The 68,241-nt window shown below is 39.0% G+C and overlaps 1 protein-coding gene and 1 pseudogene across 1 annotated transcript; one reads left to right on the top strand and one right to left on the bottom strand.

The window, feature by feature from the left end:
- Window positions 1-8,874: 8,874 nt before the first annotated feature.
- On the top strand, window positions 8,875-9,962 carry LOC110914276 (annotated as a pseudogene).
- A 5,024-nt stretch (window positions 9,963-14,986) lies between these two features.
- On the bottom strand, window positions 14,987-19,422 carry LOC110912558 (subtilisin-like protease). Its single transcript, XM_022157308.2, has 2 exons — window positions 19,050-19,422; window positions 14,987-16,836 (listed from the first exon to the last, which is right to left on the bottom strand). Exons 1-2 carry the CDS (start codon window positions 19,420-19,422, stop codon window positions 14,987-14,989), a joined length of 2,223 nt encoding a protein of 740 aa, XP_022013000.1.
- Between the last annotated feature and the right edge of the window lie 48,819 nt (window positions 19,423-68,241).

The following is a 68,241-nucleotide window of genomic DNA, read 5'->3' as shown; positions in this document are numbered from 1 at the left end:
GTTTATCATCTCCGGCGACAGGGTTTTTGTTCGGATTTTAGTGAACGAAGAAGACTAGTGTTGTTGGCGGTAGTGTTTTCATTATTAGGGTTTTGATCGTACAAGAAGACAAACGACATATTAATTGTCGTGTAAGGATTATTATAATAAATAAATATATATTTTAATAGTTTACTTTTTAATAAAGGGTAGTTTTGTCATTTCACACTCACTTAACTATGAAAACTAACTGAAGTTAGACATAGGGACTATCCGGGAACAAAAAATGAAAACTTGGGGACTATTCATGTAATTTTAGAAAGTTGGGGACTATAGGTGAAAAAAGGCGAAACCACAGGGACTATCCGGGCATTTTTCTCTTTATTTAAACTATTTTGAATAAGGCTGAAGTTATAGTCTGTTATGAAGTCCGAGTCTCTAGCTAGGTATCCGTTGTTAATTTTCCTATTTAAGTTTGTTTGCAGTTCTTTGTCTTGTTTGCACCTTTCAAAGTTAATGAATTGAGAGCCTAAGCATTTGAGTCGAAATTGTTTCTTTGTTCTTTATGTGAGTTATTTTTAGGTTCTTATACCAATAATACATAAAGGACAAAACGTGAAATTTACACTTAAATATATGTACGCACATTATAAGTTGACATAATCACATGTTCACAAAAAAAAAAAAAAAAAAAAAAAAAAAAAAAAACCAGCACGCACAACTTTGGTAATAAGTTTATTACTTCAACACTGATTGATAATTTTAGTATATATCAAATATTACTTTCTAAATAATAGAATTAAGTAGTTCTTGTGCTATATAAAGTAATAATATCAGGTAAAAGTAACAAGATAAGATATTATTTACAGTGTCATGTATTAAGCCCAACCATTGTTAAAAACTAACAGGCATGACCCTCACATGCACCAAGCGTAAGGGTATTTTCCTCCATTAGAATTTTTGATTTTAAAAAACTTTAATTGAAAAGGCCATAAACCCTTCTTCTTCCTTTCAACCTCTGCATCTATCAAACTTATGATCAAAACCTCTTCGTTTCTAGGGCTAACATGATAGTAACGTGGTAAATCAGAAAGAGGTATTATTATAAAGACTTTATGGTAAGTAGTTGTTTGGGTTAATCAATGTTAGTGTTACTCGTTGACTTATGTCGACTGAGATGGAAGGTTCTGCACGTGGGGTGTTGCATCAAATCAAATCTGGGAAACATATTTTACTTTCTCAGCAAGTGTTTATTTTCTTTAAATAGGATCAGTTGTGTTTGTTTTAGTTTTATGCACTTTCAATTCCTTTTCCTCAGTTGTAATTCATTTCTTTCAGTTTATTATAAACTAGAGAAAATTGCCCCAAACTGTTTGTTCGTTTAGCCTGTTTGTTTTGATATCAACTAACACTTGGTTTCAGAGCTTGGTTCGTGATTCAATAAAATGTCAGTTGTCTCAAGTTCAACACCCCCGAAAGAAAAAAGTTTCGTGTCACTTCAAATCCCGACTCTAACAGCGACAAACTATACCACATGGGCTATCAAAATGGAGGCTATTATGGGCACTCAAGGATTGTGGGAGGCGGTTGAACCGCCAGCTGGTGCGGTTGGAGATGAGAATAAAAACAAAACTGCTCGCGCATTCATCTTCCAAGTGATCACAGAAGACGTCTTGTTGCAGGTGGCAAAGAAGAAGACGGCGAAAGAGATTTAGGAATCGTTGAAGACGAGATATGTGGGTGCCGATCGGGTTCACAAGGCACGTCTACATACTCTTACTAGTGAGTTTGACTCATTGAAGATGAAAGACGGGGAGTCAATTGATGATTTCGCGGGAAAGTTAAGTGGCTTGGCATCTAAGTATAAAAGTCTCGGGTTGACGCTTGAAGACGGCAAGTTGGTTAGAAAATTGTTGGACGTGGTTCAGGATAGGTACTTCCAACTCGTTGCGTCGATGGAACAATATTCGGATGTGGACAGTATGTCGTGTGAGGAGGCTGTTGGGCGGTTAAAGGATTATGAAGACCGGTTGAAAGTTCGTCATGGAAACTCAAATGGTGAAAACAGTTTGTTTCTCACGAAAGTAGAAGGTACTTCGGTTTATAAAGGCTCGGGTAGAGGGACGTCATCCTAGTCATGGGGCCAGGGATCTTTCAATAATGACCGGTGTGGTCGAGGAAGCAATAGAGTACGGGGTTCGAGTAGGGGCAGAGGTGGTCGCTGGGGTGACGGCTCATATCATTCACATGGAAACAACAAGCAGCCAAAAGATAAAAAAACACATTAAGTGTTTCAAATGGGAAGAAATGGGACACTATACGTCTGAATGTAAAAATGGAGGTGGAAAAGGAGATGAAGCAAATTTGACTCAGAAAGATGATGAGGAAACAACATTATTGTTGAGCGCGTGTCGAGAACAAACATCAACATTAGTGTTATTAAAAGAATAGAAAGTATTCCTGGATTGTAACGGTGAGGCGAGCGAGGGAAATCAAAACAGTTGGTAGACTCAAAGAATTATTTGCATATTTGAATGAGAATATTACCGGGCATGTGTGTTTCGGTGACGGTTCAAAATTTCAAATCAAAGGTAGGGGTGTACTCCTATTTGAATGCAAGAATGGAGATCAATTGGTGGTCTAAGATGTGTACTACGTTCCTGCTTTGCATAGCAACATCCTCAGTTTGGGTCAAATGACGAAAGTTGGGTACGAAGTACAAATGCACCAAGAATATCTAAGAATGTATGATGAGCATAGCAGACTTGTAATGAAGGTACAAAGGTAAAAAAACAGATTGAACAAGATCGTTTTAAAACCGGCGAAACCTGTATGTTTGGCAGCATAGGTGGCTAATGATGCTTGGATATGGTATGCAAGGTTGGGTCATGTTAACTTTCGTATTATGGAGGAGTTGGCAAATAAAAATATGGGGTGTGGGATGCCCAAGAATAGTCTCACAAAAGTGGGCTTAGCCCAAAACAACTTGTAAAAAGTGGGCTTTAGTCCAATTTAACGAAAAGATAAGTTAGTCCAATTTTAGTTTTAAAAGATGGGTTAGCCCATATGGTTATTAAATTTGGGTTGATCCATATTTTATTACTTACTAGTAAAAATAATAACCTATAACAATTTAGTTTAATAAAAATAATAAATATTTTGTATAAGTTACTAGTAAAAATAAAGTGAGTGTCGGTTTGTTTGTTTGTTTGTTTGTTTGTTTTCGATCGTTTCCTTCGTGTCATTTTGGTTCATTCGCGTCGCCCGATTCATTCGTATTGTCCGTCTCGTTTATGTTGTATATTTCGCCCGTGCCATATATTTTATTTTGTCCGATTTTTCAAAAGTGTCCGAATTGTCCAAAGTATCCGAATTGTCCGATTGTTTAATTATGTCCAAGGATGGACATTCCATTTTTATAGTTTTCATTTTTCAAGTGTTAATATATATTTTTGTACTTTTTTGTGTAAGTGTATATTTTTGTATTTATTCCTACATGAACTAAATACATAATATACATACAAAATATAAGCTTGACACTTGATGAATCTTTAAAGTATATATTTTATCTAAAATATATACTTTCCATTAGGAAATCTTTATAAAATTTGAACTTATAACTTCTTGTCTAAAAATCCGTTTAATCAAGTTTTAAAGATCCCAAGTTGTTTTTCTAGTCACCAAATCCTTCGTTTAACACCTTTTGATCGTAACCGATTTTATAAAAATTTTGCCACAGTTCCACTTAAACTTTGGACTTTTCCCAAGTTTAAAGAAACTTTTTTTTTTAAAAAATCATCTTCAACTCAAAACATCATCAAGTATTAATATTAAGAATCATCTTTTCTTGTCAACCAAAGTGTCATGAACTTGTTGCAGCTTTAAACTTTCCTAAAAAGGAAACTTTATTTATGATTTTTACCAAAAATTTTGTAGATTATTATTTTATATGAAAACTCATATTTTAAGTGATTCATGAAGTCATTTTAAGTAGAAATATGTGTTCGTAACAATTCCAAGAACAAGTTCATATTCATGTTCTTTCCAAAAATGGAAACTTTAATTACCCGTTTCAACAAAATTTCTAGTTTAAGTGTTTTAAATAATAAACCATATTTTGTATGATGCATGTGACCATTTTAAATTCAAAAATTTATGTTCATGACATTTTGTTGGTGAATCTTGCTAGATCTAAACATGCATGTGTTTAGATCATATTTTTAAACAATCATGTATACTAACAAGAATGAAGATTGTCACACATATGAAGACGCGTAAACGTATATAGACGAGGAAAACGCGTAAATGTAATTAAATAAATTCAAGTCGGAAAACGCGTAAACGTATATTATAATAGTTCTTCAATTTGATATCATCATTAATATATACAATCATGTATACTAACAAGAATGTGAATGCGATAACATGAAAGTATAGGGATCATGTCAAGATGGATGGAAGCATGGAAGGCTAAAGGGTCAAAAGGAAGCAAGGAAACATATACGAATACGGACGTTTAAGGTAAGTGATTTCTGGAATCACTTCTTCTTTAATAAATGAAGTTTGGTGTGTTGAATATAGAGATGGGCATTTTCGGGTATTTTTATAACCCGGAACCGGTTCCAACCCGGAACCGGGTATGGGTACAAGTGAATGGAACCGGGTGGTTAGTGGAACCGGGTCCGGGTATAACCCGGGTACACGTCATTTTCTTAGAACCGGTAGAACCGGGTTCGGGTACTATAGAACCGGGTCCGGGTACTGTGCAGAACCGGTTACGGGTACTGACCAGAACCGGTTCCTCTGCGTATTTCAGAAAAAGTGGCTGACGGCTACTGTTGTAACCGGTTCCGTCTGAAAAAGCTGTTTTTTTTTAAATTTTGACCGTTATAACCGGTTTTGAATTATAAAAATCGATTATTTCACAAACTCTCAACACATTTCCAATTTTCATCTTCCATCACTCTTCTTTCCCATTTACATTCAAACAATCAAACCCGGAAGAACACTATGGCATCGGAAGAAGGAGTGGTTTTGATATTAGAAACCAAGCGTAACCCGGCTATTTGGAAAAACTTTGATTTGTGTTTGATGTCGGATAACCATGAGATGGCTCGTTGCAAGAATTGTGGTAAGTTCATGAAGGCGGCGGCAAACTCCACCCTCAAGAAGCATACCGACAAACATTGCCCGGTCACAAAGGCAAAAAAGGAAGAAAAGGGCGAAGGATCGGGTTCTTCTAATATGTAGTTTGGTGGATGCGTTTGTTTAGTTATGTTTGATGTGTTTGATGTGTTATGTTTTAAGTGTTATGTTTGTTTTAAGTGTTATGTTTTAAGTGTTATGTTTGTGAAATAATATCTCGTTTGTGGGAAAAAAAAAATCGCATATATAATCGTTTAAGTAGTACAAAAAGTCGGTTCTTTCGGTAATCAAAATCGTTTAACAGAACCGGTTCCGTGGGTCTGATCAGAATCGGTTCCTTCGGGACTGATCAGAATCGGTTACAATAATTTATTTTTTTACTCGTTTGCTTGAGGACGGTGCGACACTTTCACTTCCGCTACGCTTTGGTGCGGGCCCTTCGTTACAATCGTCTTCGGAATCATTGGTCTCTACCTCGTCTTCCTCTTCATCCTCTTCTTCAATAATCTTGTGCTCCAACTCCACCTCGTCTTCGAGACTCGACTTATGTTGAACACGATCAACGCCGTCTAAATGGTCTTTTAGGCAAATTGCCATCTCTAGCGACTCCGGGGTTAATCTTGTTCTTCTAATCGACAATACCCTACCACTAAGAGAAAAAACACTTTCCGAAGCTACCGTGGAAGCTTGGACCGTTAGTAAATCACGAGCCATGGTGGCTAAAATCGGGAATTCCGATTCTTTAGACTTCCACCATGCCAAAATGTCAAAATTATTATACTCCTCGGCCGTCATAGTAAGTGCATCATCCCTTAGTTTATAGCGGCCGAGTTCACTAGATGGTTCGTTACCCCTTTGTTGTTTCGCCGTTTCGTCTCTAACGACGTTCAACATGGTTATGATGGGGTCGGCAATTGTTTGATCTTTAGAGGCCGATGATGAAGCTCCATTAAAAATTGTATGATTTTTTTCCCCATATTTTTTTAAATAATGATCATAAAGTTTATTCAAAGATTCATCGAAAAGTTTTTTAGTTTTGCCTTTCAATGTTGGATCAACCTCGTGCATATCCAACTTGTCGTAAATTTCATCAACTAACGCGTTAACACCCGCTACGTTTAAAATTGGGTTTAAAGCGGCGGCACATAAAAATACGGGTGGTAAGTCCAAAAAATATTTTTTAAATTTATTGATCATTGGTGTCAACATGTTCCTCAACATGTCACTTGAGTTTTCAAACTTTTTAAAATTAGTTGTTATCAAATATAATTCGGAAATAACTCGAGAACTAGTGGGATAATAAACACCGGAAATTAAAGTTGTTGATTTTTTGAAAACTTGTAAAAATTCACTTAGTGTTTGAATGTTATTCCAAGCCGTGTCGGAAAAGGGTCGACTTGGTAGTCATCACTTAAAGTTGTATGAAATGCTTTTAAAGTGCCCATTTGTTTTAAAGCCATTTCAAACATATGACAAGTTGAATTCCAACGAGTTGGGATATCCCAATTAGGACCAATTAATTTTTGGTTAACTTCTTTGCAAAGTTTTTTATAATCTTGATATCTTTCTTTACCACTTTTAAAAACATCTTGAAGCATAGTTCTAAAAGCTATAATAAAATCCGCTACAAATTTATCTTTTAAACCGTCTTGCACAACTAAATTAATAATATGAGCAACACATCTTGTGTGAAAAAAAGCACCATCACAAATTGGTTTATACTTCAACTTTAGTTTTTGGATCGCATTTGAGTTGTTTGAGGCGTTATCGAAAGATATTGAAAATATTTATCCTCTAAACAATATTTTATAATTGTGGCATTCATAATTTTATAAATATTTTCTCCCGAATGAGGAGAAGGAAACTCTTCAAATGCGATCGTGCTTTTCATCATTTGCCATGTATTGGGATCAACCCAATGAGCGGTGACACAAATGTATGATTCGGGTAAACCGTGTGGAGCCGACCACACATCACTAGTTAAATTTACACAAGTCTTTAAATTTTGAAAAAATGCAATTAAATCTTTTCTTGCATTTTCCCATAAAGTTAAACAATGACGTTTTAAAGTTCGACGACTTACATGTTTGTAGCTAGGTTGAAGAGTCTCCCTAATTAGCTTAGTGAGATCGGGGTCGTCAAAGTGTCCAAAAGGCAACGCTTTTTTGATGACCAACTTCGCCATCCTATCCCGAGTTATCTTTTGTTCGTAGCGGAAAATGTTCCCATCTTTTGAAAGTTGGACTTGACCGGGTGTCAAATCTTTGAGAGCTTTGCAATACTTTTTCGCATGCTTCGTTAAAGTAGAATTAGAATCCTTGCCTAACAAGGAGCCACAATGCTTGCATTGAGCCTTTTGCGAACCATCGCTCATCTCGACTAAATCCCAATTGCACCAAACATCCATATTGCGGCTATGCGATAATGTTCCCACCACAAATGGAGCATTTGAACCTTTTGGAACATTATTGACGGATGGGGAGTTTGTGCTTTTAGAGTTCTTGGAAGCCATTAGAAATTTGTAAAGAAGGTGAAGAAATAGATAAAAGAAGAAGATGAGTTGTGAAAAAAAAAAGTGTGTTATTTATAGTATAACCGGTTCCAACGGTCATAAAGGAACCGGTTCCAACGGTCAGAATTGCATTTAATGAGTTACCATATTTCCAAGGAACCGGGTACAACGGTCTGATCCGCATAAGAATCGGTTCCAACGGTAACATACCGGGTACAGATAGGAACCGGGTACGGGTAGAAACCGGGTACGGATAGGAACCGGGTACGGTTGACTTTTTTTAGAAAAAATGGGAACCGGGTAGTACCCGTCGGGTTTTTTAAACCTGGGACCGGTTACTCTGATCATCGGGTAGGAACCGGAACCGGGTCCGGGCCGGGTCCACTGGAATCGGGTTGGAACCGGGTTTTATGCCCATCTCTAGTTGAATATAGGGAACCATGTAAGTAGATTATGGGTAAGAGTAACTACTAAAATAAGAAGTGTTATGGTAAGTCGAAGATAGTTGTTTATGTTAAAACTACACGGTAGAAACAAACGGGTCAAAATGTAGAAAGAAGTATGGCGTGATGTAGTAGTTGGTTTGATCATGGGATTAAGATTTAGAAGGATAAGGAGCTTGATTCTGATTGAATGAAAGTACATGGAAATTCAATTTGTACAAGGTTTGAATTCTTTGTTGATGCCTGCCATAGCCTACGGCTGGCATACCGACATGGTGAAATAAACGTCTGGGTTGTGACAACTCGTCTGGGTTATGCCTAAGAACCTAGATGACCAGGTAACTTGTCTGGGTTATGCCTGATAACCTAGATGACCAGGTAACTCGTCTGGGTTATGCCTGATAACCTAGATGACCAGGTAACTCGTCTGGGTTATGCCTGATAGCCTAGATGACTAGGTAACTTGTCTGGGTTGTGCCTGATAATTTAGATGACCAGGTAACTTATCTTGGTTATTCCTAAAAAATTAACTGATAAGGAATTGATGTCGAACCGGATATAGAAGATGGAAGGAATTCGACATCTATACCTAGACCTGGCAAACGGGTCAGGTTGGGTCATGGGTCAAAACGGGTTCGGGTCATAACGGATTCGGGTCAAAACGGGTCAATAAAAAAAAGGTTGTTTTGGTTCGGGTCGGAACGGGTTCGGGTTGAAACGGGTTCGGGTCAGAACGGGTTCGGGTTGAAACGGGTCCGGGTCAGAATGGGTTTCGGGTCGGGCCGGGTCAGAATTTTTTTTTTGAACAGTTACATAGCCTAGAGCATTCAAAACTTGCCATATGGAGCCTCTTCTTGCAATGAGTTGTTTATGTAAAGGTAGTTTTGAATCTTCACTTATTTGTAATGGTTTTAAAGATGATGAGTATGTTGAATTGGCGTTAATTGCGCGAAAGCTTTCGTTAAATACGGTTATTGTACTTGAATAAGAAGAAGAATTGGATTCGGTTATAGATGTTAGTATGAAGCTAGGTGTTCGACCGGTTGTTGGCGTTCGTGTGAAGCTTAGAACGAAGCATTCGGGCCATTTTGGAGCGACATCTGGGGAGAAAGGGAATTTCGGGCTTACTACGACGCAAATCATTCGTCCTGTGAGAAAGCTTGAGCAATGTGGGATGTTGGATTGTTTTGAGTTGCTTCATTTTCATATCGGGTCGCAGATACCTACGACGGAGTTGCTTGCGGATGGTGTTGGTGAAGATACGCAGATTTACTGCGAGTTGGTCCGTCTTGGTGCTTCGATGAAAGTTATTGATATAGGTGGTGGGCTTGGGATTGATTATGACGGGTCGAAATCCGCTAGTTCTATGTTTCTGTTAGTTATACTTTGGACGAATATGCAATGGCGGTTGTTCAGGCAGTTAAGTTGCAGTGAGAGTGGGCGTGCTCTTGAGTCTCACCATTCAGTTTTAATATTTGAGGCGGTTTTGTCTAGCAAGTACACAGTTCCTACCATGTCGTCTTTTGACGTTCAAGGTTTCGTCGAGCGGCTCCCGGAGGACGCGCATTCTGACTACAATAACCTGTCACAGTCTGCCGTTAGAGGGGATTATGAAGCGGGTTTGGCATATGGATATTTTAGTAGGGCTAGAAATGAACGTGTCGGGTCGGGTGACATGGGTGGTTCGGGTCAAAAAAAGTGATTATCTATTTTTAACTTCATGTTTCCAGTTACTCACTCCTCAGTCCAACCCATATTCACATATCAATATTCAATTTGCATCCAAAATCTATGAATTCTATTCCATAATTCTCCCTGGACTTACATCAAACATCTGGTGGGGTTTCACAGGTACACTCCACAATCGCCACTGAATAACACTTATTACCTGAGCCATACCAAAATCGAATCTGTGAATACCAAGAATAATGATTGTTGAAGAACAGTTAAGAAATTAAAGAACAATTTGCATAAGAACAATGGAGGAATAAAAGAACAAGTTCAAAAAAGGATGATTGTAGAAGAATGGACCTGTGAATAGTCCACTTAGAACAAGAAACCAATTGGAGTAGAAGATTTTGAAAGCAGAACATCGATGATTTGGAATCAACAAGATCGATGTAGAAGACGATTTAAGAGACAAATCGATTTCAGTATCATTAGAGGCCCCCGCTCTATTTCTTTGCAACCCAATCTCACCCGCTCTATTTCTCTGCAACCCAATCTAACCCGCTTTATTTCTCTTCTTGACCCGCTCTGACCCGTAAAAGCCTTTTCATCTTTTTTACTTTGCCCATTTTGACCCATCAAAAAGTACACTAAACCCAAATCAACCCAGGAAGTTATTTTATGTGACCCATAAAGACCCAAAATCAACATGACGGGTTACTTTTACCAGGTCTATCTATACCCGTTAGAAAGTATGATTGAAGGAATGTTAAAGAAAGGATTATCATTACACAAACTCATTGAAAAGTATTTATGAGGTGTGATGAACGTGTACATAAGTATGTGTGGGAATTAATTAAGTCTAGAGGCATGTATAAGTATGGGTGTGGATTTACCTACATGTTAGTAATGGAATCCATAGGTAAGCACGATTAGAAATGAGTATGCACGTAGGTTGATACATATGAGACTTATTTATATGGATGTTTGTGACTAGGATATGTTAGTATAATCATGTAGGAATGTAAGTGGTATGTAAGAGCTTGTATGTATGTATGTATGTATATATGTATGTATGTAGGTATGTATGTGTGTATAAATATACATATGAAGGTACGTATGCACGAAGTAGGATTTATTGTTTTTGAAAGAATGGAGCTTGTATATATGTATACATGGCTTCAATACGTTTGAGTATTTATGTTACTAACCGTGTGCCTTGAGAATCAACTGAAAATGCAGGTATACTATTGTGTCCTTATGAAGAGTTGATGATTGGAATGCAAGATTGTACTCGGAAAGATAATCGAAAAGATTAGCATGAATAGAAGAATCCGGAATGGTCATTTAATTGCGTATGTGTAGATTAAGAATGATTTCAACAAATACTAATGATGCACATGTATGTGGTGATTGCAGGTTGCACAGAATTAACATCATTGTGGAGACTAAGAGGTTGAAGATTGAGTCAAAAAGCAAGGATTGTACGGGGAGAGTGGTCTCATAGCTTGTATTTATGTATTACATTTAACACATTAATCAAGAATGAATGTTGTAAATCCTTTCAAGAAGTGTCCGGCAGATTATAAATGAACTTTCAAGTATGTTATATAGACAATATAAGAAAGAATTTTTGAGCCGGTATTTCCGCTGCGTCTCTTATGGTCAAAACGTTTTAGGGTGTTACATTATGGGATCAAAGTTAACTGGAATTTTTTAACCTGGTTGGTGCTAAAGGACGTTGGGTGTAATAGGTTTTACAAATAAAGGACTGTGACTGTAATTATTGAAGTTAAAGGGTATCCATTGCAATCCGATACAAACATAAAGAACGAAAAGTGTAATTGACCCTAATTTTTTATCAATAACTAGTTGAATAAATTGATTTAACCGTGAAATCAATTAAGAAAATGAATTCAGGTTAATAGTTTTCTTTTTTCTTTCGAAATCAAATCTCTACACAATATACATCTATCGGTACCAAACCAGAACAATCGAACATAAACCCTAACATATTAAATAGATCCTTGAAGCACAATGATTTGAGATGATTAACAAAGTTGATTTGGAATACACACATAACCAGATTTAGAATCACACACTCCAACCCAACTTGCAGGCACCCTGAAAGCTCTCTCTTTATTTTAACGCCAGCACACCCAATCCCTAAAAACATATAAAACCTAGCCGGAAAGATACCTCACGGTGGTTCAAAGCGATGGCAGCGACGATTGGTTTCAAGCGGGTTTCCACCTGTGGCCAACATTGGTGGTCGAAACCAGCAGCAGGGTTGGCGTGTACAGAAATTGGGTTGCGACGGGCCCTTTCTGGTTCACGGTGGCGAGCGGTGGCTGCTTTACACAAGCACAACGATGATGGCTTACAGAGTTACGATAGTGTTTAATTTGAAGGTGAGTAACAATGATGGTATAGGATAGAGAAAGATCTATTGTATATGTATATATATTTATATAAGAATTGGCTGTAGAAATTTTAAAATGGATGAAACCACATTTTGGGGAAATTCCAATGATTTCAACTAGGGTTAATGTGATTTCTTTTTCAACAATGTTTGAAACAACATTTTGGGGAAATTCCAATAATTTCAACTAGGCTTGATGTGATTTCTTTTTCAACAATGGTTTAAATCAGTCTGTGTTTATAGGTGATTTCTTTTTCAACAATGGTTGAAATCAATCTGTGTTCATTCATAGGATTTGTTTTTTTATTCATAGTCAAACATTTATATTACAAAAAGGGTAAATGGTAATTTCAAAAGAAATGAAGAAATATGTAATTGATTTTAAAGGTTGGGTAAATATGTAAAATGGGTTTTTAGCAGGGGAAATATGTAAAAATCCCTAGTTTCAACTATCAACAAGAAAACAAGGCAGTTGCTTCGAGTGGTTATACGGTGATGGGGAATAGATCAAAGAGAGCTAACCCATTCCTACGTGGACCACCAAGATAAAGGGAAACATGGGAGAAAAGACGCAAAATTTAAAGATGGTAACTAGGACTAGGATTGGAGTTATGGGGCACACGATTAGGCGCCAGATCTCTCTCGATGACCTGTAATTCCTCGATTTAGGGCTTTGAATTCGTCAGTCACGAATTTCCCCCAATTTTGTCAATCTTCTAGACATTCCTTTTTAGATAGTATCACGTAAATCAATGATTAGCGTGATTTTCATCTTTATTTATGGTGTTAATTTTAATTTATCTTAAATAGTTTGTAATTTCGAAAATTTGGCATACTTGTCATATTTAGAAAAAATTCTATAAAAGGGTTCCTCGTGTATTGTATTTTTCATTCATGAATTATTCGGTATTCTTTGAGATACAATCTTGTTATTTTTATGGTTTCCGCTCTGCATCATATGTGTATGAGTCCATTTCTCAGCGGGTCAAATGTAAAACCTGTTCCATTTTGAGAATCAGGATTCCAATTGTCCGATTTACCGATGCCTAGTGAGCGGCAAAGTAAGGCTTTTATGAATCGTATTATTTTATTTGGGAGTTGGCCCAATCGGTAACAGTTGCATCACAATTGGCCAACCTGTAGTCAAGTTCAAAAGTTCGTCAAAATGAAAGGATCTGTGAGCACCGTGAAGAAACCACACTTGATACAAAGGAGTTGAGAACGAGAGATTATGAAGTGTGTGTTTTCTTCTTCCCATCTCCGTATATGTTACGCTAAACATTATCAAACAATGCCCTTAGTAAGGTAGCCTTTAACATGCGTAAAACACCAGAACAAGGGGCGTGAAAGCCATGTTAAAACCAAAGGGCGTGGGTGAAGCCACAATGTGAAAGCAAAGGTTTGTGGGCCCCACCCTCTCTTAACCAATCAAATTAATTCTTTTCTTTTTATGTTTTTTTTTTTAATTTATTTGATATAAATATAATATTATTGAGTTGTAGGTAGTGAAACCTCTTGTAAGACAATCACAATATAACATACAAATGTGATTATGTGAAAATAAGTGAATGATAGATCATGTCTACGTGACACTAACGTAGAGTAGAGTGAAAATTTGTGAACATAACACATAGCCTAATCTCTGATTTCCCATCTCTTTCATTAGAGTATTGTTTCAATTAATAGCCGTAAATTACAACACGCAGAAAGTAATAGAAACTCAGCATACTATTCGAATTCAGTTACCCTTAGTTGTGTTCATTAACAACAGTTCACAACAAGGTGGTGACTACCACTTGTTATTTTAATGATCCGCCAATCCCTACTATCTATCCATTTGTTTCCAAAGTCACGATTTTGTGGAGAACCGTTGACTAGTACACCGAAAGAAGCAATTAGCGGCCCTATTAGACTATGCGTTGTGGGTTAACTAAATCAATTGCCATATCACCGTCACGACACTGCCACGCAGACAAGAACTTTACTATTAACTAAGTACTCGTTAACAATGTGTTATGGATTAACTAAACACCTAATACCAATAAAATAAAATAAAAACAAAAAAAATAATAAATAAAGCAAGACGTGTGACTAGTTTAGATTGGGGTGGGCCTCACCATCATTAGCTTTTATTCCCATTAAAATAGTGAACCCATTAACATAATCTCCATTCACGCCCACGGTTAACTGAGGGGCGTGTAAGGGCTGTTAACGGTCTACGTGGTACCGTTAACGGAGCCTTAGTTAACTTACAACAACCAGCCTTATGACGGAGGATAATGGAGGACCGGGGTGCACTGACCCCGACTGATTTTTCCCGCGTAGTGTTAGTTTTACCGAAAATTTCCAAAAAAAATGTTTTTTGTAGTGTAAAATATTGGATTTTAAGAGTCCGGCCCCCACCGAGTTTCCGTTCAAGCTCTGACACTGACAAGCCTTATTGCAACTATAGAGCGGCCATAGTCGATAAGGGTGGTGCCATTGTGTGTTGCTAAACGAGTATTGCTTCATCGACCAGAAACTTTGCTTTAAGCTGATTAATGGTAGGTCTTACTTTTTGATTTTTATGTTGAGTACAAACATATTTAATTCTGGATTCAAAAGTGGTGCATCTGATACTGAAAGCTAACAGAAAAGTAGTTAGAATACAAGGTCTCCTATGTGTAACTATAGAAGCCTAGAAAGTACAAGGATAACCGACAAGTTAACAGAAAATACAAGGATAAGCGAAAGCTAACAGAAGATACAAGTGAAAATAAACTGTATAACAGTAGCTATAAGTGTAGCCAACCGTTCGAATATGCTCAGTGACCTCACTTAAACATATTTGATGGAAATGGGACTCCTAACCGAGTGCCTTATGGAGTTCCATACAAGGGCCCCTTCAACAAACTGATTTGGAGGAGATCCAACAGGGATGAATGTCACTTGGTATGACAATTTCTGGTTAACTGCCGTAAATATGAGTGTAGAAGGTGACACGGTAACACTCACGCCTGGTGCCGTGTTAATATTCACAGTGTAAGTTGAATTAGCATCCCCGACATTGGTCACTCTTCTGGTGTATGATTTTGTCACATTACCACTAAGTGTGATTGCAAATGAAGGATAGTTTAGTTGTGCTTCAGGGATGCTTCGTATATTTGAGCAAGAAACTCGCTTTTGGACAATGGTTGTGACTCGTGCATTTGAGTATCCTAATCCACACAAGTATGGTATGTAATCATCAGCTTGCATATCGTAAATGAGTCCTGGGTCATTAGCTTTAGATGGATTGACATGACCAGCCCCAACAGCAAACAAGCTGGCAGGAAGCTCTCTTTCATCCTGAATCGGTTGGTTGTTAAGGTTGATCAAATCAGCAGTTGTCATGATAGCGGATTTGATTCCAGCAGGAGACCAATCAGGGTGTGCACTTTTCAATAATGCCGCTATCCCACTGAGATGAGGGCAAGACATTGATGTACCTGAAACAACGTTAAATGGGGCGTTTGTTGAAGTGTTATCAACTGAGGTAGGCCATGCTGCAAGAATGCTAACTCCTGGCCCAATAATGTCGGGTTTCAGAATTCCAGGACTTGCTAGACTAGGTCCTCTTGAAGAGAAAGAGGCCACTTGAGGAGCTGACTTATCTCCAATGACAGTTCCACGGAATATGATGCTAGCAACTGGTGATAGACTTGAACTGAAATATTCTAGAATTGTGCGTCCATCTTTGTAATTAAGATGTGATACAGGGAGTACATGGGCATCAGCTACTGTAGTAGCTCCATCGCTTTGTGAGTTTGTGAGAATCATGGCAGCTCCACCAGCATCTTTTACTGTCTGCCCTTTTGCGATTCTTCCTATGTTACCACCTCTCAGGCAAATCACCACCTTTCCTTTTACATTTGTATTGTTTAAGGATCTTGGGGCACAAAACGTGGCATTTGTATCACCACTCATCCCGGGGTATTCCAGAGACAAGGGGGTTTCTGGGAAATCTTTAGGCTGGAAGAGCGATTCTCCGTCTACTAACACCCCGTTCCCAAGTTTTACTGTTGAAGTTACCTTTCTATCAATCGTACTAGCACCAACTGTGAGAATCCATGGAGCCTCATTGGACAATGAAGAGTTTAGTGGCCCAGAATTTCCTGCCGAACAACTCACAAATATCCCTTTTTGTATCGCGGCTAATGCCCCTATAGCCAACAAGTTGGAATAAAAAGGACGGGATGGTCCTCCAATCGAGAGGGAAAGCACGTCCACACCATCTTCTATGGCTGCATCCATGCCAGCTAATACATCACTCGAACGACAACCATTCTCATTGCATACTTTATACATTGCTAAGTGTGCAAGTGGAGCCATCCCCGCAGCAGTGCCGCTGTCATTTCCAATTGCGTTAGCGCCTTCAACAAAGTTTCCAGCGGCAGTACTTGAGGTGTGCATTCCATGTCCATCTTCATCAAGTGGTGAACCGGTGCTACTGTTAACAAAGTTCCTAACACCAATCAGTTTGTTGTTACACCCCGCCACTTCACACTTCCCTTTCCATTTAGCTGGTGGAGGACCTATGCCTTTGTCGTCAAAAGAAGGATGACCAGGAGTAATCCCGGTGTCAAGAACACCAATAATGATTCCCTTCCCATAGTTTGAACCTCTCCAGAAACCAAAATTCTGGTTCACACTACTAGAAAAGTGGTCATTTTACTACGGAGATTTGCTACGGAAATAAATGTGTCACAAATTTTGACAAAACTGTGACGCATTTATAACGACAAAAAAAAATCCTAATTTTTGAAACAAATTTGCTACACAATAGTGACAAAAACAAAAAGACATCTAACTTTGTCACAGTTTCGTCATAAATTTGTCGGATATTTTTTTAAATTGTTGACTAATTAGTTAATTTACAATTATTAGATACATATTACTACTTTGCAACGCATTTCCTACAAAAACCTATTAACTTATTTTACAATTTGACTCTAGCTGTATGTGGTTGACTGTTAGACTAATCAATAAAATATATCCAAAATTAATAAATAAAAACTGCATATCCTTCAAATATTATTTTTCTAAAAAAATGTATTTTGTTTATCCATCTCACCAGAAAAGCCCTTGCGCTTTTATACAAAACCCTATCAACAACTTACCAGTCACCAGCGGATGAAGACGGTGTCGCTTTGGTACTCGCTTGAGCCTCAGAGCTCCGTTCGAAGATCACCACTTGCATTCAGAATGCTTCATCAACACCAGACCATGATGCAGAAGAAGCCGATAGCCTTTGGAACATTCGCGAATCTCTCAAGGCTCTCGAGGCTCAATTGTCTTCTTTGCAGGTCTGTTTCTGTTCTTTCACTTCATTTCTAAGTTGCGAACCCTAATTTTGTGAAGGATTTATGTTGTGAATGTGTGTTGTGGAATTTGTTGCGAATTCTAGGTTGATTTGTTACTATTCGTGGTTCGTATTATAGAGTTCGTTGAAAACACAATTGATTGTAAGTGAACACGTGAAATTTGTTGAATATAGTCTTCCTTTTCCAGATGGTCTTTTGATTAACAGACGAGGATCAAACGCATTTACGTTTAATGTCAAACAAGGTTTGTAAAGTTGAAATGTTGAACGGCTCATTGTGTTTATACGGTTATATATAAACGAGATTGTTTCGTTTGAATGGTTTTGGCAGGTAAGACGTATAGGTTTCGGGTATCGAACGTTGGCATGACTACTTCCATCAACTTCAGAATCCAAGGTCATAAGTTTGTTTTGGTTGAGGTTGAAGGAACAGATTCACTACAAAATACATACGATTCGATCGACGTCCACTTGGGACAGTCTTATTTGGTTTTGGTCACTGCTGACCAGCCTCCTAAAGATTATTACATTGTGGTCTCGACGCGGTTCACCTCTCCAGAAAATAAGTTATTTTACAGGTAGTGTTCTTTTTTATGTCATTTTAAAAGGGATTACTAACATCAACGTTGTCTCTCAGGAGAAAATAAGAGGTTGGACGTTCCAGAAAACTTAGGTTTTGACGATTTTGGCAGTGAATCGTAGGTAGACATTAATTTTCTGATGGAAGGATAACGGGTAGCTAAACACATTTAAAATGATTATGGGTTCGGCACGTTTCATTTTGTTTGAGATAAAAACATGATCATGATCATCCCGTTAATTATAAGCACTCTTATCTACACTTTAGTTTCATGTAAATTAGCTAAATGCAGGAACTTAGGGAGCATCAAGACAACTGCAAATGTTAATCAATATCATGAAGAAATGACTCAAGTGATGTTTATGTTGTGGGGATCTCCTTGAAGACAAAAGCACATGCAGGGCAAAACTAACCACCACCACAAACTAATATGGAATGAACATATTTCGGTTTAACAGGTTGTAGCGAAATAGTCTCAACGTGTGTGTCAAACATGTTAAACAAAGCGATCCAAAACCTGAAATTGGAGTTGTCTTCTAGGACGCGTTAGATAACGGGTTGAACCAAAGGCTGATGTATCATTTGTTTATGAGTATTTTTTTTTGCTGATTTTCCTGCAAATTTTAGCAAAAAAAAAAAGGATTTTTCCAGTTTTTTTTTTTATTTTTTTTAAATATTCCGTCACAAATGCGTTGCAATTTTTTGATATTCCGTCACAAATGCGTTGCAATTTCTTGTTATACAACATAGGAAATGCGTAGTAAATGCGTTACAAATTTCCGACACAATATTTCCGTAGGAAATACGTTAAAATTTGCGTAGTAATTGCGTAGTAAATAGTTTCCGACGGGGCTTTTTCCAACATCAAGGTTTTGTTGCAAATCCGTAGCAAATGTCAATTTGTGACGCATTTGTGACGGAAAAGTGCGTTAAAAATTGTCATTTTTCTAGTAGTGTCAATCCCAGAAAGTTAGGAGTATGCGTTGTATGTAACGACAATACCCTTTCAGGTTGGGCTAATATCGCTCCATCTAATTTTTCTATTTCGCTCGCTTGCTCAACAGTCAGTTTTGCTGCAAACCCTTTGAGCACATTACGGTATGCGTACACCATCTCTGGTTTCTCATCTGAGTCTGTATTAACTGTGGGCAAAAATGTTTTGTACCAGCTTTCAAGATGTTCGGTTTCAGCGTTTATGTGGTCAGGGGGACAGCTTAGTTGGACAATATATGTTTCGGTTTCTTTGGCGACGACCAGTGAGAGGTTTAAAATGGTGGTGAAATTGAAAAGTAATGTGATCGTAAGAACCTGCTTGTATCTATTACTCTTCATTATTGTTGTTGAACTTGAAGATCGATGTAGTTGGTGTGGTGGATCTATTCCACATTGTTTGTATATATACTTGATTTCTAGACGTACAAAAAGTCTTCTATCGAGACTTAGTAATATCCATTATAAAACAAAGGGAAATAACAAAGGATACAATTAAGCAAGTAGCAAATTATAAAAGGGAAATAACAAAGTATACAATTAAGCAATTAGCAATTTAGCATTGACAAACGTTTTATGTGAGAGGCCCACACGTCATATATTTTTTTTTATTTGTCCTTCTGTTATTAATAACCCGAAAATATCTCAACAATATGAAAATGTTATAAAACAATTAGAATATCTAAAAAATTGAAATTTTAAGACATGTTTTTGATAATGGGTTGTGTATGTATAAGTTGGTGCAATAAAAGTATCTAGGTATATTCTTTTCTAGGTAAGGTGGTAACAACCTTTCAGTTAAAAGACATCTAGGCTTGTTAGACCATGGGGTATGGTGGGGCTTGGGTTGCGGCTTGGGTTGGGGCATTGGTTGATACGTGGAATGGGAGCCCCCCCCCCCCCCCCCCACCACTCAAACCCATGCCCATGGGGTATGGTGGGGCTTGGGTTGGGAGGCATGAGTTTGGTTTGGCCATTGAGAGCCTGCCATGTCATTTACTAGTCCGCCCCACGCCCGCCTTCAAACCCACGCCAATGGGGGCCACGTCCAAAACCCACGCCCAACCCAAGCCCCCCCACGCCCAACCCAAGCCCCCAGGGTGGTGGCTTAGACGTTTTCAGCCAACCCACGCCCCAACCCAAGCCCCATACCCTATGGCCTTATTGCAACTTTTGAGCACTTGTTTGTGATAGTGAATCATCTTAAATATTCTAATGCCTTTATATCTCTCAAAATAAAAACTTTAGTCTTTGTTGTTAATATATATATAACCCATTCAAACTTCTAGTAACCCATAACATGTTATGGCTAATAAGGATTATTAAGAGTCACGACGACAAAATATAACATATTACAACTTACCATGACATATGATAACCAAATATGATCGTCAAGATAAGCTAGGATCCTTTGTAACACATTTATTAAATATATACCCATAAAATCTATTTGGCCTATTCCAACCCTTATTACCAATGGCCACCAGATATGTCCATTAAGATTATTTATTCCCTATTACGATCGAACACAACCAATAAGACCAAGGGTATGTTTGGCATGAACCTTTTAGAAGCTTCTAGTTTTAATCTTTTAAGAAAAAGCTCTTACTCAACCCATTCAAACTTCTAGTAACCCATAACATGTTATGGCTAATAAGGATTATTAAGAGTCATGACCACAAAATATAACATATTACAACTTACCATGACATATGATAACCAAATATGATCATCAAGATAAGCTAGGATCCTTTGTAGCACATTTATTAAATATATACCCATAAAAATCTGTATGACCTATTCCAACCCTTATTACCAATTGCCACCAGATACGACCATTAAGATTACTTTTTCCCTAGTACTATCGAACACAACCAATAAGACCACGGGTATGTTTGGCATGAAGCTTTTAAGAGCTTTTAGCTTTAAGCTTTTAAGAAAAAGCTCTTACTCAATAACCCATTCAGACTCTTAGTAACCCATAACATGTTATGGCTAGTAAGGATTATTAAGAGTCACGACGACAAAATATAACATATTACAACTTACCATGACTTATGATAACCAAATATGATCATCAAGATAAGCTAGGATCCTTTGTAGCACATTTATTAAATATATACCCATAAAGATCTGTATGACCTATTCCAGCCCTTATTACCAATCGCCACCAGATACACGACCATTAAGATTTCTTATTCCCCATTACTATCGAACACAACCAATAAGACCAAGGGTATGTTTGGCATGAAGCTTTTAAGAGCTTTTAGCTTTAAGCTTTAAAGAAAAAGCTCTTACTCAATAACCCATTCAAACTCCTAGTAACCCACAACATGTTATGGCTAATAAGGATTATTAAGAGTCACGACGACAAAATATAACATATTATAACTTACCATGACATATGATAACCAAATATGATCATCAAGATAAGCTAGGATCCTTTGTAGCACATTTATTAAATATATACCCATAAAAATCGGTATGACCTATTCCAACCCTTATTACCAATTGCCACCAGATACGACCATTAAGATTACTTTTTCCCTATTACTATCGAACACAACCAATAAGACCACGGGTATGTTTGGCATGAAGCTTTTAAGAGCTTTTAGCTTTAAGCATTTAAGAAAAAGCTCTTACTCAATAACCCATTCAGACTCCTAGTAACCCATAACATGTTATGGCTAGTAAGGATTATTAAGAGTCACGACGACAAAATATAACATATTACAACTTACCATGACTTATGATAACCAAATATGATCATCAAGATAAGCTAGGATCCTTTGTAGCACATTTATTAAATATATACCCATAAAAATCTGTATGACCTATTCCAACCCTTATTACCAATCGCCACCAGATACACGACCATTAAGATTTCTTATTCCCCATTACTATCGAACACAACCAACAAGACCAAGGGTATGTTTGGCATGAAGCTTTTAAGAGCTTCAAGCTTTAAGCTATTAAGAAAAAGCTCTTACTCAATAACTCATTCAAACTCCTAGTAACCCATAACATGTTATGGCTAATAAGGATTATTAAGAGTCACGACGACAAAATATAACATATTACAACTTACCATGACATATGATAACCAAATATGATCATCAAGATAAGCTAGGTTCCTTTGTAGCACATTTATTAAATATACCCATAAAAGTCTGTATGACCTATTCCAACCCTTATTACCAATCGCCACCAGATACGACCATTAAGATTACTTATTCCCTATTACTATCGAACACAACCAATAAGACCAAGGGTATGTTTGGCATGAAGTTTTTAAGAGCTTCTAGCTTTAAGCTTTTAAGAAAAAAGCTCTTTCTCAATAACCCATTCAAACTCCTAGTAACCCATAACATGTTATGGCTAATATGGATTATTAAGAGTCACGACGACAAAATATAACATATTACAACTTACCATGACATATGATAACTATGATAACCAAACATGATCATCAAGATAAGCTAGGATCCTTTGTAGCACATTTAATAATTATATACCCGTAAAATCTATTTGACCTATTCCAACCCTTATTACCAATGGCCACCAGATACGGCCAATAAGATTATTTATTCCCTATTACTATCGAACACAACCAATAAGACCAAGGGTATGTTTGGCATGAACCTTTCAGGAGCTTCTAGTTTTAATCTTTTAAGAAAAAGCTCATACTCAACCCGTTCAAACTTCTAGTAACCCATAACATGTTATGGCTAATAAGGATTATTAAGAGTCACGACCACAAAATATAACATATTACAACTTACCATGACATATGATAACCAAATATGATCATCAAGATAAGCTAGGATCCTTTGTAGCACATTTATTAAATATATAAGCATAAAAATCTATATGACCTATTCCAACCCTTATTACCAATCGCCACCAGATACGGCCATTAAGTTTATTTATTCCCTCCTACTATCCAACACAACCAATAAGACAAAGGGTATTTTTTGCATGGAGCTTCTGGAAGCTTCTAGCTTTAACCTTTTAAAAAAAATCTCTTACTCAATAACCCATTCAAACTTCTAGTAACCCATAACATGTTATGGCTAATAAGGATTATTAAGAGTCACGATGACCAAATATAACATATTACAACTTACCATGACATATGATAACCAAATATGATCATCAAGATAAGCTAGGATCCTTTGTAGCACATTTATTGGATATATACCCATAAAAATCTATATGACCAATTCCAACCCTTATTATCAATCGCCACCATATACGACCATTAAGATTATTTATTCCCTACTGCTATTGAACACAATAAATAAGACCAAGGGTATGTTTGACATGAAACTTTCAAGCTTTAAACTTTTAAGAAAAACTCTTACTCAATAAAAAGCCTTGTTTGCTTGAAGGAGCTTGAATCTTTTAGGTTAGGAGCTTGAAGTTTTTGGTTGAACGCTTGAAGGGGTATGGTCCCAAAAACCTCGCGCAGGCACATTGGACCATACCACAACTTCATCACAATAAACCTCTTTAATGGAACCTTGCGCAGTTGCGCACTGGTTCTAAAGAAGAGAACTTAAAAGAAAGCAGTTTTTAACGTCCGCGCGCCAAGATGGAACTAATATCACATCCTTGCACGGGCTCACGAAACGGAATAGATAGATTTGGGAACAAAACATCTCTGCGCGATTAAAACCAAGACTTAAGCAAAAGAAGTCCCTTTCTGTTGTAACAGAATTAACATGAGGTAGAGGTATAGAGGATTACAGCTGTAAATCTTCTAGAAAGCCCCATCATGCACAACCATTCGGTTATAATTGAATGGTGACGTAGCATCATCCTAGATGCTCATCAGGGTCACGATGATGACACTAACTTGGAGAAGAATCCACACACATTCACTTTCCATGTTGCACCTCCCCAGCCGTTGATCTCGCCCACGATCCATGTGCATAAACATCAAGATGGTGAGTAATGAAAGAAAGAGTAACCGCTTATGGAAGATGCTTTCCGTTATTGCCCCTGGCAATAAACTTTCCCGCCCAAATCCGGTTATAAATAAGACAATTCAGGTACAATCTCTCAAGTTACTCTCACTTCACTTTCACTACTACTTCTTCTTCATTAAGATTTGTACTTATTCTCACGCCGGAGGGTGGTCATGGAGAGAACCCCCATTCTCCCTGTGGCGAGTCTAACGACTGTCTGTTTTGCAGATATTGTCCGGAGAAGAAGTTCAGCCAAACCCCGAATCCAACGAGAGGATTTAACCTTTTATGCATAACTAAGCCCCTGGTCCGATTGATTCCTGTCATTCGAACCGGTGTTTCTTCATTGGCGCCCACCGATTCTTCAAGTTCATTCTCATCTTCTCGTTTTGATTCATTTCTCTTCAATCTCTGTTTTCCATGACAGAGATCCCGTCAAATCGCCAATCAAGTCCTCGATCCGCAAACATGGGTGATCCAACCCAGGTTACTCAGATCGACGGAATCATAGGAAAAACAACTAGCAGCGAAAACCATCATGGGGTAAAAGGTATTGTTGCCTCAGAAATGCGATCTAAAACTCAGATTCGTCTAGATCTACTTTGGTAGGAAACTCCAGAGTATTGGTTCACCAAATTCCAGAACACCATAAACGAAATTTTTGCACCAAATTCCAGATCTGAGTCTCTTCATATAGATTTGGTTATCAGGAGTCTCAGGAAGAATACGTGTTTGAAAAGAAATCCGATACTACAGCGTTGGACCCATGATCAACACATCAGTGGGACATCCAACCTAGTAACAGAGGATATTTAGAAACATTTAGAGACATGAGACAAGATACGGAAGATGACCACATCAAAAGGTCTAGTGCAGAACAAACATACATGGTGCAAGGGGGACCTTCACATAAAACACATAAACGGAGCCACAGAGAGCAACAAGTAGTCCTCCCCGTTGTTCCATGAGGTCCTCAAGAGGAGCGTCCTGTAATCATAACCGGTATCTTCGGTCATTATCGTACTAATTACATGTTCATAGATCCGGGTAGTTCCATGGATATAATTTACGAACAATGCTTTAAAGAATTGGACCCAGAGGATAAGGCGCTCTTGAAACCAGTGGATTTTCCTCTAACTGATTTTTGCAATGAAGCCGTCTTTCCGTTGGGTCAAATCGCCTTCCCTGTAACACTCTCAGACGGCGAACACTTGCGCACGGTTACAGTCAATTTTATGGTTATGCCGGCTACATCACGCCATGATGTATTGCTAGGAAGACGATCACAGAGGGAGTTCAGCATGAATACCTCCATACCGCACGCTGCGTGCGGTTTTCCAACAGAAACCGGCGTAGCAATTTTATATTTCAGAAAAGAAGTGATGTATGTAGATGACGAGCCACTAGTAAAAGTTGCCAAACCTTCCCCGCTAAACGAACTAGAAAAGTGGGTCCTCATCGAGGAATATCCCGAGCAAACCAATCTATTGGGACACACCATTTCACCCGCAATCCGCGCAAAGTTAAAGGAACTCCTATCTAACAATATGGACATCTTCGCGTGGTCCCCAGCGGACATGACCAGGGTACCAAGAGAGATAACACAGCACTGCTTAAATATCCGACCTTTCACAGAACTAGTCGTGCAAGGGAAACGCAGTCCTAGTACAGAGAAAGCTCGTGCAATGAACGAACAAGTAGCCGAATTACTTCAAGCTGGGATTCTGCACGAAGTACAATATCAAACCTGGGTAGCCAACCCAGTAATGGTGCAGAAGTATAACGGCGGATGGCGCATGTGTGTCGATTTCAAGGATCTTAACCAGCCTGCCCAAAAGACTGTGACGCCCTTCTAGAAATAGATAAGAAGGTCGATTCATTAGCGTCCTTCCGCAGGAAATGTTTCTTAGATTGCTATAAAGGATATCATCAAGTGCAAATGAAGGAAGAAGACGAAGATAAAACGGCTTTCCGAACGGTCAAAGGTATTTTTTGGTACACGGAAATGTCTTTCGGCCTCCGCAACGCGGGAGCCACTTATCAACGTCTGATGGACAAAGTCTTCGGAGACGATAGAGGCGTGACAGTAGAAGTTTTGTAAGTGCATTAACAATTTGTCCCTAGGAACTTCTTAGGGACAAATTCTCCCTAGGAACTTCTTAGGGACTAAGTTTGGACACTTGTTCAATAAAGACCCTAAATATTGGAAGCCATGCACTTTTCACCCAAAGTGCATTAACAACTCCCCCTTGATCAATGCAGGTCTTCATGTGGTCTTGAATTCTTCGTTATGGTTGACTTTAACTTGGACTTCTGCTTTGGTTGACCAGAACTGATAAGCGACAGTTACCCGGCAGGAACTGCACTTACAGTCTCCCCCTTAACTGTTGCATCAGTTCTGTGTGGCATCGATAATCTTCAATCACCGGATACTGCACTTAGAGACTCCCCTTTAAATGAAGATATCATGTCAGCTTTCAACTTTGGCTGAGACTTGATCTTTTAGGTAGAGCACAGTGATCTTCAACCCTTCTAATTAAAGACTTGCTGACGATCACTTAAAGCCGCTTTGAGAAACCCGAAGAATCCAACATCAAACACTGTAGATCCTCCCCCTCAAACTACTTCCGAATCAAATTAACGCGAACCGACCTACAACCACATGTAGGAATATCGCTCGATACATTAATCTTCAAACCTAACCGGTAGCAGAAAGAAACATTGGATTTCCAATGCCCAATCATAAACACTTCAAACTTCACAAAGACATGAAGCTCAGTTCGATAAGTTAATAACAAACTGAACTTTGTAAAAGTACATCCACCATCTTGATCAGAGTCTTCACCCGAGTGTCTGAAATCATTTCATCTCGAATCTTCAAGATCCAATCCCGTATCTTCACAAATCCACCAATTACCCGTTGACTTTCGTCTCTCATCTCCCCCTCAATGTAAGAACCCCTATTTCGAGAATCCGATCAGTCACCAACTTGGAAGAGGTACCAAGAAGACTAATCTTCTCTACTCTAACCGGCATACGATAAAGGCTTGACCTTCAACTAGTTGCCAAATGAACAATTTGCTTCATCACGTCAACAATTGATTGAACCTCGAACAAACTTGACAAAACTCAATCATACACTAGCTCTAACTTGCTTTATGTTAAAAACACTTCCCCATCGGTAAGATTAACACTAAGTTAATCTCAAAGATAGTAAACAAGAACTTGTTTCGAAGTAGCACCACGAGCTTTTGATTTACAAAGAAAACAGGAATTTCAAAATTTTTTACTCCCCCTTTTTCTTTGTAAACAATACAAAAATCCAAGCAAGTCGTATTCTCTTCACCTCCTCACTTGATCCGGACAACATAAGTACCCTAAAACTTTTCGATAATCCAAAACCGACTTCATGTTTCCAAACTACACATAATTCTGACTCTTAGTTGGTTATCCGGTACCCCAGGTAACCCGGAATAACTAGAAAGACTCGGAACATGCACAACTCGAAAATTCCGAACAACACAAACTTTTGAATTTAGCTATAAATCCGGTACCCCAGGTAACCCGGAATTCTAGAAAATTCGGAACTCGTAAAACCCGAAAGCTCTTGAAACCTCGGATCAGATCATCTGAGCAGTATTTAGAGTACAAAGGAATTCGAAACAAGCAAGGAAATAAAGGAAACTCTGCGGACAACAAATTTTCTTGGACCAAGCGAAGCGAATCTCAGAGTTTAAAAAGAATCTTGAAAATTGAGGCCAAAATTCAGACTATACTTGTAAAATTCGGATTTTTTTTTTTTTTTTTTTTTTTGCAAAACTCGGACAAAAAGTCAAACTTACAGAAGGATGAACAAGTTTCTCATCTGTATTGTAAACCTCAGATCTGTATTGTGTAAGTGCAGTTCCTGCCGGGTAACTGTCGCTTATCAGTTCTGATCAACCAAAGCAGAAGTCCAAGTTAAAGTCAACCATAACGAAGAATTCAAGACCACATGAAGACCTGCATTGATCAAGGGGGAGTTGCTAACGCACTTTGGGTGAAAAGTGCATGGCTTCCAATATTTAGGGTCTTTATTGAACAAGTGTCCAAACTTAGTCCCTAAGAAGTTTCTAGGGAGAATTTGTCCCTAAGAAGTTCCTAGGGACAACTTGTCCAAGTTTTGGGGAGAACTTTTGTCTGAGTTTTGGTGGAGAATTGGTTTGTCCGAGGTTTAGTCCCTAGCCTATATATATGTGTGTATTGTGTAGATTAGCAAAAATGATTTAGAGAAAGCTTTGTGCAACTCTTGTAGCTGGGTGCACCTCTCCCACTTGTTCATCCTTCTGTGTGAATTCTAGAGAGAGAGAGAGACTATGTGTTAGTGAGAGAAAGCTAGGGTTTAGATCTTTGTGATCTAAACCAGCTTGTAGATGATGTATACTCCTTTGGTTTGTGTAATCTGTGATGACTGATTCATTAATAAAGAGTTCATCTTCTACATCTTTCTATCATGTTCTTCATATTTTGTTCTTCATGTCTTGAATCAAGTGCAATGTTTGATGTTCGTCATCGATCCGGTGCTTTCACAGTGGTATCAGAGCCTGGTTACCGATTCAGAATGGTCTAACCGCCTTCTGAATCACCATTGCTCTTGATTTGATGTTTGTTTCCGCCAAACATCTTGAAGACTTAAAGATTTTGAAGAAAAGTTGAAGAAAATGAAGCTGTTCGTGGTTATTTTGTTCTCCAAGTTGTTGCAAATATGAGGTTTGATCCAAAAATTTCTTTGTCCGAGTTTTTCTTAGTGTTAAACTTGTCTGAGTTTTTAAAACTCTGTGTTTGTTGTTTCCGGGGTTTTGGTGAACTAGTGTGAAGTCACACTAGGGAGAAAGTCCGGAGACTTGTTTCTGATCTTCACCAGTATCGCAATGTCCGAGTTTCAGAAGATCATAGTCTGAGTTTTACAAATGTCTGAGTTTTTGCAAAAAAAAAAAAAAAAAAAATTATTATTAAGTCCGAATTTTATAGATAGTCCGAGTTTCCATAACAAAGTCTGACTTACAATGTCTGAGTTTTGCAAAAAAAAAAATTCCGAGTTTTAGTCCGAGTTTTGACCTTTTGTCCGAAGTTTGACTTTTTGTCCGAGTTTTGCAAAAAAAAAAAAAAAAAATCCGAATTTTACAACTATAGTCCGAATTTTGGCCTCAATTTTCAAGATTCTTTTTAAACTCTGAGATTCGCTTCGCTTGGTCCAAGAACATTTGTTGTCCGCAGAGTTTCCTTTATTTCCTTGCTTGTTTCGAATTCCTTTGTACTCTAAATACTGCTCAGATGATCTGATCCGAGGTTTCAAGAGCTTTCGGGTTTTACGAGTTCCGAATTTTCTAGAATTCCGGGTTACCTGGGGTACCGGATTTATAGCTAAATTCAAAAGTTTGTGTTGTTCGGAAGTTTCGAGTTGTGCATGTTCCGAGTCTTTCTAGTTATTCCGGGTTACCTGGGGTACCGGATAACCAACTAAGAGTCAGAATTATGTGTAGTTTGGAAACTTGAAGTCGGTTTTGGATTATCGAAAAGTTTTATGGTACTTATGTTGTCCGGATCAAGTGAGGAGGTGAAGAGAATATGACTTGCTTGGATTTTTGTATTGTTTACAAAGAAAAAGGGGAAGTAAAAAATTTTGAAATTCCTGTTTTCTTTGTAAATCAAAAGCTCGTGGTGCTACTTCGAAACAAGTTCTTGTTTACTATCTTTGAGATTAACTTAGTGTTAATCTTACCGATGGGGAAGTGTTTTTAACATAAAGCAAGTTAGAGCTAGTGTATGATTGAGTTTTGTCAAGTTTGTTCGAGGTTCAATCAAGTGTTGACGTGATGATGCAAATTGTTCATTTGGCAACTAGTTGAAGGTCAAGCCTTTATCGCATGCCGGTTAGAGTAGAGAAGATTAGTCTTCTTGGTACCTCTTCCAAGTTGGTGACTGATCGGATTCTCGAAATAGGGGTTCTTACATTGAGGGGGAGATGAGAGACGAAAGTCAACGGTAATTGGTGGATTTGTGAAGATACGGGATTGGATCTTGAAGATTCGAGATGAAATGATTTCAGACACTCGGGTGAAGACTCTGATCAAGATGGTGGACGTACTTTTACAAAGTTCAGTTTGTTATTAACTTATCGAACTGAGCTTCATGTCTTTGTGAAGTTTGAAGTGTTCAAGATTGGGCATTGGAAATCCAATGTTTCTTTCTGCTACCGGTTAGGTTTGAAGATTAATGTATCGAGCGATATTCCTACATGTGGTTGTAGGTCGGTTCGCGTTAATTTGATTCGGAAGTAGTTTGAGGGGGAGGATCTACAGTGTTTGATGTTGGATTCTTCGGGTTTCTCAAAGCGGCTTTAAGTGATCGTCAGCAAGTCTTTAATTAGAAGGGTTGAAGATCACTGTGCTCTACCTAAAAGATCAAGTCTCAGCCAAAGTTGAAAGCTGACATGATATCTTCATTTAAAGGGGAGTCTCTAAGTGTAGTATCCGGTGATTGAAGATTATCGATGCCACACAGAACTGATGCAACAGTTAAGGGGGAGACTGTAAGTGCAGTTCCTGCCGGGTAACTGTCGCTTATCAGTTCTGGTCAACCAAAGCAGAAGTCCAAGTTAAAGTCAACCATAACGAAGAATTCAAGACCACATGAAGACCTGCATTGATCAAGGGGGAGTTGTTAATGCACTTTGGGTGAAAAGTGCATGGCTTCCAATATTTAGGGTCTTTATTGAACAAGTGTCCAAACTTAGTCCCTAAGAAGTTCCTAGGGAGAATTTGTCCCTAAGAAGTTCCTAGGGACAACTTGTCCAAGTTTTGGGGAGAACTTTTGTCTGAGTTTTGGTGGAGAATTGGTTTGTCCGAGGTTTAGTCCCTAGCCTATATATATGTGTGTATTGTGTAGATTAGCAAAAATGATTTAGAGAAAGCTTTGTGCAACTCTTGTAGCTGGGTGCACCTCTCCCACTTGTTCATCCTTCTGTGTGAATTCTAGAGAGAGAGAGACTATGTTAGTGAGAGAAAGCTCGGGTTTAGATCTTTGTGATCTAAACCAGCTTGTAGATGATGTATACTCCTTTGGTTTGTGTAATCTGTGATGACTGATTCATAATAAAGAGTTCATCTTCTACATCTTTCTATCTTGTTCTTCATATTTTGTTCTTCATGTCTTGAATCAAGTGCAATGTTTGATGTTCGTCATCGATCCGGTGCTTTCACAGTGGTATCAGAGCATGGTTACCGATTCGGAATGGTCTAACCGCCATCCGAATCACCATTGCTCTTGATTTGATGTTTGTTTCCGCCAAACATCTTGAAGACTTGAAGTTTTTTGAAGAAAAGTTGAAGAAAATGAAGCTGTTCGTGTTTGTTTTGTTCTCCAAGTTGTTGCAGATCTGAGGTTTGATCCAAAAATTGCTCTTTCCGAGTTTTTCTTAGTGTTAAACTTGTCTGAGTTTTTAAAACTCTGTGTTTGTTGTTTCCGGGGTTTTGGTGAACTAGTGTGAAGTCACACTAGGGAGAAAGTCCGGAGACTTGTTTCTGATCTTCACCAGTATCGCAATGTCCGAGTTTCAGAAGATCATAGTCTGAGTTTTACAAATGTCTGAGTTTTTGCAAAAAAAAAAAAAAAATTATTATTAAGTCCGAATTTTATAGATAGTCCGAGTTTCCATATACACAAAGGTTCCGAGTTTTTGAAAGGTTAAAACAGTCAAGATTTCTTTTCAACTTACCGAGTTTCTGCACGCGATAGTTAATCTCAGACTGAAGGTTAAGTCCGAGTTTCTGTTTTGAGAATTTCAAGTGATCATCCGAGTTTCTGTTTTGCGAGTTTCTGACGTCCTAATTTCAAGTGATCTTCTGGACTAAACTCGGACTGAAGTGTTATATCGGAGTTGCAGTTTCGGGGTCACGAGCAATCAGTTGAATAGATTGATTGTTTGCAAATCTTGCGGTGTGGCGGTGCATCAGAGATGTTATGGTGTGCAGCAAGATGATGGTGATGGTTGTTGGGAATGTTCTTGGTGTACGCTGATGAGGAAGATGATATTGTCTTCTTGTTGTAGGTTATCAGATTGTGAATCTCCGCTGATGTATGGCGGCTGGGAATGCATTTTCGGTTAGGATTGGATGTGTGAAGGGTCAAGGGTGCATGGGCTTTGATTGGTCCAATGATTGCCAAATCATTGCTGGATCATTTTCAGTGAATAATCCACGGGGCCCACTTGAGATGTGAAATTGGTATTTGCTGGGATGTAGTGTGATTCTTTGTCTCATGGTTCATGGTTGTTACGATGGAGCCCATTATTTCTTTAAATGAAATTTTATAGGCTGGGTCTTTTTCTGGCTTTCTAGTGTATCGCATGGAATTTTTTTTTGGGATCGGATTAATGATTTGCATATCTTTTGAGGTCTGAGTAAAGCGAATGATAAGTGTCAGATCTGAGTTTTCAACAAGTATCAAGTTCCGAGTTTTTATGTCAAATGATGTTAAATGAGCAGTTTCCAAGCTTTATAGACGTTAATGTCTGTGTCCCCTGTTCTCCGAGTTTCAGTCTCTTATGTCAGTCGATGATTGTTATTCCGAGCCTTTGAGAGACGGTGACACGACGTCGTTTGGGATACCGGAGCAGGTTGTGGTATACGAGCCAGAGAAGTTGAGTATTAATGAAAAAACGTCGTTTGGTGAGGGTTTGAACTTGAAGTTTCTGGTGATTGCGAAACTGTTGGTGGCTGACGGTAGTGCGAAATCGCATAAGATGTTGTTGGTATTTATTAATGAGGGTTTCGAGTGCTTGAGCTCGCTCGGGCCCACAATGAGCCCGTTTTAGGTCGTGATTTTGGATCTCCACATGCCTGAGATGGACGGCTTCGAAGTTGCCACACGGACTCGTAAGTTTCGTAGCCGTAATCGACCGCTGATTATTGCGACTGCGAGCGCCGAAGAACAAGTGTGGGAGCAATGCTTGCAAGTGGGGATGAACGGGGTGATCAGGAAACCGGTTCTGTTGCGAGGCTTGGAAAATAAGCTTCGAACGTTTTTACAACGAACTGGTGAACGGTTATGGGTTTTTCGGATTTCTTTGCTTGTTCTGAATTTCTTTGTACTCTAAGTACTATTCCGATGATCTGATTCGAGTTTTCAAGAGCTTTTGGGTTTTACGAGTTCCAAATTTTCTAGATTTCCGGGTTACCTGGGGTACCGGATTTTTAACTAAGTTTAGAAGCTTGTGTAGTTCGGAAGTTTCGAGTTGTGCATTTTCCGAGTTTTTCTAGTTATTCCGGGTTACCTGGGGTACCGGATAACTAACTAAGAGTCTGAATTATGCGTAGTTTGAAGACTTGAGGTCGGTTTCGGATTATCGAAAAGTTTTATGGTACTTATGTTGTCCGGATCAAGTGAGGAGGTGAAGAAAATAAGACTTGCTTGGATTTTTGTATTGTTTACAAAGAAAAAGGGGGAGTAAAAATTTTGAAATTCCTGTTTTCTTTGTAAATCAAAAGCTCGTGGTGCTACATCGAAACAAGCTCTTGTTTACTATCTTTGAGATTAACTTAGTGTTAATCTTACCGATGGGGAAGTGTTTTTAACATGAAGCAAGTTAGAGCTAGTGTATGATTGAGTTTTGTCAAGTTTGTTCGAGGTTCAATCAAGTGTTGACGTGATGAAGCAAATTGTTCATTTGGCAACTAGTTGAAGGTCAAGCCTTTATCGTATGCCGGTTAGAGTAGAGAAGATTAGTCTTCTTGGTACCTCTTCCAAGTTGGTGACTGATCGGATTCTCGAAATAGGGGTTCTTACATTGAGGGGGAGATGAGAGACGAAAGTCAACGGGTAATTGGTGGATTTGTGAAGATACGGGATTGGATCTTGAAGATTCGAGATGAAATGATTTCAGACACTCGGTTGAAGACTCTGATCAAGATGGTGGATGTACTTTTACAAAGTTCAGTTTGTTATTAATTTATCGAACTGAGCTTCATGTCTTTGTGAAGTTTGAAGTGTTCAAGATTGGGCATTGGAAATCCAATGTGTCTTTCTGCTACCGGTTAGGTTTGAAGATTAATGTATCGAGCGATATTCCTACATGTGGTTGTAGGTCGGTTCGCGTTAATTTGATTCGGGAGTAGTTTGAGGGGGAGGATCTACAGTGTTTGATGTTGGATTCTTCGGGTTTCTCAAAGCGACCTTAAGTGATCGTCAGCAAGTCTTTGATTAGAAGGGTTGAAGATCGCTGTGCTCTACCTAAAAGATCAAGTCTCAGCCAAAGTTGAAAGCTGACATGATATCTTCAGTTAAAGGGGAGTCTCTAAGTGCAGTATCCGGTGATTGAAGATTATCGATGCCACACAGAACTGATGCAACAGTTAAGGGGGAGACTGTAAGTGCAGTTCCTGCCGGGTAACTGTCGCTTATCAGTTCTGATCAACCAAAGCAGAAGTCCAAGTTAAAGTCAACCATAACGAAGAATTCAAGACCACATGAAGACCTGCATTGATCAAGGGGGAGTTGTTAATGCACTTTGGGTGAAAAGTGCATGGCTTCCAATATTTAGGGTCTTTATTGAACAAGTGTCCAAACTTAGTCCCTAAGAAGTTCCTAGGGAGAATTTGTCCCTAAGAAGTTCCTAGGGACAACTTGTCCAAGTTTTGGGGAGAACTTTTGTCTGAGTTTTGGTGGAGAATTGGTTTGTCCGAGGTTTAGTCCCTAGCCTATATATATGTGTGTATTGTGTAGATTAGCAAAAATGATTTAGAGAAAGCTTTGTGCAACTCTTGTAGTTGGGTGCACCTCTCCCACTTGTTCATCCTTCTGTGTGAATTCTAGAGAGAGAGAGACTATGTGTTAGTGAGAGAAAGCTAGGGTTTAGATCTTTGTGATCTAAACCAGCTTGTAGATGATGTATACTCCTTTGGTTTGTGTAATCTGTGATGACTGATTCATAATAAAGAGTTCATCTTCTACATCTTTCTATCTTGTTCTTCATATTTTGTTCTTCATGTCTTGAATCAAGTGCAATGTTTGATGTTCGTCATCGATCCGGTGCTTTCACAAGTTTACATGGACGACCTTGTTATCATGAGTCAGGAGGAAGAATCTATGCTTGCAAACATTCAGCGCACTTTCGACTCCCTGCGCAAAGTTAACTTAAAGCTGAATCCAGTCAAATGTTCGTTCAGAATTGAGGAAGGCAAATTTCTAGGGTTTATCGTAACCAGAGACGGTTTCAAGGTCAACCCAGAGAAGGTGGAAGCTATTCAACTGATGTCGTCACCAACATCCATCAAAGAGATGCAACGTCTCGCTGGTCGGTTAGCAGCACTCAACAGGTTTCTGGCAAATCACGCTACCAAATCATATCCATTCATCAGTAAAGCAACTGTGTCAAAAAGAGCCAGTTCCAATGGACCCCAGAAGCAGAAAAGGCTTTCCAACAAATGAAAGAATGTCTGATTCAGTTACCAACCTTAACAGCTCCACGAAAAGTTGAACCATTAATCCTATATCTCTCCGCAACAGAAGTAGCTGTAGGCGCAGTACTAATGGTCGAAAGGGACGGAGTTCAAACTCCGATATACTACATCAGCAAAATGCTAACTGGTCCTGAAACACGTTATTCCACCATGGAGAAACTTGTCCTCGCACTAGTTCACGCATCACGCAGGCTGCGACGATATTTTTTTGGCCACGTTATCACCGTCCTTACCAACTATCATCTAGGGAAAATTTTGTCCAAGCCAGAGGTCGCGGGAAGGGTAGCCAAATAGGCTATCGAGTTAGGAGGATCCAACATCTTGTACAAACCTCGACCAGTTATTAAGGGACAAGTCCTAGCAGAATTTGTTACCGAAGTCCCCGTTGACAAAATCCAGGAATGTGAAGCCATACAAAATCCTACTCCAGTCTTCTTCGATGACAGGGTGTGGACATTACATACAGATGGCGCCTCAAATGATGACAGTGCAGGAGCAGGCCTCCGCCTAGTTAGCCCTGATAACCATGAACTCACATACGCAATTCGTCTAGACTTCAAAAGTACTAATAACGAAGCGGAGTAAGAAGCGTTCCACCAGCCAACAGCCAACAGCCAACAGCCAACAGCCAACAGCCAACAGCCAACAGCCAACAGCCAACAGCCAACAGCCAACAGCCAACAGCCAAACATACACCAAGTATGATGTATTATTTTTTTTATCTAACACACTATAACATAATAAAAGTCAATATAAAACAATATTTAAAATTATAACACACTTTAATCTATATATAAAATAAAAACAAGGGTAAATATAACTTTACATATGAACTATTTTATTTTGCATTTTAAGATGATTTGGGATTGTGATGTTATTCTAACTAATTGGTTTCCCAACCGCTCGTTTCTTGGTTGTTGGAAGTTGTTTCTTCGGTTGAACCCGGGGGATTGTTGATTATTTCCATTGGGCTCATTCCTATAGAAATTTGAGTGGTTTCTTCATTCGGGGTTGTAACTGTTGTTGTAAGCTAAGTAGTTAATGCGGTAAAAAGTCGGATATCGGTCGAATGACTGATATTTCTATCGCGGTGGGATATTCGTGGAATATCGGTAATTTTAGTATCATGTTAAATTTATATATATAGCAATTTAACACTAACTCTTTAGTGTACTTTCATACCATTAACAAAATAACCTTTTATAACTTGTAAAACACTACAATTGTAGCAAGTAGGAACCGATTAAGGCTTAAAACACTAACATCTAACACTAACAATTTACAATCAAACAATAAGAAGAAATACGAATCGTGAAACTAAGAAGAAAGGTAATGATACAGGAAAGTCGGTGATATATTCGTTAGACAGTAGTCCAATATCGGTCAATATCGCCGATAATATCGGTATACTGATATTTTGACCGATATTTTGCACTGATATCTCACCAGGGGACCGATAACTAGTATATCACTATCGGTGATATATTGCGATACTAACTACATAAGTTGTAAGGGCCATGAGATCGAGGGTGGTTGTTGACAAAGTTGGCTGCTTTAGTTTGGTACAACTTTAGTTTTCATGTGGTTCACCACGTCCTTTACAAGCCATGCCAAATACAGTTGATTTATTTGCTTCAAGTTTTTCGATTTTAGAAGTTAAGGCCTCAAGTTGAGTTTGAAGTTAGGTGATTTCATCAATTTTGTAAGCACTAGGGGCTTTGGCATTGGGACTTCGAGGAGCGTGCCATTGAAAGCTAGTTTGTGTTATCTCTGGCACAATACCACGCCCCATGCCGGTCTCCCAATACCAAATTAAAGAAGGGGTATTGGATTTTAATAATCCCAAGTTTCACTAATTGGCCGGTAATAATCCCAACTTCAAAAATTGCCTACAACAGTCCCAACTTGTAAGATTTTGGCCACCAATGATCCTTGTCTAACTGGGTTATAACCTTGTTGGGCTGGTGACCTGCAACTTATTCCGGCGACCCGTTTTACCCCTGAAACCACCAAACGAGACCACCACCAATCATCTCCGACCTCCTGTAATCTTCTCCGCTTCTCAAAAGTTTAAAATTTCCACCATCTACGCAACTCCGGTGACCTGCAACTTATTCCGACAACCTTCTTTACCCCTGAAACCACCAAAGGAGACCACCACTTGTCATCTCCAACCTCTACTGACCTTCTCCGCCGCTCAAAACTTCAAAAAACTAACTGGGTTATAACTCAGTTAGACAAGAATCATTGGTGGCCAAAATCTTACATGTTGGGACTGTTGTAGGCAATTTTTGATGTTGGAATTATTACCGGCCAATTAGTGAAATTTGGGATTATTAAAATCCAGTATCCCATTAAAGAAATAGCACAAACTTGTTTCATTTGTCCATTTTGGGCTAGATTTGTTCGGAAAATAAAAAATAAACTAAATTAAGAGTATTTCAATTACATTTGTAAGAAAACCATTAAAAAGTGAGTTTATTTTGATACATAAAACATGTATATATAGGAATATTAGCACGTAAAACTCAGATTGAACACACTTGTTAAGAGAAGATGACTAGTGGAGGGAACCGAGGGGTAATCATTGTCGATTATTCGTTCTTATTTATGTTACTACATGATTAATAGAAAAAACAGATGTTAATGGATATAAGGATGTAAAAAAACTATATCTGACCGAAATAATTGTAACATCTATGTCTGGTATTTGGTTAGTGTCGGGTAATAGATTGAGAAAAATAATTTGCGGACTTAGATATATTTTGTATTCATTGATTCCCGGCCTGATAAATGGAAACCACATCCGGAACTTCTATTTTTTTTTCGTTTTCCCTTAACCAACGAGTATACTCAATACCTACGGTTATACTCGATACTCGTATTCATGTCCAATACGTGCTGGTATGTCGACGAGCATTGGATCAAGTATTTAATAATCAGGTATCCAAATAGGATTAGTAGTATCCGTTAATGTATTCAAGGTTAAAATGGTCAAGAAAATCACGTGTGCCTGGCAATTTATCATAATTGTGTTATGTTAGGTAAATACGTACCTATTAAACTTAGGAATAACACACTATGACTAGAGATTTGACTTTTAATGATGAAAAAGCATTAGTAAACTTATCTATAATAGATTCAATGTTTTCAAAACCGGTCGGTATTACCAGTTCAAATGGCTACCAAGACATCATGTGACAACTCGCGTATCACCTTGTATCGTTTTCAATTACGTATCCCTGTGTGCTTATTTGGTATTTGATATTAAATATAATGAACTTAAATATTTAAGATGATTTAAATATACATGTGTGAATAAATGAATATTATTATGATTATTATAATGGAAATATACCCTGTCGCACACTTCAACTCCCCTTCGTACACTTCCCCTACTAGGCCTAAAGGTCTAATGAGCCCAAGGTTAGCTGGACTACACACATGCTTGGTATGGGCTGCCCAGTTCTCCGCACACCCTTGACACATTCAGGACCACACACTCAAACATGAGATAAGTGTGCGGTTTATTTCGGACAGCTCTGGATTATGCGGCATCTTGTGTGTGCCTATATAAACATTCTTTACCCTAAGCCCTAATGTTTTTTTCCAAAATCATTCTCCAGCCGCCACTCTCCTTCCTTTCTCTCTCCTCTTTATAGTAATAATTCCCTATTTGGAAAACCTAGTCTATCCAAATTTTTCCAAGAAATTCAGAAGGATCCACAGCTGCTTTCCACCATTGAGGCTACCTCTTTTGTGAAAGCTCTCTCTCTTATCAACTCATACACTCTCCTCTTCTTATTTCTTCGACACAGGTTAGTAACATTCATGTTTTCTTCTAATGAATGTTGACTTTTATGAATGTTGGTGTGAATGCTTTATATGATGCTTATCACCAAGATGATTTGTATTGAGGAGTGTTCGATAATTCCCTTGTGATAGTATAATTTATAGAAGAACTAGGGTTTATGTGTGATGCAAAAAGATAATGACTTTTTGGGTGTTAAGATCTCGTATGCATGATGATTCACAAAATTGCTTAAATGTTTTGCATAAAGAAATGTTTAGGAAGAATGAGGTACGAATATCCTCATGATATTTGGTTGGTTCATGGATAAGATTAAGGTTGTATATGCTTACAAGTCTCAATGATCTCATATGAATCTAGTGGAAGAATTCTAATAAGATAAGAAAAGGTCTGTATAAATGATAATTTCCTGATTAAGTGTAATCTTGAATAATGACCTAGTGATAAACTGTGCACAAATCCGTTGGAATGACTCTTGTTAATAAGATATGAATCTGTTTGTTGATAACATGTTGATATTAGTGATCTATGAGAACTGATGTAAAAGGGAGAAGGTCTGATTTTCTGTTTTGATTTCATGAACTTGAAATATACAGTCGTTGATTCAAATTGGGAACCCTCATGCTTGTTTAAAATCTGTTTATGTGAATGTACAACATGTAATGCTTAAGGTACAAACTGCAGCATGCACACCGCACACTTAAGTGATGTATAAACATAGCCACATAGTACACAATCCTTTCCTTAGCACACCTTACACTTCAGGGGTCGTACACTCCTGATTGTACACCTCCTGATGCATAATGTACAAGGGATGACTGCATATCGCACACTTTTAAGACCGCACAACGTTGTACAATATTCTAATATTCTGATGCATCAGGTACAAGGAATCTAAGCTGGGTCGCACACCTTTACGTACAAGTCGCAGTTGCACATTGTAAAACCCGTTTCTACAGATCCGTACACTCATCGTTGGGTCTCAGACCTTAGTGTGGAACACACACTATTATATTTGGGCCTTGACTTAGTGGACCGCATACTGAATAGAGGCCCAAAACCCTATAGACCGCACACTCACCCACTGTTTACTTTGTCTTGTGTGCAACTGTTATTGTTAGTTATACACAATACTTGTACGAACGTATATGATACATGATGGATATTACTAATACGCTTATTGATTAAATACGTGTATAACATACGTGACTACTTGTATACAGTCCTATAATTGGTAACCATAATAAGACGTGGTTGACCAAGCTTAGGGTAAATATACTGAGCAACCAAAGGTGAGTTCACACTAAAACTAAAAGCATGTATTCTCGGTAGTTTGGAAACTTCATACACCGAGCAATGGTATGGTAAATTTAACGATGCTCTTAATTCATGTCTCAGCTTATTTATTAAACGAAACTCTACCATGAAAGTCCTTTACATTTACATCGATTAATCGCCGTGGGCGAACGGGATATTAGTACATAGCGTGTGACAACCCTCATAATGACAGGTATTCGTACAATTAATTAATATTAAATTTGTGCTTAATGACTGTGCTTGATTACAACTGATGATATAAACTGCTTTATGATTTCTGTATCATACATAGATGTGCATCACATTTCATACTGTCACACCATTTATTACATACAAACTTTAGTGACATACTTCATGCACAAAGCACAGTTAGCGGATAACTCAGAAATATACTAACAGTGCCAGTACATAGACATACAGTGTTTTGAGGCCCAGTATGAGCCGAGACAAGGTACTACACTAGTATAGAGTGTAGGGAAGTAATGACCATATAACTGCGTCACTAGGTGATAGTTTAAGTGCCGGAAAGTGCCTAAAACCCACTCAAAGTGCAAAATTCTGCATTAATCATCAAAATTCAGCATTTTAACATACTAGTAATGTGCAAAAATATGGCAAAATGGTCCTGTATGCTTTCCTAAGTGTCGGGAATTAAAAGTGTCACAAAAAGTTACATAAAGGACACTATACGGTATAACTTAGCACTTTAACGGATCGGTATCTAACCGAACAACCGGACATTACCCGAAACACTAAAATATTGCAAAAAGCATTGTTTCACTTTTTCTGAGCTAGTTATGGTTCCCGAACACTTTAACATATTACATAATGCAAGTAACACTTAAACACTAGACTTTTACTTTTAACCTCCCACTAATCCCTACCTTACCATTTAAATTACAATTTACCCCCCCCCCCTGGTAACTTACGGCCCACATAGTGGCCCCACCCCAAGATTTGCCTAATCTTCTTGATCCCCTAATCTTTACTTGGAATTGATGAGATTCACTTTGATTGTGTGTGTACTTGAGGGAGCATTGTAACCTTTGGACAATAGCTTATAAGTAACTTACACTTAATCACACATTACACCACTCATCACAACTTCTTCTCTCCCTTCTCATAAGCTTCGGCCGAACATAGTCCCACCACCACCATATTTTTTTGTTTGAAGTTCAAGCAATCCAAGTGTATATCAAGGTGTATCAAGGTGATTTAGGAGGGTCGGTGCTCACGGAACTTGAAGGACCCCTCTTGTGTGCTTTTATCCACCACATTTTCAACCTTGTTCTTCCCTAGCTTTAAGCTAGTTGTAAGATTCTTGAACACTCTTGTTTACTTCATATTTTAGTGGTTAAAAGTTGTTGTTTAATGATTAACACAAGAACACTAATGAACATACACATAAATCATGAACATAAAGCTAACATAAAGATGATATATGATGAAATCTTGTTAGAATGATGTTGTTTTGTATATGTTGATGATTGCTTATTGATTTCTTGGTAATATGATGTTGATCATCATATTGAACTTATTAGATTATGATTAAAAGCATGATTTAACAAGTTAGGAGATGATTAGGTCTCTACATAAAATAATCATCTTCTAATAAAGATATGAACTTGATGATAAGATGATTTCTTGAAATATAAGTTAACAAAGTGAGTTGATGATCATATGGATCCAAGATTTACAAATGATGTTCCAAACAAACCAAGTTCAATGACGATTTTTGAAAGATCATGACTTTTCTTACACTTACACCATTTTTTGGAAATGAAATAAGTATGGAGACACTAGAAAAACAAGAAGATGTGATAAATAAACATTTTTGCAAAATGTGTTTACAAGTTGTCAACATCAAAAACCTTCAAGAATAAGATTTACCAAGAAGTAAATATATTTTGGAGGGTAACTAAACCCATTAAACACCTTACCAAGTTACTACGCTTTTTTGTGAAAAATCAAGTTCATGTTATTATGTAAAATATGTAGTTTTTGCACTTGGTAAGTGTAATATTGTTAGTGATTTGTTGTTGATTGTTTGGATGATTTTTGAAAAGAAAATGATATGCTAAATAGCATGGACACCTCCATTTACAAAGGAAACTATGGTGAAATTTTCTAAAAATTCCAACACTTAGAAAATATTTTCTAACAAGTGTATTTTTAACTTTGTTTTTCAAATATAAACTTCGCCATAATTTTTGTTACAAGAATACAAGTATCGGAGGTTGGTTTTTGTAAATAAAAATGGGTAAATATATATTTAGAATATATATTTTATACTAAGACACTTGTGTGAATATTTGTTTACTATATGGAATAGTTATATTATTTTAGGGTAAAATAATATAACTGACAAAAACCATAACATTTACAACTCCAAAATAATACCAAAAATCACAAGGAATAAATATTTAAGTTACACACTTGATATTGTGAAACCGAACGCAAAAACGTAACTTATGAAATATTCCGGAAAATACTTTTACAAATATATTTTTGGTAAATATTGTTTTGGAGACAAGAAGTGAAAATACATTATTTTTGAGAAAAATATATATATTTTGGAATACATTATTTTGGGTTTAGCGAGCCCACACCCATGGGGACCAGGGTGGCCTATAGTGGTGACTATGTCTTCCAGCCGGAGGCCCGGTACGAATTTGCTAGGTTTGAGTCTTCCTGCACCATTTCACACATACCATTGGCTTTGCAACCCATTGGTGATCTCTTATTCCTTAATTGCTACATACCAGGGACTTTCATACATACAAACATACTTTAAAGGTTTATACATACTGGCATACACATGAACTCGCTCAACTTTTGTTGATTTTTCAAACTACATGTATTTCAGGGAACTAGTGGATCCGGCGGGGTATGCATGTGTCAAGCTGCGTTTGAATAAAAGATGTTATCCAGGGTTGTTGAGTTTAGAGGGTGTATTCCTTTCCTGGACGAGATACATAATTCTAAACTCAGATTTTCTTTAAGTACTTTTGTTGAGTCTTGTGAACTCATTTAAACACGTCATGGTTTGTAACTTAATTCGGTGTTGATGTTTTCAAACAATGGTATTGTGGTAGTTTCTAAACTTTATTAATGGATAAGCATCTTGTGTTTTTATCATATAGCATTGTTGTGATTGATTGCTATGGTATTAAGAAGTCACACCAAATAAACCACGCTTCCACAAAAGTCAGGATGTGACATAGCGCTATTAGGTTTGACAACCTCACACCGTCCTGGGAGTCGGGTGATGCGGGCCCAAGTGTGGAGGAGCAGGCCATCTTGTATTTGGAGGACCAAGATCGCGTGACAAAAGGGGCTTCACTAAAATGGCTCTAACATGGGCTACAAGTGTCCGTTTTGGGCGTGCGACCAGGCGAAACGATCGTGAGAACGAAGCCCATCTTTCTACAAACCACCAGCCCAAAAGCGCTTATTTCTATGAGTTATTTATATTTTTATGTTTTTAGTGCTTTTCGTGGACTTTTATTTGGTTCTAGCTTTTGGCCCAAGTGTGTTTTGAGACCCGTTTTGAATTTACGTTGTTATTTATATGAATGTAATGGGAGGAAGATAATCAGTTTTGATGTTTTTTATGAAAAGTCATTTTTTTCTCCCAATTCACTTGTGAGTGTCTTGAGTGTGAAACCCCCAATTTTCGGTATTCCACGAGACTCAACGAATTTTGGAAGAATTGTTCCTGGTATTCTGTGTGAATCAATAGTTCCGATTTCGTATCCCATTTCCTAGTCTACATCAGTTGGTATCAGAGCCAAATCCCTGGCTCAAAATGCCTCTGAGGAGAAACAACAACAGACCTCTCGATGAAGTGTATGAACGGGAATTAGAGCAGCGACTTATGGCAAGAATGGATCAACGTTTGGATCAAGTGGTCAACCAGTTGACTGATCGGATGGCTGACTTGATCAATCGTAGGAGGCAACGACCCAATGATGGGTATGGTACTGATCTTAGTAATCCATTTGGTGACGGTTCGGATTCTGAGGACGAACAGGAAGGTGGACTAAGGGAAGAATGTGGAGACGGTAATCGGCGTTGGGAGTCGGGAATGCAAACTAGCATTCCAGAATTTGATGGTGAGACTTTGAATCCAGAAAATTTTATTGACTGGCTTGTTGTGGTTGAAGAGGTGTTCGAATTCAAAGAGGTACCCGAAGACAAGAGGGTTCCTTTGATTGTTACCAGGTTATGTGGTAGGGCATCTGCTTGGTGGCAACAACTGAAACTGTCTCGTGAAAGGATGGGAAAGTCAAATGTCACAACCTGGAGGAAGATAAAGAAGTGCATGAGGGCCAACTTTATTCCTCATAATTACCAGCGTTTAATGTACCAGCGGTTACAGAATTTAAAGCAGGGATCCAAAATGGTTGAAGATTATACAACAGAGTTCTATCAGTTGGTGGCTCAGAATGATATTCAAGAGACTAAAGATCAACTTGTCTCTCGTTACATTGGTGGTCTAAGGCTTCCGATTATGTAGTCTGTGAATTTGTTTGATCCGACGACTATTTCTGATGCACATCAGCGTGCCCTGGTTTTTGAAAAGCAAAACCGACGTAGTGCTGGTTCAGCCTCATTTGCCTTGACAGGAGGTAGTTCGGGTTCAGGCAATGGGGCGTCTCGTTTTGTGCCCAACCAAGCAAAATCGGGTGGTGGGGCTTCTGGATCTAGTTCTAAAGGGGCCGGTACTAGTAACATGAAATGTTTTAATTGTGGAGAGACGGGTCATCGCCAGGCAGAGTGTAAGAGGGCTGGGAAGAGACACTTGTTTAACGAACCTGATGGATGGGAAGATGATGATGAGGTTGGTGAGACTTATGAAGATGGCCCGATTTATGATGAGGAGCCTGAGTATGAAGAAGAGGAGGTGGCTGGAGATGTGGGGTTGAGTCTGGTGGTTAGGCGCTCATGCTATACACCAAAGGCCAGTGATGATGATTGGCTTAAGCATAACATCTTCCATTCGGCATGTACTGTGCTGGGAAAGGTTTGTACCTTTGTTATTGACTCAGAGAGTTGTGACAATCTAGTTTCTGAGGAGGCTGTCAGAAAGCTAGGTTTTAAGACGGAGAACCACCGTAAACCTTATAAGCTCCAGTGGCTCAAGAAGGGAGGCGAGGTACAAGTCAGTAAGCGTACCCTTGTTTCTTTTTCTGTTGGTAAAACATATAAGTATGATGTGTGGTGTGATGTGGTACCTATGGACGCTTGTCATTTATTGTTGGGGAGGCCTTGGGAATATGATCGATGCGTAGAGCATAACGGGCGTTCTAATACCTACAGTTTTATGTTTGATAATGTGAAGATAACTTTGTTGCCTAACAAACCCAAGGAAGTAGCCGCCAAACCCACTGGTACCCTGTTGACTCTTTCTCAGTTTGAGAATGAATTGGAGGTGGGAGATGATGTTTTTGTGTTGATTGGTAAGGAAGTGGTTGACGGGGTCAACATCCCTCCTTGATGCTATGGTTCCTTTGCTTGAAGAATTTTCTGATGTTTTCCCTGATGAATTGCCTGATGGATTGCCACCTTTGCGTGACATCCAACATCATATTGATTTGGAGCCTGGGTCACAGTTACCCAATAGACACATTACAGGATGAGCCCTGGTGAGCATGAAGAGTTGCAAAGGCAGGTTGAGGAATTGATTTCTAAGGGCCACGTTCGTGAAAGTATGAGCCCTTGTGTTGTTCCGGCTTTATTGACTCCAAAGAAAGATGGCACTTGGCGTATGTGTGTCGACAGTCGAGCAATCAACAAGATTACTGTGATGTACAGGTTTCCTATTCCTCGACTTGATGATTTACTTGATCAGATTAGTGGTGCTACTATTTTTACAAAGTTAGATTTGAAGAGTAGGTATTACCAGATTCGTCTTAGACCGGGTGACGAGTGGAAAACTGCCTTCAAGACTCGTGAAGGGTTGTATGAGTGGTTGGTGATGCCATTTGGTTTATCAAATGCACCAAGTACTTTTATGCGTGTGATGAATCAGTTGCTTAGACCTTTTATTGGGAAGTTCGTGGTTGTGTATTTTGATGACATTCTCATTTATAGTGCTTCTTTCAGTGACCATGTTGTGCATGTGAGGCAGGTTTTGGCCTTACTTCGCCGGGACCGTTTTTATGCAGCCACCAAGAAGTGTGTGTTCATTACTCCTAAAGTGTTATTCTTGGGGTATGTTGTTTCTAGTGATGGGATACAGGTTGATGAATCCAAGGTGGCGGCAGTTCACAATTGGCCAACTCCTACTACCATTACTGAAGTTCGTAGTTTCCATGGGCTTGCTTCTTTTTACAGGCGGTTTATTCCACACTTCAGTTCTATTATGGCCCCAGTGACAGATTGTATGAAGGGGAAGACGTTTGTATGGACAGATGAGACAGAGTTGGCTTTTCAAGTTGTGAAAGAGAAGCTCACTATAGCACCAATTCTGGTTTTGCCTGATTTTTCTCAAGTTTTTGAACTTCATACTGATGCCTCAAAGGTTGGAATTGGCGGGGGTTCTTAGTCAGGGTGGTCGACCTATTGCTTATTTTAGTGAGAAGTTAACTGGGCCTAAGTTAAGGTACAATACTTATGATCTAGAGTTTTATGCAGTGGTCCAAGCTGTAAAGCATTGGCGCCATTACTTGTTTCAAAAGGAGTTTGTTTTATTCACTGATCACGATTCCCTAAGGCATATTCGTACTCAAGACAAGGCATCTCATAAGCATGGGCGATGGTTGGCCTTTCTTGAGAAGTTTACTTTTGTGGTCAAGCACAAGACTGGTGTTTCAAATAGGGTTGCCGATGCCTTAAGCAGGAGGAGTAATCTGCTTGTTTCTATGAGGGTTGATGTGCCGGGTCTGGAGGTCATTCGTGAGCAGTTAGCCATTGATCCTTATTTCTCAGTTATTTTGCAGGATGTGGAAACTGGGAAGAAGTCAGATTTTCTTTTGCATGATGGCTTTTTGTTCAAGGGGAATCAGCTATGTATTCCTGATTCTAGTCTTCGTTTACAGATAATTAAGGAGTTACATGGTGAAGGGCATGTTGGTCGTGACCGTACTTTACAGATGGTGCAAGCTTCTTATTATTGGCCTACTATGAGGAAAGAGGTGGATCGTTATGTGAAGAGGTGCCGTATTTGTCAAGTTTCAAAGGGGACGGCTACCAATGCAGGTCTCTATATGCCTTTGCCAGTTCCCTCACAGCCATGGGTTGATATTAGTATGGATTTCGTGTTGGGGTTACCTCATACTCAGAGGGGTAATGATTCTATCTTTGTTGTTGTGGATCGGTTTTCTAAGATGGTCCATTTTATTCCCTGCAAGAAGACGACTGATGCTGTTAATGTGGCCCAACTTTTTTTTGGGACGTGTACCGTTTGCATGGGCTACCTTCTTCTATTGTGTCTGATCGGGATACCCGCTTTCTGAGTCATTTTTGGCGTAGTTTGTGGAAGATGGTAAATACTCAACTCAACTTCAGTAGTGCTTATCACCCACAAACTGATGGCCAAACTGAAGTTGTTAATCGGTCACTTGGGAATTTGCTGAGGTGTTTGGTTGGTGATCATGTGAAGGCATGGGATCAAAAATTATGCCAAGCTGAGTTTGCTCATAATCATGCTGTTAATCGGAGCACCGGGTATAGCCCATTTCAGATAGTTTACTCATCTCAGCCTCGGGGATTACTTGATTTGATGTCTCTTTCTGTTTCTGGATCTGTCCCAAAGAAAGTTCAAGATTTTGTAGAGGGTTTACATGAAGTTCATAATGCTGTGTATGATCATTTGACCCGAGCTAATCTGAAGTATAAGCAAGCTGCTGATCAGAAGCATAGGCATGTGGAGTTCGAGGAAGGTGACTTTTTTTTGGGCTGTTTTGACTAAAGATCGTTTTACAGTTGGGGAATACAATAAGTTGTCAGCTAAGAAGATTGGCCCAGTTGAAATCGTGTAGAAGATCAATCCGAATGCGTATCGTCTAAAGCTGCCAAGTCACATTTGTTGTTCTGATGTGCTTAACGTGAAGTATCTGGTGCCTTATTATGGTGATTCTTTTGATAATGAACCTGTTGGTAATTCGAGGGCGAATTTTGTCTAGCCAGGGGAATGATGCAGGCCCAAGTGTGGAGGAGCAGGCCATCTTGTATTTGGAGGCCCAAGATCACGTGACAAAAGGGGCTTCACTAAAATGGCTCTAACTTGGGCTACATGTGTCCGTTTTGGGCGTGCGACCAGGAGAAACGATCGTGAGAACGAAGCCCATCTTGGTCAACGTTCAGGCCCAAAAACACTTATTTCTATGAGTTATTTATATTTTTATGTTTTTTAGTGCTTTTCGTGGACTTTTATTTGGTTCTAGCTTTTGGCCCAAGTGTGTTTTGAGGCCCGTTTTGAATTTACGTTGTTATTTATATGAATGTAATGGGAGGAAGATAATCAGTTTTGAAGTTTTTTTATGAAAAGTCATTTTTTCTCCCAATTCACTTGTGAGTGTCTTGAGTGTGAAACTCCCAATTTTCGGTATTCCACGAGAATCAACGAATTTTGGAAGAATTGTTCCTGGTATTCTGCGTGAATCAACAGGTCCGATTTCGTATCCCATTTCCTAGTCTACATCACCGGGCGTGAACTTTTATCTGGAAATCCTGTCAATGACGATAGACATTGACCAAAGGGCAAAGCAACAATTACGTCAAACTTTCGGTACTATACAATTTAGTAGCTTACATATGGGGTAGCTCCTCATGGCATGTTTTGATAACATGGTAACTTCATGAACTAACGTTTTTAGGATAAAAAGAGAAAATCTTTTCAAAAACCGTGAACTCGCCAACTTTATGTTGACACACTACTGCATGCTTGCTGGTCTGTAGATGCTGCACTGGAGTCTGCTTAGAGCGGTGTGGTGGTCGTCTAGAATCCGTTGTCGGATTCCTAATTTGGAACTTAGGTTTTAAACTATTTATGTACTTCATGCTTATGCTAAACATTTAAACTCTGCTTTAAACTAACTATGCTTTGAACTATATTTCAAACTTATTATGTTTTAGACTTAAACGTTATGTCACTAATCATATTGGCGATGGTTTTCTTTTCATTATGTTAAATGTTCAATGTGATTGGTGACTTGATCCTGGGCAGTCCCACGCCTCGCGATGGTACTCGGCATGTGGAAATTGAGGGTGTGAATGATTGGTCTCAGAGCCATCAGTTATAGTGAACTTGAGAAAAAAACCAAAACTATAACATGTTTTATACTAATCAATCGGCTACGACATTACACTCGAACTGCATAGCTCAGCGTTCGAAGACTACTCAGCATAATTATATGCCTACTTACTACTTGCTTAATGTATTACAAGATAGTATATTTGGTGACAAATTATACTACTTACTTGGTTCTATTCTAAGCGATGCTTAGAAGCTTACGTATGATACATAATTAGACAGTTTTCTATCTCATTTTTTTTCAATCTTTCCTGTGTCATTCTCATACTATGATTTCTGGAAATGAAGACGATGAGCGGACGGGGAAGAGGAAACATTAACATGACTCAATATCAGCTGACGAACCTGATAAACATAGTGGCTGTGGTTTTGGCAGCCTATCCCAGAGGTAAACTAGTCATTCTAGGATGTATAGATCCTACTCTGGTATCGTCTTAATCATTCTTAAATTTATTCACTCCGTGTTGCACGACAGGACAACCTGCACCTCCTCAACCATGAGTTTTTACTTTCAAAACTTTCATGGATTGCAAACCTCCCCCTTTTAATGGCACTGAAGTTTACCACTAGCACTTTGGAGGGAAACACGCTTTCTTACTGGAAGGCGTAAGTTTAGATGCTCGGATTGGCGGATGCCAATGCATGGAACGAATTCAAGAATATGATCAAGGAAGAATACTGTCACAGGGATGACATCCACAAGCTAGAGAATGAGTACTACGAGTTGAGAATGGTTGGATCGGAAATCGAGACATGCACTAAGCGATCCAACAACTATGTTGCTCTATATCCCAACATCTCTCAACCTGCTTACCGAAGGATTGAGCTCTATCTCAGGGGTTTGGTCCTCGAGATTCAAAGTTTGGTGACTTTAGCCAATCTCGCCACAATTCAGCAGGTTATTCGCCTGGCACACCGACTCACAGACCAGGATGTTGAACAAGGAAAGTTACCCAAAAGGATTAGCGCTAGTATTGATTCTTCTGGTGACAACAAGCGCAAGTGGGATAACAACAAGAGTCCCAACTCCACACAGCCCCAAACCCAGCAAAGAAAGATCGATGGAAACAAGGGTCATAATCAGCAAGCTGGTGGTTTCCAAGGAGACCGACCCAAATGCAACCAATGCAATATGCACCACTACGGGCCGTGTAGGAAGAACTGTTGTCAACGGTGCAACAAGGTGGGACCTAAAGCTTAGGATTGTTGGAGTCCACACCCAATGAAGTAGAACCAGACACCCCAGCAGCAGCAGCGGGGTAATGTTAAAGGGTGTTTTCAGTGTGGGGACGACGGGCACTTTAAGAAGAATGGCTCGCAACTGAACCAGAACCACAACAACAACCAGGGCGCGAGAAAAAAATTACAACAACATGAATGGCAACAATGGTGACAATGGCGCAAGAGGGCGTGTGTTTTTTATTGGTGCAAAAGAGGCAAGGAACAACCCCAACGCCGTGATGGGTGTTCCTACTTGATGATCTTTTTGTTTCCGTACTGTTTGATTCTAGAGCCGATGCTAGTTACGTATCACTAAGTGTTAGTAAGATGCTTAAGTCTCCGCCAACTCCTTTGAACACTAAGCACGTCGTCGAATTGGCTAATGGTAGAAATATCGAGGCTACACACATCGTTAACAAATGTAAACTTGTACTGTCCGGTCAGACTTTTTCCATCAATCTCTTTCCTATCGTCCTAGGAAGTTTCGACGTTGTTATCGAGATGCATTTGTTATCCCATCATTGAGTGGAAATACTCTGTCAAGAGAAAATTGTCCGTATTCCTCGTTCTATCGGCTAACCCCTCGTTATTCAAGGTGAAATGAGTGGTGCTGTTGTGGGCACCATCACATTCTTAAAAGCCTAGAAATGTCCACGAAAGGGGTATACCGCTATTCTAGCTCTTGTTACCGATACACAAACAAAGGAAAAGAGGATAGAAGATATTCCTATCGTTCGCTATTATCCTGAGGTATTTCCTGAAGAATTACCTGGTCTCCCACCTCACCGTCAAGTGAAATTTCAAATCGAGCTAACTCCTGGAGCAGCACCTATTGCTCGTGCACCCTACCATCTAGCCCCAACCGAATTGGAAGAACTATTTACGCAATTGTAGGAGCAACTAGATAAGGGTTTTATCCGTCCTAGATTGTCACCTTGGGGAGCTCCAGTACTTTTCATCAAGAAGAAGGATGGCACCTTCCGTATATGTATCGACTATCGTGAGCTGAACAAAGTAACCGTCAAGAATAGTTACCCACTTTCTTGCATCGATGATCTATTCGACCTGCCGTTAGGGTCAAGCTTCTATTCTAAGATTGATCTGAGATCGGGCTATCACCAGTTGAGAGTCCGAGATGAAGACATCTCTAGAACGGCATTCAGGACTTGATACGGCCATTACGAGTTTCTGGTTATACCATTCGGGTTAACCAATACGCCTGCAGTTTTCATAGATCTTATGAACCGAGTGTGTAAACCTTACCTTGATAAATTCGTTATCGTTTTCATTGATGTCATTCTGATTTACTCGAAGAGCCAAGAAGAAAACAAGAAACACGTACGTCATATTCTAGAACTACTTCGAAATGAACAACTCTATGCTAAGTTCTCGAAATTCGACTTATGGCTTCGTGAAGTCCATTTCATTGGACATGTGGTCAATGAAGTTGGGATTCACGTCGATCCAGCTTAGATTGACTCTATCAAAAACTGGCCTACACCGAAAACTCCAATCAAAATCCGTCAATTCTTGGGATTGGCAGGTTACTATCGTAGATTCATCGAGGGATTTTCAAAGATCGCTCAACCTCTCACAACTCTAACCCAAAAGGGTATCGCATTCAAGTGGAATGATGCTCAAGAGTCTGCATTTCAGAAACTAAAGGAGAAACTCTATAGTGCTCCTATTCTCTCATTACCAGAGGGTAGTACTGACGATTTCGTCGTTTACTGCGATACGTCTATCCAAGGACTAGGTTGTGTGTTGATGCAACATGAGAAGGTTATCACTTATGCATCACATCAACTCAAGATTCACGAAAGGAACTACACTACCCACGATTTGGAACTGGGAGCCATAGTGTTTGCGCTCAAGATATGGAGACACTACTTGTACGGTACCACACGTACGACTTACACCGATTACAAGAGTCTCCCGCGTATTCTGGATCAAAGGGAGTTAAACATGCGACAAAGTCAATGGGTCGAACTCCTGAACGATTACGAATGCATTATCGAGTATCATCCGGGCAAGGCAAACGTTGTGGCCGAAGCCTTCAGCCGAAAGGAAACCAAACCTAAGCGTGTGCGTGCTTTATAGCTTACTATCCATTCGAACCTCCCAAACCAAATCCGAAACACTTAAGTCAAAACACTGAAAGCGGAGAACCTTCTAGCTGAGTCCATGCGGGGCATAGAAAGGTAGCTTGAGCTCAAAGACGCGGCATACGCTATTTCATGGAATGTATCTGGGTTCCATTCTATGGAAATCTTCGAGAGCTTGTAATGGATGAAGCTCATAAGTCCCGCTACTCTATACATCCCGGGTCCGATAAAATGTATCATGACCTCAAGACCTTGTATTGGTGGCCGAACATGAAAGCAATCATCGCGAAGTATGTCAGTAATGCTTGACTTGTGCCAGAGTCAAGATCGAATACAAAAAGCCGTCTTGAATACTTCAACAACCCGCACTGCCAGAATGGAAATGGGAACAAATTTCCATCGATTTTGTTACTGTCTTGCCAAGATCACAAAGCAGAAACGATACGATTTGGGTGATCGTAGACCGCTTAACCAAATCTGCGCTCTTCCTCACAATCAAAGAAACATACAAGTATTCGAAACTTGCAGCCATCTACTTGAAAGAAGTAGTTGCTAGGTACGGGGAGCCAACTTCTATCATTTTTTATCGTGACCCACGTTTTACATCCGAATTGTGGTAGGCTATGCTCAAATCATTCGGCTCACGTGTAGACATGAGCACTGCCTACCATCCGCAAACAGATGGCAAAACCTAACGTACCATCCAAACCCTCGAAGACATGCTGCGAGCACGTGTTATTGATTTTGGCAATGGGTGGGAATGACATTTACCCTTGGTAGAATTCTCTTACAATAACAACTACCACACTAGCATTCATGCAGCACCATTCGAGGCATTGTACAGACGTAAATGCCGATCACCTTTATGTTGGGTGGAAATTGGTGAAAGCCAAATCACTGGCCCTGAATTCATAATCGATATGAAAAAGAAGATTGCCCTGATCATACAACGAAAGGCGGCAGCTTGTGACCATCAGAAAAGCTACGCTGATAAGCGTAGGAAACCCTTAGAATTCGAGGTCGGGGACCGAGTAGTACTAAAAGTCTCACCTTGGAAAGGTGTGGTACGTTTTGGCAAAAGGGGCAAGCTTAATCCGCGATACGTCGGACCTTTTGAAATCACCGAGAGAATTGGTAAGGTAGCATAAAAACCCTGAGGAGCTGAGTGCGGTACACAACGTGTTCCACATGTCAAATCTGAAGAAGTGTCTGTCAGACGAAACACTCCTCGTTCCTTTTAAGGAACTCACAATCGATGATCAACTTCGTTTCATTGAGGAACTAGTTGAGATTATCGACCGGGAAATAAAGACACTTAATCGTATCAAGATACCGATTGTCCGAGTTCGCTGGAATTCTCGTCATGGCCCAGAGTTTACTTGGGAAAGAAAAGACCAAATGTTGCGCAAGGATCCCCAATTGTTTAAATACAAGGAGTCCAGTAATGAAGTTACTGCGGAATTTCAGAACGAAATTCCCAATTATGCGGCGGATTATGTGATACCCTGCGAAAACATCTAGTTATTTAATAATTGTATTCAATAAATGTACGCTAAATTTCGGGACAAAATTCCTTTTAACATGGGGATAATGTGACAACTCGCGTATCACCTGGTATTGTTTTCCATTACGTACCACTTTGTGCTTATTGGGTATTTGATATTAAATATAATGAACATAAATATTTGAGATGATTTAAATATACATGTGTGAATAAGTGAATATTATTATGATTATTATAATGGAAATAAACCCAGCTGCACAATGCAACTCCCTCTCGTACACTTCCCCTACTGGGCCTAAAGATCTAACGAGCCCAAGGTTAGCTGGACCGCACACATGCTAGGTATAGGCTGCCCAGCTCTCTGCACACCCTTGACACATTCAAGACCGCACACTCAAACATGACATAAGTGTGCGGTATATTTTGGACAGCTGGATTATGCGGCATCTTGTGTGTACCTATATAAACATTCTTTACCCTAAACCCAAATGTTTTTCCCAAAATCATTCTCCAGTCGCCACTCTCCTTCCTTTCTCTCTCCTCTTGTTAGTAATATTTCCCTTTTGGGAAAACCTAGTCTATCCACACTTTTCCAAGAAATTAAGAAGGATCCATAGCTGCTTTCCACCATCGAGGCTACCTCTTTTGTGAAAGCTGTCTCTTTCATCAACTCGTACACTCTCCTCTTTTTATTTCTTCGACATAGGTTAGTAACATTCATGTTTTCTTCTCATGATTCTAGTAAATGGCTTGTATGAATGTTGACTTGTATGAATGTTGGTGTGAATGCTTTATATGAAGCTTGTCACCAAGGTGATTTGTATTGAAGAGTGTTCGATAATTCCCTTGTGATAGTATAATTTATAGAAGAACTAGGGTTTATGTGTGATGCAAAAAGATAATGACTTTTTGGGTGTTAAGATCTCGTATGCATAATGATTCACAAAATTGCTTAAATGTTTTGCATAAGGAAATGTTTAGGAAGAATGAGGTACGAATCACTGTTTGACTCATGAATATCCTCATGATATTTGGTTGGTTCATGGATAAGATTAAGGTTGTATATGCTTACAAGTCTCAATGATCTCATATGAATCTAGTGGAAGAATTTATAATAATATAAGAAAACCTAGGTCTGTATAAATGATAAATTCCTGATTAAGTGTAATCTTGAATAATGACCTAGTGATAAACTATGCACAAATCCATTGGAATAACTCTTGTCAATAAGATATGAATTTGTTTGTTGATAACATGTTGATATTAGTGATCTATGAGAACCGATGTAAAAGGGTGAATGTCTGATTTTCTATTTTGATTTCATGAACTTGAAATATACAGCCGTTGATTCAAATATGGAACGCTCATGCTTGTTTAAAATCTGTTTTTGTAAATATACAACATGAAATGCGTAACGTACAAACTGCAGCACGTACACCGCACACTTAAGTGATGTACAAACCTAGTCGGACAGTACACAATCCTTTCCTTAGGACACCTTACACTTCAGGGGTCGCACACTCCTGAATGTACAGCTCCTGATACATAATGTACAAAGGGTGACTGCATATCGCACACTTTAAAGACCACACAACGTTGTACAATATATTCTGATGCATCAGGTATAAGGAATCTAAGCTGGGTGGCACACCTAGTTGGGTCACACACCTTCACGTACAAGTCGCAGATGCACATCGTACAACCCGTTCCTACAGGTCCGCACACTCATCGTTGGGTCGCATACCTTAATGCGGACCGCACACTATTATATTTGGGCCTTGACTTAGTGGACCGCATACTGAATAGAGGCCTAAACCCCTATAGACCGCACACTCACCTACTGTTTACTTTATCGTGTGTGCAACTGTTACTCTTATGATACACAATACTTGTACGAATGTATATGATATATGATGGATATTACTAGTACGCTACTTGATTAAATACGTGTATAACATATGTGACTACTTGTATACAGTGCTAACATTGGTAACCATAATAGGACGTGGTTGATCAAGCTTTGGGTAAATATATAATTTAATATATTATCTACCGAGCAACCAAAAGTGAGTTCACACTACAACCAAAAGCATGTATTCCCGATATTTTGGGAACTTCATATACCGAGGCAACGGTATGGTAAATTCATGTCTCAGCTTACTAAACGAAACTGTACCATGAAAGTCCCTTTACATATATACCGATTAATCGTCGGGGGCGAACGAGATATTGGTTGATAGCGCCATTAGGTTTAGCAACATCACACCATGATGGGAGCCGGGCGTGAACTTTTATCTGGAAATCCAGTCAATGACGGTAGACATTGACCAAAGGAAAAACAACAATTACGTCAAAGTTTCGGTACTACACAGTTTAGTAGCTTACATATGGGATAGCTCCCCATGGCATGTTTTGATAACATGGTAACTTCATAAACTAATATTTTTAGGATAAAACGAGAAAACCTTTTCAAAAACCGTGAACTCGCCAACTTTATGTTGACACACTGCTGCATGCTTGCAGGTCCGTAGATGTTGCGCTGGATTCAGCTCGGAGCGGTGTGTTGGTCATCTAGAATTCGTTTTTGGATTGCTAATTTGGAACTTATGTTTTAAACTATTTATGTACTTCATGCTTCCGCTAAACATTTGAACTCTGCTTTAAACTAACTATGCTTTGAACTATATTTCAAACTTATTATGTTTTAGACTTAAACGTTATGTCACTAATCATATTGGTGATGGTTTTATTTTCATTATGTTAAATGTTCAATGTGATTGGTGGCTTGATCCTGGGCAGTCACACACCTCGCGGTGGTACTCCTCATGTGGAAATTGAGGGTGTGACACATCACATGTATGATAGAACCCGGTCTAATTAGTGTATAGGTTTAGTTTTTGAACCGCGAGAAAAATATTTGAACTTATTTATACCCATGTTCGATTTGAATTTTAAACTCCTAATTTCTTTTTTATAGCCGAATGGTGGAGGTAATTTGATGGAGAATATCTGTTATTGCAAAATGTTTCGGCTTGAATATTAAGCCAAACAGCATCTTCCTCGAGCTGTGAACATCATTTGAGTGTCTTTCAAAGGATTCACACGGTAAAAGAATTAGTTCGAACATAGAAGACTAAATAGTTTGACTAGTTAAACAAGTTAAACCGCTAAGTACAACTTGGTACAATCGGCCGAACCATTCCGAGCCTGATATGATAACATTGCATAGATTTATACAACCCGGATTTTAAATGATTTTGTAGATTAGCACACAAATAAATAGTTTAAACCGGAAAAAAGTATATTTAAAATTTGTGGCACTAATCCATTAGTGATTAGACCATGCGTAGTCGAGCGTGATGAAGGCTCCGTATTTGGCATATTGCCCAATAGCACCAGGGCACACCTCCTCGTTGCTATGGGCTGAAAAATTTGATACCCGCAATGAGGAGATACTTTAGTAGCAGCCACCAAGCCGCAATCATAATCATTTTCACTGGAATTCCGTGATCATTGTTCGTCACAACCTCTGCATCAACCTTTTCACAAACAAGTGTCTGTACTAGGTTGAGTACCTTCTCAATATCATCATTTGAACCCTTCGTCTCAGTCATTTCTTCTTCAAGCTCATTTTCTTTTTCAATATGTAGGTCCGTTTTTGGAGGATCGACCACGAAACCAAATCCTTGTTTATAACAAACACGGTCACGAGTGCGGAATCCTCGTGACAATGCAAACCAAACATAGAAATAGCAAGAACACGATGTAACCAAAGATTCACAGTCTATTGATTAAACGGATGAGAACAAACATCAAACACATACACACAATATTTGAAGATAAACTCACAGTAGGAGATGCTCTCATAGTTTCACACAGAAACCAAGTGTGGTTTATATAGGCAGCCCAGCCCAAACATGACGAAACACATAAAGGGCCTGACGAATAACCTTGGTCGACGAAAGGCCAGGTTATTCGTCACTGTTCATGACGAAACATAGTATGATGAATATTAAGGTTTTTTGTCACACACATGTACGACGAAAAAGGTCTTTCGTCAAGGGCTGCAAAAACAGAATAGCTGCAAATTGTTTGACAGTTTGCAACAGAACCAAGTAAACACACATAGACAACTATAAACTACTGACCAAATGCAACATGCATCAGTTTATAACATTACATACCAGGAGACAACTGTCGGACCAAAGTTAGATAGGAGGATATCTGACTTGGTCGACTGATGAATACAGACTCAATAAATAAAGACCGTAAAATAACAACGTTACTAAAGAACAAGTTACAGACACCAAAATATGTACCAACAAACTCCCCCTTGACTTTTACTTGGTCTTCGGTCTTCAATCTTCAGTCTTCAGTGTTTCTCGGACCACGAACTGCCAGCGTGGATCCCACGATAGTAACAAAAGCAAGCGACGCGCTGAAATCGTAACGCTTGATGCGCGTCCTTGTCTTCGTAAAAGATATCATGTCGGAATAGCTTGTTGATGTCGGCCGAAGACATGTTCACAATCCACATCGGATCTAGCATGCAGAAGTTTTGTTGATCGCCCTTATATACAATAACGGCCTCGTGCGTATCTGAATCGTAACACCATAAAGCCATGTCTTCTAAAAAGTTCTGTTTCATCGGCATCAAAGGGATCTTGTCCATAACCTTTGCCGGCTGATAAACAAGCTTGTATCGCGCCGTGTTGGTCGATGGATCTAAGGTGAACTTGATTTGTTGATAGATTGGAAAATGAGGCTTGTACAACTCGTCTTTCCAGCCTGTCCTCTTGTTCATCTTTATCTTGCGAGCAAACAACGTTGCTCCTTTGAAGTTTGAGCGATTAATGAGCCCAAGCTTTGTTAAGGCTGCAACATTATAAAATGGTAAGGACAAAATGCTCAGGAGCGACCTGAAATACTGAATATGGTATTCACGTTTGATGGCCATGTAGTGGATTTCCTTTACAAACATCCAGCAAAGAATCTTTCGGTGCAAGTTCTCTTTCTCGTATTTCAGGTAGTCGACTTGAACTGTAGCTGGCATAGGCTTGGAGACTTTGGATAAGAACTGCTTTCTCCACTCTGTGAACGCATCCGAGGCATTATCAGAACTATCACGATTTCTCAATTTTTCATCGATGACGTCCACGTTTTCTTTCAACCATTCTTCATTAAAGGGAGTGAACTCAGTCCCGTCTTCTCGCACGTAGGAAGACTTCTTATCACCGCCTTCAAAGATAATCTCTACAACATTTTCTAAATTTGTGGTTTCCAGCTCGCTTGGAATATCATCAATAGCAGCATCATCAATTTCTTTCATTTCATTCAATGCTTGCAATTGCTCATTTGAAAGGTCAGCAACAATCTCTCCTTCTTCCAGAATTTCTCCAGTAATAGGATGTACAGCCTGTAAAGCAATATCAGCAGAGCTAGGAACAAAGGATGTACCAGCCATAGAGCTTTCAATGTAAGAACTGCTCTCTAGTTGTTGTACTTCTTCTACGGTCCCACCAGAGGTTCCTTGTGCTGATTCAATCTGCAATGGCTTGAAGACAACAATTTGGGTAGAGGTAGTGGCTGGCGGTTGCTCCGATGTGGTAGAAGGGTCATGGTTCCCCGGATCCTCAGAATCATGATCCCTTTTCTTTAGGACTTCCTGTTGTTTACACCGATCACCCCACAAAATGTTGACACACTTTCTTACAAACTCAAAGCCATTAGTGATTTTCTTGACCCCATCTGTTATCGTGGTACTGTGAGAATTGTACCACTCTCTCATGTCATCATGTTTTTCTTTAAGAGTCTCGACCAACCTTTGAACATGAGTGCTTCTTTCTTTCAAGCGGTTCATATCAATACCACGAGTGTTATCTGCAGCTCGCATTTGTTGCAATTGACGTTCTCTTTCTTCATCAACAGTCTTCAAGCTTGCATTCTCAGCCTTCAGTTGTTCTATCTCTGCTTGTTGGCGTGTGATCTCAGCTTGTTGACTCCCAACAGTGGAATTTAATGTATTTATCTCCAATTGTTGTTTAATCATGTCGTTTCTTGTAAGGTTGATCACTGCTGATTGCCTATCAATTTGACCTGCATCAGCTTGCAATTGAGAAAACAGGAAATCTACCTTTTCATCTTCCTGCATATGAGAGAATCTACTTTGTTTGCGCTCTAAGGTTGGTTGAGAAGTCGTTGCTCGAATAGTGGATGCTATTGAGCGAGCCGGTTCTTGTGTTGTCACTGTTGGAGTTTCTGGAGCTGACGTGACTTCAGGAGTTGGTTCAGAAGATCTTGGAGGAGATGATATAAAAGTAGCAGCTTCATCGGCCGTGAATCCAAGGTTTGGATTCATATCTGCTTCTTGAGTAGGCTCTTGCTGTGGAACGGTTTGCTGCACAGATGAGGAACCGATGTACTTCCTTGCCTTTTTCTTTCGACGTGTGACAGTTTGTTTCCTCTTTAAACGCTCAGCTTCAGTATCGTAGGAACGTATTCATCATCATCATCATCCTCTTGTCTAATCTTCCTGACTTTCTTCACACCATGTTCATCGAGATAGAACTCGTACCCAGGCTTAGGTTGATTATTATCCGATTCTGTATCCTCTTCATCATCTCCAGCTGAAGTATCACCAGCTGTACCAGCAGTAGATGCACCAGGTGCACTAGCTGCTGTAGCACCTGCATCTCCTCCATCATCACCTTCATCATCACCATCATCGTCACTGCCAGAAGAATCCAAATCCTTTCGTCCAAACTTGTCTTCCATCATTTTCTTCAACTTCGGCTCCTCAGCATTAGATTGGTTGTCATTGTGACGCCATTTGTCGTTTTCTGGAGTGATGTAGTCTGTCTTATAAAGAGCACCGATTAACTTTCTGGGCGGCTTGCTTTCTTTGTATCTCTTCGTTGCAATGCCCCTGAATATCTTCAGTGAATGCTCTATCATCGTATCTATCTTTAAGATGTCATCATCGGCTTTTGAAAGATTGGGATGCTGGATATTCATGATCATTTGCAGAAATCGAGGATACATCCAGAACTTATTCCCTGTTGTACGACCACCGGTTCTTTTCATATTCTCCTTCATGTTAGCATAAATGTACTTCGAAATGCTAAACGGCTTGTTCAGCACTAAAGCCACCATGAGTCCCACTAGATCATTGCCTGCCATGTCGTATCCAGCTCGTCTGTTGCTAATACATTGAATAAGTACATGTAGTAGAAACTTGTAGCGCCTTGGCAAATCTCCTTTGTTGATTTGACTGCTGAAAATATCACCAGTACACTTCATCCTAAGCAAACAACCGCGAGTGCACATGACTGGAATAGAATACGGTGCATTCAGATCATCTTGAAGTTCCAGTACGGTGTTTAAGATATCCGGAGAGACATTTACATTCACTTCATTAACTCGCCCTTGTATAAGCTCAGTTCCGTCAACTTCAATAATGCTCGCTGAATTCCAAAAATCTTTGATGAACGACTTGTAAACCGGTGTTGAAAAAGTAATGGCCTTGTTTATCCGAGACTCCCTTATCCATTGAGTGATCTCCTTCAGTTCCGTAAACTTCCCATCAGGATCAAGGTAAGCAACCATATTGTGATGTTTTTCTGACATGACTTGTTCTTCCGGTTTGTTAGTTTTCTTAGTCGCGGGCTTGCGTTTCTTTTCTTTTGGTGCCATTCTGTATTCGAAAGCATCCACAATAAGTTATAATGTCATATTATGTGCATTAGACATATGTCTATACATGTTAATGTATGAAGTGGACAGTCAACATGCATATACACATCTTCTGTGAAAGTGCACAATAATGATCAAACTGAAAATTTTTCTAAGTGTGGGACGACGAAAGACCAACACTGCGTCGAAAAATATGCTTTCACGGCGAAAAACCCTTGGTCAAACAAAGTCAACATTGACCTTTGACTTCTGGTTTTTCGTCGACAGGCTTTCGACGAAAAATATTCCTTTGTTAAACAGGTTATTCGTCACAGATGGTATGAAGAAATAAGTATTTCGTCGTCAGAGCTATTTCGTTGACAGTTAGGGTTTTTCGATGGCAACAATTTAGGGGTTTTTCGAAACAACGGGTTTTTCGCCAATTGAAGTTTAATCGACGATGATTCAGAAAAATCAAACACATTTGACACTTGGTTTAGCCACCAATAAGAAGGAAATAACCCCGGTTATGTAACCAACACGAGTTTGATCCGAAAATACACCCAAAACAGTTTAAACAACAACCAATATCCCATCCCCTGTTTTGGTACCCGAAAACATAAAACCAAATCAATGTACAGAACTACATGTACACCCTATATTTATCAGATTGTGAAAACCAAGAGAAACAACAAAGAATAATAAGAAGAAATCAAATAACAAGGGTGTCCGAGGGTTTCTAAAGCATTCGAGCAAAACAGAGAGGTCCTTCAAGAATCGAGACATGAAAATAACCCACTTGTATACCTTGAATTGATGAGAATTTTGGATAAAATAAAGTGGGTTTGAAGTCGGTGAAAGGGAGGTATGGGGGTTGCTTGTGGGAGAAGATGAACAGGGTGAGTAGGTTTGAAAAAGTGAGGCCACTGATGTACTGGGACCCCTTATATAATCAGACCCTCGACGAAAAACCATCTTCGACGAAAAACATTGTGGGCTCGACGAAAAACCTTGATGGGCTTGCACAATAAGCCTATGACGAGAGTCCATAAGGCCCAAGTGTTTTTCGTCATGACCTCGACGAAAAATGGGTATTTCGTCGTGAATAAGTTTAACTTTGACCAAGACTTGAAACAGGTTGACCTGAAATGGGTTTTCGTTGAGTTTTAGGTCTTTCGTGGACCTTTGGGTTTTTCGTGAATCCTTTTTACCCATAATTACCAAGTCACTGAATTTGCACACTTTGAACAGATTTTATTGATTTGATTAGATTTTCATTGTGATTGAGTTTACCAAATGCAAAAGGACATTTTATGAAGTCGGTTTCATGCTTTTCGGAAGAAAACTCCAAGTTTCAACTTCGGCTAATAAAAAAAACGAACTTTACAACTTACACTACAACAGAATTTAAAGTGCGGTAAACTAACGAGAAGCAATAAAAGGCAGTAAACGACTGTACAATTGTCAAACTTTTGCAAGTTTCAAGGAAAAACAATCATACCAGCTTACGGTCTTTGTCAACATGGTTTTTTTTCGATTTAAAGCTTTGGATAAGTATACTACCACGATTATCGATATTGTTGTCCACATAAGCTCAAACTGATCAAATGTAATCATAACTAGGAGATACGATTTAAGGTAAAGGTTATACTTACAAGTCGGTGTTCATCCACTCACGACACATTCCCGTATCAAGGTATGCACGAGAGTTCATCTTATCGGTGAGTATACCGCTTATCATCTGTTTGAATGTATAAAAGGATGTGAGATACTCACTTATTTTTTTATTGAAAACAAGCCTTTTATGATATAATCACTTATTGAGAAGGAACTTGATTTTCTTATGCATGAGGGCACAGAAGCAAGTTCATGAACAGGTCAGTACTAACGTACATCAGAGAGACGAACTTGACTCCCGGATAGATGTGATATATTATCACCTATTTTGTTTGGACATGTGATTGTTGATCACTTATTGAGGTCAGATGCAATATGTACAGGTATGTATAGTATCATGGAAGATCTTGACTTTGTCTCCGTTATTTTTCGGTAAAAGATACAACCATGATACCCAGATGATAAGACAGCATAAAGACCGTAATCTCAGAACCTCGGCAATCACTCAAACGAAATTTCGATACCAAGACCATATGCCAATGAATGGTTCCCACCTGACTTGAAGTCTGTTAGGTTTATATCATCCTGCACATTTTAATCTGATTGTGAGCCTACCAATACATCATTAGTAGAGATACTAATCATTTCTCAATTTTTTGTTTTACATTTTTGAACATGTTGACAGACCACATCAGTGAATCTCATCATTTTCCTTTATCCAAGAAACTCATTTTTTATTTTCTAATAATTGTTTTTGAATTTTTGAATTTTCAAACTTAAAAATAGAAAGTAAAGACATATTTTTGGATTTTTAACTTTTTCAAATGTTTTTGTATTTTCTTGATCATATGTCAATGAATGGTTCCCACCTGACTTGAAGTCTGTTAGGTTTGTATCATCCTGCACATTTTTATCTGATTGTGAGCCTACCGATACATCATTAGTAGAGATACTTATCATTTCTCAATTTTTTGTTTTACATTTTTGAACATGTTGACCGACCACATCAGTGAATCTCATCATTTTCCTTTATCCAAGAAACTCATTTTTGATTTTCTAATAATTTTTTTTTGAATTTTTGAATTTTCAAACTTAAAGAAAGAAAGTAAACACATATTTTTGGATTTTTAACTTTTTCAAATGTTTTTGTATTTTCTTGAATTTTCTCCCCCTAAAATGCGAAAAGGTTACGAAAACGAAAATCTTTTTGTATTTTTAGAGTTTTTAAAGAAAATATTTACAAAAACGATTAGCTAAAGAAGTTTTACTCGGGTATCACCTTAATGCCATTGACCAAAAGAAGATAATCAAAACGTGATTTATCAAAAGCTATAGTGAACAGGTCGGCACGTTGGTGATCAGTGTGGTTTTCAACAACATCGATGAGTCTTTTGTCAAAACAATCACGTATGAAGTGATATTTAATTTCGATGTGTTTGGTCTTGGAATGCTGCACAGGATTTCTAGTGATCTGTAAGGCAGCATTGTTATCAACAAAAATAGGAGTAGATAGGAATTCAAAAATGTAGTCGCGCATTTGTTGTTGGATCCATAGAACCTGGGAGCAACAATATAACAACCCTCGGTAAAACAGACATCCTCATAATATTTCCGACACCCTAATATATTTTAATATCTCAATGTATCTTTATATGCACCCCGTATGTGAAAACCGAGCCCCAAAATAGATTATACTATATAAAATAAATAAAAACAATAATATTTAAGTTGAGGCGGGCCGCGTAGGGCCTCACCTCAAGTTAAAGCGGGCCGCGCGAATGTGTACCAGTATATCGCCAAAACCATAAGCCCAAGCGGGCCGCGTACATGTTCGGTTTAGTTGATGCGGGCCGCGCGCGTCCTAAATGGTGGCATGACCCGGAGCCGCCACGTGTCCAGCGCGTGTCGAACCTAGTGTGTGAGCCGGACAAGCTAGTCCGTTGACCGAGATTGACGCGGGCCGCGTAGGCCCTGCCCAAATGTCACGCGGGCCGCGTGGGAACCAGATTTCACAACTATAAATAGAAGGCAACGGGCCTTCAGTCTGCTCGTTCAATTTTCGATTCTCAATCACAATTTCTGTAGTAGTGTTATTATACCCGGGCATTATACCCCCTAAATTAGCGAGGTTCTGCTACGATGTAAGTATTATAACCCCTGGAGACGTATTAGATACGCTGCCCGATTGATCTAGGGTTCCGTAACGGCTGTCGTGGTTCTGCCCGACGTAGTCGTTGGAATGCCGTCTCGGGTAGGGTATTACTAATGTTAAAATGGGTTATTATACTAACACACGTGCATTTGTGTAAATTATAGATATTCACCAGGAAACCCTAAAGAATCACCTAAGACAGCAATGTGAGTTGATCCACTTTTTGTTAACTGTTTTTACAAAACCTTAAATTTCCATGCGAATAACAGTTATTGAGTATTTGTAAGAATACAATTACAGTCAGTAAATTTGGGGTTTTGTATACAAAATTTGTTACCACCTGGTAAAGGAGTAACATGACCATAAGTCGGAACGACATTACCGTGTGGTGGTAATTGATATAACTTGGAAACAAATGTAATTGCGGATGCGCCCTCAATACTGTTCACTGTGAATTTTTATTTAACCTGATTAAACTGGGATTCACTCACCAGTATTTCCCACTGACAAAATGTTTTTAAAACGCGTTTCAGGTAACAATATGTGAAAGCCAAATAGAAGCCAGCTGGACAGCACTGAAGGCTTGGAAAAGTGGCAATAAAGTTACCTAAGAATAAAATGGATGTTTTTATTTAATAAATAGGATTTATTCCTATGAAACGTGTGTATTGAAAACTTGGGTTTTTACCCATATGTTTAATGTTATAAAACATGGTGGTTTACTCTGATTAAAATATTTCCTAACTACGGTCCTGATGAAAATTCCGCTGCCAAATTGGATAAATAAATGTGATACCACCGAGACTTGCTCACGGCCGCCCGTTCCCGGGAAATAGGGATCGGGGGCTGTGACAGAAGGTGGTATCAGAGCTATGCCACTGATTCAGCCACAGAAGTGTTCTGCTGACATCAAAATTCAAAGTGTTAGGAAATAAATTATGGAAATACGTGTATAATTGTATTTCTTGCTCTGTGTTATCTGACTATTTAGTTTACAGTATGAGTGACCAAGGACCTTCTGACGCCTATCGTCAACTGTCTGGTTCGCCTAGGAGCGAAGGCACCTCCTCTTCTCAGCCTGCCCTCTCAGGGTATTCTGCTGACACAGAAGAAGGGATCTTTGTGTTTAAGGCTCAGTCTGAAGAGCCATTTCCTCAGAAAAAGAGGGGATGGTTCAGTAGGGGAGCGCACGAGCGTAGGAAAAGAATGAAAAAGTTGCAGGAACAGCGAGTGTTAGCCGCAGCAAAAAGAGAAACTGATGCTTATAATCAGGATATGCTCAATAGGGGTATCGCTAATATCCATATTTTAGCAACCACTGCTGCCGACCCAAACCTGGAACAAATGCTAGCACCACAACCACAAAATCCTGATCAACCCATGGAAATAGAAGACCAGATAGAAATGCCTGATTTCAACCCGGAGGAGATACCTAGGGTACCTGCACCTGATCCTCTAGACCCAAACAATTACGACCCCTGGTGGGACGATGTTAGGGACTATGTGCAACAAAACCCAATACAGGAGAATGTGCCAATACCCAACTTAGGAGCTTACCCAGGGTTAGATCCTCAAGATCCCTACAACATTAGTGATGCATATGTTAGGGAAATTTTAGAAAATCCATACCCGTACCAAGCCCCTATGCCTCCGTATCAGGAACCCGTACCTCAGTTTCCAAACCCAGTCCTAGAACCTGCACCCCCAATGAGTGCAGAAAATGTCCAGGAACTTAGGACTTTTGGGGAGGAAATTTTAGAAAGCAGTGATCGTATGCGACAGGTGGGAGAACGCCTCGTATGGAAATACGATGAGCGTAATATGGATTTCTGGATGAATCCATATCAGTAAACATGATGATAATACGGTAGTAGTAATAATAATATATGTGTGTATGTGTTAGAAAAAAAAAAAAACTACGGATGCCTACTATTAGTATTGTAGCTTTACATTTCAGTCGGTACTGTAATTTTTATTTCTGTACTGGTGTGTATTGATGCATACTATATAAAAAGAGTAAAAGTCGCAATGCTCGA

The sequence above is a fragment of the Helianthus annuus genome, chromosome 7, assembly GCF_002127325.2.
Source record: "Helianthus annuus cultivar XRQ/B chromosome 7, HanXRQr2.0-SUNRISE, whole genome shotgun sequence".
Lineage (NCBI taxonomy): Eukaryota > Viridiplantae > Streptophyta > Magnoliopsida > Asterales > Asteraceae > Helianthus > Helianthus annuus.
Note: the sequence above shows the minus strand (reverse complement) of the source record. Positions and strands in the feature narration are given on the sequence as shown.

Bases quoted from the DNA above. Each gene is read 5' to 3' on its own strand.
- LOC110912558 (XM_022157308.2), bottom strand. From the start codon at position 19,422: ATGAAGAGTAATAGATACAAGCAGGTTCTTACGATCACATTACTTTTC. The intron at 16,837-19,049 runs TGACACTACTAG...TTTCTAGTAGTG, and splicing joins TACTCCTAACTTTCTGGGAT to TGAACCAGAATTTTGGTTTC.